Here is a 72,089-nt window from a genome sequence, read left to right as displayed (position 1 = left end):
AGAGGTGCCTATTTCAAAATTTCCATAGCTATATAATGTTATACATTTTATAAACGTTGCTAGATTTCATTAAGTGCAATTATGGAAAACATGAGCTGTTAGCCTCAATAGGAGATTTCTAAATAGACTTACAATGATTTATACACTGTTATTGTGGAAAGCATGAGCTGGTAGAACTTGTAGGAAATTGTCGATGCAAGTTGTTTTAAAAACTGTTTTGGATATATCTATAGATGAGCTATATGCGTAAAGTGTTTTAGAAACCGAGAAACAAGCCTTCTATACTGTTTTGTATTCAAAATCCGTGCCTTGTATTTTTGTGTGATATGCATAGTTTAAATGCAATTGTTAAATGATTTAAAATGAAAGTTTTTACTACTGGTTTTAGTCTGATCTTTGTATAAGAGAATACACCATGCCTTTTTATGTGAAAAGTAATTTGAAAGGTTATTGAACCTTGTTTTCAAATGGCTTTATGCAAAAGACTTGGAAACCTCAATTTGATTTTTGAAAATGGTTTTGACAAACCAAGTGCATCAAGATTAGGTCGGCTGTCACTTCGGTTAATTGTGACCCACGTGCACGAGTGAGCTCTAGCTAGAGAACCTTTAGGTCACCGACGGGCAGTTAGGCATGGCGGGGGCCATGACTTGTGACATGTATACATGGCTAGCCCACAAGTGATCTAGTAAAGTCAAACTCTCGGATGTGCACTGTAGCGACCACTTGATTCTCCGATGTCAACCAACATCATGGAAACTACCATGGCTATGGGAATCTGATGGAGTAAGACTCCCAGATTATTATTACGTGGAAGTGGGTCCACGTGTTGATATTATACTTTCTTACTTGAGAGCCTTGTGAGTTTTTTACGCATACTCCTTTGCATGGTGGAGGGTTCATATTTTCTCTATAGCTCCCCTTTTTTAAATAAAAGCTTTTCGTGCTTACTTGACAACCATGAGTTGGTTTATGTGGCTATACACTTTGATTTCTTTACATGCCACACATTTTGGGAGTGTGCATACCTTTATACCGTATTTCATATTTTAATGGCAAATGATATTTTCGGTAATTGAAACTCTTTCTATTACACTTATTTTCGGCAATGTTTTGCCAAAGAAAGCATTGTATTATGATTTTACGATTTATTTTTACAAGGCACAAATATCCTTCTTGTGGTTTGCTTTATAAGATTTGCATTTTATATTCTGGTTTTATCATTCAAATGATCTACTTATTGCTTGTTTCCCATCTACTATCTGCTCACAGAGCCGATGATCACTAAGTTTGTGAGACTCACCCCCTTATTTCATGTTCGCAGATAGTGATCGGCCTAATGTGCAATCATCGGCACTTATAGTCCATCGCAGAAAGGTAAAGGCATCTCGTAGCATTTCATTCCAAGTCACTTCGCTGCTAGAGGTCAAGTCATAGTACTTTGTTTATTTAATTGTAAATGGATAGTGGCCTTGGGATAAGTATTAAATTGGAGATTTTAGACTTCATTGTATAAACTTATGATTATATGTTTTAAAGATTGAATTGATTATTATAATTATGGTTCAAGCTATGATACAAAAGAATATGGTTTAAGCACTAATATGGATTGGTGAACGAGTATAGTGCATTATCAGGAATCTCTAAAAGGCTTGCTTGGGTCTGGTGGGCTATGCCTATTAGGCCCATATGCCCGTCACGGCCTAGGATTTGGGCTATGACAGTATCGATACATCATGAACATGTATCGATACATTTGAGATAGAATGCAATTTTTTGAGGTAGATTGCCTATAAAACTTGCCGAGCTCATTTACATTAAATACCATTTAAGTAAATGTCCTTTTTACTTTCCATTTACTTAAGATATTTAATGTAAATAAGCAAACAACCCTCTTTTTGGCTTCAATAAAAATATCAAAAAGAAATCAAAATTCAAAAGAATCAAAATCTAAATTTTGCTTTCAAGAACAAAATCGAAAAAAGTTTGATTGAAATTAAATTTGCGGTTCCCATTTACCTAGCAAACGTGCTTCAAAAATTAAGGAAAAATCATTTTTGATCATTTAAAAACCAAAGGAATCATTACCACCATTTTTTATTTCCAAAAGATTGCTTTATAAAAATCACATATTTTTACCTTTTCTAGACTTAGAAAGTATTTTGCTTCAAAAGTGATAGACAATAAAAAGTGTCAATAATTCTTTTGAAGGTTCAATTAAAGTTTGATGTTCAAAACATGAAATCTATATGCTTACCTAAGGATTTCCTAACTTATCATCTTACACAAGGTGGGATTTCACATATATGAGCATGGAAGGCTCAAAATAATATTGTGCACATGTTTGGCACATGAATGGTATAGTGCATTGTTTGGCACTTTGATAAATATGATGTTTAATATAAATTATGCTAAGATTTGATTTGTATATAATGTGACATAGAGCATAATGGGGATTTGGATCTATTTGATGAGTAAATGCTTTGATATTGAGCATTTTTGATGAATTGAGGTTAGAATGATGATTGTGGCACTTGGAACGTAAAACCTTGAGCCTTAGCCAAAATTTTCAAGAATGGGTGATAAATCTTGAATTTTGAAGTTTTGATTGAGATTTGATTGTGTGTTTGAGTGTATGAATGAGGACTGTGAGTAAAGATAGTCATTTTGAAGTACGACTTAAAGGGGAAATGATTTTAAGGTGTTAAGTTTAAATTTTTGGAATTTTTTGTTCAACAAAGGTGCAATCAGGACAAGATGTATCGATACATTAGCAAATGTATCGATACATTCTTGGAAAGATGAACGTGTGTCGATACATTGCCTCAATGTATCGATACATTTGAAGTAGGGAGCACCCAGACCATTCTGCTCGAAATGTATTGATACATTGCCTCAATGTATAGATACATTTATTCAAAATTAGGGCAGATGTATCGATACGTTGCCAAATGTATCGATACATTAAAGAGGAAAGCCAAGAATAAAAAAAAAAGATTGGGGGCCATTTTTGCCCCATTCTCTCTCAACTTTTTCTCTCCTTTTTTCTCTCTAGAAACCCAAACCCTAAGGCCCTAGATAGATTGTTGAACTGATTTGAGGCTATTTAGAGCTTGTGAAACCATTTTAAAGGTAAGATTTAACATTTTTATGGATTATTTTTCAATTTAATCAGTTAAATACTAAGGAATCCAATTTTTCTCTAGATTTGGTAATTTTCCTCTTTGGCTTGGATTGAGGAATTTGGGAGCTAAGATTCATGCAGTCCAACTTCTAAGGTATGAGTTAGCTCATTAATAAAGATTTGAACTTAAATAATTGGACTGTTAAGAATTAGTTAATTGTGGGAAAATTGGCTTTTCTTTTAAAGCCAAGAATTAACTAACAAATGGATGTTCGACGTGTTCTAAAGGGGAAATGAAGTGGTTGGATGCATTGGTGAGCTAGACGATGATTGGAGGCTAAGGATCAAAGTTTGGCTAGGAGTACTTCAAATTTGTCAAGGTGAGTGGGATTTAATTAAATGCATATGATGCATTTCGCATAATGTATGCATTGCTATGGTAATTAAATGTTTTGTGTATGCTTAGATGAGAATACCAAGGGTCATGAAATTGATGTGTGTATGTGTATGTGTGTGTGTGTGTGTGTGTGTGTGTGTGTGAATATGTACATTTTCCTAGAAGTATGTGCCTAGGCTAGAGAATAATTATGATTGTGTGCCTAGATGAGGATGCATAGGCTAATTAGTTATCAGGGATAGGAAAAATTGTGTTTTTCTGATTTATGGTAAGCCACATGGTGGCATTGTGCTGGAACCTATGGTATGTAGGACCTAGAGCAAAAGGCCTACCCATGTTGTGATACGAATTATGAATTAAGGAATGTGCCAAATTATGATGAATGGACTACCTAATTAGGTATATGGTACGATGGGTATTTGAGTTATTAGCACAGTGATTGAGGTGATGTTAAGTATGTGAGGTCAAAGGGCCATGATGATGTATAGACATGATTTGTGTATGAATGCCCACATATTTGTGCTTGATTTGAGGTTACGTATAAGGCTATTAAGCAATGATTGATTTGATTGAAGATGATGAATACCTATGTGAGGTTAAAGGCATAAGGGCCTATAGCTTTATTATGTTTCGTTTGACAATACCTTAGAGATTTGAAGGGATTTAGAATTATGTCGAGCTTATGGATGACTGAAGCTCGATAAATTTGAATATGATTTGATGTGGACATATGGAATGTTATATGCACAATGGCCTAATTTGTGGATTTGTGTTCTATCTAATGGATGAATTCTGGAAGTTAGTTTGACTTGAGGTGGAGTGGAGTCCCACACCTTGTGACTATGTGTGTACCTACAGAGATGGGGGTAAGTAGGGACGTTGGCACTAATCTCGCTTGTGATTCTTATTTGTAGTGCTTTCCATCGTTGAGATTACTCTGGGTAATGCCAACATTGGGAGATTACTCTAGTCAATGATATGATTCTCCACCAGCTGCTTCGGTGTTGTGCGTGATCTATTCTCCACCCGTTGCTTTGGCACATGTGTGATCTATTCTCTACCTAATGGCTTTGCCCTGCCCGTTGACCGAGCGTGATTTGACTATGTTCAGGGCAAGACCACTCATTTGATTTCATTTGACTATCATGACAGGCATCGGGTATGGCATGTTCTGCTTTGAAATATGGACATGTTGTGACCACTGTGAATGATATCTTATGAAAAGCTTTAAGATAAGCAATTTATATGTGAATGATATTTGAGGTTTTTTCTTGGCAACTAAGGTGTGCCTAAGAAGCTTAGTTTGATGATAATGGCTTTAAAGATAAGCCTTGCATTGATAAATGTAAATTATTGATATGATATGTCAAGTTTGAATATGATGAGTTGTGCATGTAGGATATTAGGATGATCTTCGCACCTTCGAATTGGAGATGTTTGAACATGAATGTATTATGGATAGACAAGCCTAAATATGTATTTTATATATGAAAGATTATGTTATCATAATATCCCCTCACTAAGTATTAGATGACTCACCCCTCTGTTGTACCATGTGTAGATAAAAGAAGCTATGGGTTTATGTGGCAAGTGTTGTTGATTTGATGGACACGTAATTGGCATCCGATAGGTCTCCTTCCAAACATGTCACTCCACTGAGTCTGTGTGGGCCTTCTGTCATCAAGTCTGGTTATATGTAAAATATGTCCAGCACGATGTGCCATTTGAATTCTATAAGGGTTGTTATGTACGAACCAAATTTAATGGCCAATGTATAGCCTTTGAACATTTGTATGGACTGAGAGCTAAGGATAATGTATTATTTTTGAATTTGTTATGAATATTTGATTATAAATCCCTTTGCATTTGTGTTATATGATTTTGGACTCTGAGGCTTGCTCGGGTCTAGAGGGCTTGCCTATTGGGCTCGTGTGCTAATAATGGACCCTCAGATTTGAGGCACAACACTAAAGCATGATGTTTTTATTTTGAAATAGGGTTATACTTGTTATGTATACTTATGGACCATTGATATGGCTTTATGTATATCAATGAACGTGAATTAGAGCTTAAGGTTCCTGTTGATGATGCACATTTGTGGAAAGATGTATCAAGCTCAAGTTAACCTTGATTTTATATGATGTTTGAACTATTTGGCATTGGAAATGCTTGCAAGTAAGTTAAAAGTCATTACTCTGATTGGACAAAATTTGAGGATGAATTTTCTAGAAGGAAGGGAGAATGTAACACCCCTGATTTTTTATATGGCCTAACTATGGTGTTGGCCTAATGATTTGATGATTAAACTTGAAAACTTAGTGTATATGCTTGTGGAGCATGGTTATGACCTATTGTGGTCTATAGAGAAAGACTTTGAATTTCAGTGTACATTGAGGATTCTAATAATATGATGAAATAGCAAAGCCAATTGATAAATTAAATAGAACTTTGGTAAATATGACTACACTTATAGATGTATGACAATAAACATTGGTATAAAGGAGAGTTTTCAATGGAATTGTGCTTATGTTTGGCACTTTGACACCTAAATACAACATTAAGGGAAATATTGCTAAAAATGATGAATTAATCCTATAGCTTGACAATTTGATTTAATTTGATGTATATTTGAGAATATATGTATGAGCATTTGAATTATATGAGTTATTTGAGGTATGTGGTTAACAGGGAATGGATTTAGGGTGTTAAGTTGGATTTTTTGTTAAAAGTTAGAAAAGACTTAAAATTGCCACAAGGGAAAATGTATCGATATATCCCCTCATGTATCAATACATACATGGCAAGAAGAACAATATAAGGTGTTCTGGGGAAATTCTATCAATATAATTAAGGATGTATCGATAGATTTGGAAATTCGATGAACATGTATCAATACATTGCCCCAATGTATCGGTACATTTCAAGCAGAGAACACCCTAGACCATTCTGCCTAAAATGTATAGATACATTGCCCTAATGTATCGATACATTTAGTGGAAATATGGGCAAATGTATCCATACATTGCCAAATGTATTGGTAAATCGATGAGGAGAGGCAAAAAGAAAAAGGGGTTTTGAGCATTCTACACATTTAAGAAAAAACCCACTCTCTCTCTTTTTCTCTCTACCTTATACGAAACCCTAAGCCCCTAAATGGCATTTAGAGCCTATTTAAGCTAGATCGAAGCTTGCGAAATCAATCCAAAGGTAAGATTACATGTTTTTACTGATTGATTTTTGATTTAATAGGTAATAACCTCGGATCTAAATATTTTAGATTTGGTCAAACTCTCTCTCCTTGAGTTTATTGGAGGTTTGGGCAACCCAACATCTAAGGTAAGTTTTTAGCTCACCATTCAAGGATTTGAGCTCATTTATGGAATTTGGTTATTTTTGGAAAGCTGGGATATTTTCAAAAGCTAGGAAATAAATATTTTTGTGATGCTTTGATGTGTTTAAGGGGGAGTTGAAGCTACCAAGTGCATTGGTGAGCTATAAGACAATTGGAGGCCGAGGATTAAAGCTCAACTATAGGAGCGCCTTCGATTGTCAAGGTGAGTGGGATTTAATTAAATGCATGTGATACATCTCGCATAATGTATGCGCTACCATGGTGCTTAAATGTTGTGTATGCCTAAATGAGAATGCCTAGGCTAATGAAATTGATGTGTGTATATATATATATATGTATGTGTGTATATGTACATTTGCCTAGAGGTGTGTGCCTAGGCTAGAGAACAAACATGATTGTGTTCCTAGATAAGGATGCCTAGGCTAATTAGTTATCTAAGATAAGAAATTTGTGTTTGTGTGATTTGTGGTGAGCTACTAGGTGGCATTGTTTTGGAACCCATGGTATGTAGGACCTAGAGCAAGAGGCCTAAACATGGTGCGATATGAATTATGTATTGAAAACTGTGACAAATTATGATGAATGGACTACCTAATTAGGTATATGGGCATGATTTGTACTTGGGATAATGGCACAACGATCGAGGTGATATTAAGAATGTAAGGTTGAAAGGCCTTGATTGCTTATAGATATGATCTATGCATGCATGCCCACCCACATATTTGTCGTTGATTTGAGGATATGCATAAGGCTGTTAGGCCATGATTGATATGACTAAATATTATGAATACCGATGTGGGGTTAAAGGCATGAGGGTGTATAGCTTTATTATGTTTCCTTTGATGACGCCATAGAGATTTAAAGGTAGTAAGAATTATACCGAGCTTAAAGATGACTGAAGCTCATTGGATTTGAAATATGCTTTGGTATGCACATATGGAATGTCACAGGCATGATGGCTTGATTTGTGGATATGTGTTCCATCTGAAGGATGAATTTCAGACATCAATAGGGATGTTGGTAAGTAGGGACGATGGCATTAATCTCGCTTGTAGTGCTTTGATGCCATTTATTAAGATTACTCTGAGTGATGTCAATAATCAAGAGATTACTCTAGTCGATGATATGATTCTACGGCAGTTGCTTTGGCGCTATGTGTGACTTGTTCCTCGCTAGTTGCTATGACACATAAGTGATCTATTTCTCCGTCAGCAGATTTGCACTGAGTGTGATTTGATTCTCCACTAGTTGGCCACTGAGTGTGATTTGACTACGTCCAGGGCAAGACCTCTCATTTGATTTTATTGACTATGATGACATGCATTGGGTATGGCATGATCTGAATTGAAATATGAATGTATGGTGACCACAATGAATGATATTTGATGAAATGCTTCGGAATAAGCATTTATCTATAAATGAGACTTGAGCTTGTGCTTGGCAACTAAGGTGTGCCATTGAAGCCCAGTTTAATGATAGCGACTTTAAAGGTAAGCCTTGAATCGATATGATTTGATGTGAGGGTATAGAATTTGGAAATTGTCGAAATGATATGCCATTGAGATATGATCCGGCAAGACTTGATATGATGAGTTATGCATGTAGGATATTAAAATGATCCTCACACCCTTGAATTGGAGATGTTTGAATATGAAAGTCTTATTGCTAGATAGGCTTAAATATATTTTATATGTAAAATATTATGTTGTGATAACATCCCTTCATTGAGTATTAGAGGACTCACCCACTGTTGAACCATGTGCAGATAAAAGAAGCTATGGGGTTACGTGGCAAGTGTCATCGATTGGACGGACATATAATTGGCATCTGGTAGGTTTCCATCCTATTGTGTCTCCCTGCTGAGTCTGTATGGGCCTTTCGCCTTCCTCGTTTGGTTAGTTTGTAAAATGTGTCAAGCATGATGTGCCATTTGAATTGTATAAGGGTTGTTATGTACGAACTCGATTTAATGGCCAATGTATGGCCTTATGAATATTTGTATGGATTATGAGCCAAGGATGATGCAATATATTTGAATTTTATTAAAAATATTTGAACATTAAATCCTTTGGCCATTTGTTATGTGATTTGAACTCTAAGGCTTGCTGGAGTCTTGCAAGCTTCGCTTACCGGACTTTCGCGCTGATCACGAACCCCAGGGGTTTAGGTTGTAATGACCTTTTCCCTGATCGTTATTGGCGTCTGGGACTTGCGAGTGAACCCGCCAAATCTCGAACAAGCCTTAGTTGAGATTCTGGATAATTAAATCAAACATTCTAGTGCATAAGTAAATTGACTTGCAATATTAATACCGTCGTTTACTTAAACCAAAGAAACAACTGTAATTAAGGTGTAGCAACTAGATACAATATCCACGTTTAACTAACTTCAAGATAGTTTCAACATCACACTTAGAATCCATTACACAACCTCAAGGTTTTTAGCAAATATTATATCCGAAAGACTAATAATAATTTTACAAATCTAACAGTTTTACATAACACGACCCGTTTGAGCGGAGCGACTCAGAGTGGAAGTTTAAGAGATGCCATTACCTATGTCGCAGCGAGTCAAAATGTTGGGGCAATACACTTAAGCTGATCACTTATCTAAAAAAAGGGGAAGATAAAGGGGTGAGTCTCACAGACTCAGTGATCATTGGCTTTGTGAGCAGGGCATAGATGGGAAACAAGCTAAGGATAGATAATTTGAACATTAAAAACATACGAATATATAAAAACAATTTAAAATCAAATGAAGCACAAATGCAAATTAAATTGAAGAAAGATTCATTAAGTTTGTGCTCTAATCCTAGTTACGTATAGCTTATAGGTGTATGTCTACACTATATGCAAATCAAACCACCTAATCAACTAAGTGTATTCGATCATACGCTATTCTATTCAAGATCTACCTAAATCTCCTTCGTCAAGGTTTAACCTAGGTTTCCAATTCAATCTAATTAGTGATCAGGCAATTAGAAGCATTAAGAACAGAATAAAATAAACAACTTAAATCTATCAAACATAAGTAAAAAAGAGATAAATAATTCAGACTACATAATGAGTTCAATCATAATCTTAGATTAAAAATTTAGTTCCCCATCAAGTCACACATCATCATTGAATAAAATCCAAACATTAAAAGCACAAACAAGAAAATAAGAGAATAAAAGAAAATATAGAAAAACTCAATAATTGTATTCTTGATCTCCAAATCTCCTTGAATCCTTCAAATTCTTCTTAGCTTCAACGACTCTGTGACTTGACTTTCAGCTCTCAATCTGGTGTTTTCTTCCTCTTTCCCTCTCTTAAGTCCTCTGAAAGGTTGCTTTTATAGGCTTTGAAGTTAGACCAAGTTGGGTGAAGAAAAAAGTCAATTTCAGCTGAGATTTCCTTATCAGACTATGTAAGTCACAACCTTGCCCAATTAATTAACAGAAATCATAATTGCTCTAGGACTACTGTAGTGCATCAAATTTGACAAGATTTTTCACAATTCTACAAGCCGAACTAGATGAAATAATAAACATAAAAGTTTTATATCTTTCTCTTATCTTTCCAATGGTTTAAGAATCGCTTCATTTAGAGCTCTTTAAAGAAAGTTATCGTCAAAATACCAAACTATATACAGTAGAAGTCTACACCTTGAAATTACTTTCCTTATTCCACTAAAATTCTTCTTTCAAACACCTACAAAAGCACAAATAAATCAATAACAACCTATCTTATCTACATTAACACCAAATTAAGCATAAAATTAACCAAAATTAGATTAACTCACCTAAAATAACTAATTTAAAATAATTAAATAAAAGCTACTAATTTCTATGCATTACTACAAAAACTAAGTTAAATTATTATCAAAATTAAGCTCAAATAACTCTCTATTATAGAGTTATCACATCCCTAAACTTAAGATCTTGCTAGTTCTTGAGCAAAAAATAGAAAAGAACCTAACTTACAAAAATCAAATTCAGTTAATGAAAACTAAAATAAATATAGTTACTACTATTTCTACTACTATAAAGATAAAGTGCACCAACTCAATGATTCCCCTTAATTTCCTCAAAAGTATGTCTATCAATCATTAACCTAAGGAAAAATGTAGGCATCATTTAAATTCATGTTTCAATTCTAATGCAAGCACATTCTCGAATGGATTTTCGGGTGTGTGTGTAATCTTTTACCAAGAATATCATGATATCCAGGTGAATTTATGCCAACACAAATTTCAAATTAGTATTAGATTTTCATAGGCTTACTTTTCATCTCTCTCTCCACTAATGTAGACCAATACAAAGCTAGGGATCAATAGGACTTTATAAAGCTTGTAATGTATGGCTGGGGTCAAGGTATGATAAAGGATATTAATGTGCCTCAAATCACCCTAAGCACATAATTATTCTAAGACCTATATATAGAGCTCTATTGTCCTTTTCCTAGAATACCTTTTCCATATTCAAACTTTTCTTTTTTCAACACCTTGTTTTTCACAATTACACATCCTTAAACTTATTTTCTTTGCATTGTAAGTAGTGGGGTTATTTTTCATATTTTGAACTTTTTTTTCTTTCACTTCAACATCACCTTTCCACCTTTTTCAACATTTAACTCAATTTATATTTCCTAAAATAATATACATGCTTAGGAGTGAGGGTTGCAAATTTGGAGAATTTAGTTCTAAAGCTAGGCTCAATATTATGTAGTTAAACAAAGAAAAGGGAAATTAAGCTCAAAAGGTGTATACTAGGGATAATAATTTAATAAGGTTGGCTTTTTGGGCTCAAACGGTCCAAAGATGGCCTAAATCATCTCCCTATCTAAGTATAGCCTAAGATTTCGCTTCGAGAGAAAATCAAGCAAATTTAGAATTCATGATATAATCTAAAATTCACATCAATATAAACCTTCTCTAGATATTCAGAATAATTCAAAGTAAAAGATATAGTGCTCAAAATTGTGGAAATCACATCCTAACAATGATACTTAACAAAAGGCTTTAGCATGAATCCAAACAAAAACCTTATTCACCAAAAGTTAAGAATTCAAGACAACTAGTTATCATCATTGGATAGAGAAATCAAAAATTGGCACAACTTTACAGTAGATTCCTAAAATTCAACAAGAAATAAATTCATTTACCAACAAATCCTAAATTATTTATAAATATGCAAGAAAATTAAATTTAAACTTCTAGAGAATATTCATCACTAGAAAAATAAATTCACCCCCCGAAACTTAAACTAAACATTGTCCTCAATGTTAGAAAAAAAAAATAAAAGAACGGTAAAGAATACTCCCCTAATGATTGGATGAATTTTGTAAAAGCTCTAATCCTCTTCCTTCTTATTGTCATCTTTCTCATTCTCACTTTTAGAAGGATTTTTTTTTTACTACAAAAAGACAATAAATAAAGGTTAATGTAGAAATAAAAAAAATAACTGAAAAAAAAAGTTTTATTGGGTAATGGGCTAGCAAAAATTTAGGAGGGGGTGATGGAGTAGTGGGCTCTCTCTCTCTTCTTCTCTTCTTTTTTTACATGTACCTGTAAAAATAAAGAGAGTGTTAATAATTTAATAATAAAATAAAAATAAAAAAATAAGAAAAAAATAAGTTAGAGTGCTTGGGTTGCCTCTCAAGAAGCGCTTCTTTATAGTCACTAGCTTGACTTTAGTTGAGGTTTGAGTTTGCATGGAAAAAGCTTGAGGTATGAAAGTAGCCTCCTCCTAAGATGAGGTTGCAGTGCCTTCAACTCAAGATTTGATGATTGCTTAACCCAAGGTGCTGGAATAGGCTAACTTTTATCTAACTTCTCAAATTGAGTTCTTTTTAAATAATGAGCTTTTGCTATAACCTCCTTAAGTGAATTATCAATTGTATCTAGAAAAAGTATAGGAGGCACATATAGCTTGACTTGTGGTGATGTAGATATTTCCTCTTCTTGCTTAATTTCTTCATCTTGAACTTGATTGCTGGAAGTACTTCCTTGATCTACTTTATCTCCATCATCTTGAAGTCTATTATTGGTGGCATTAGCTAGTTAACCCATTTGTATCTCAAGATTTCATATTGATTTTGCCTCACTTTGAATGATGGCATCAGTCCTTGTCATGAAGGCATCTGTCTTTGTCATGAAGGCATTAGTCTCTGTCATGAATTATATGAACATATCCTCCATTGAATGTTTTTTCTCTAGCATAAAAGCTCTAACTTGTGATTAAAAACCATTATGGAAAAAAAGGTTGTGATGAATATGTAGGACCATGATCATTACTCCATGAAAACTTTTAGTGATTCCATCTCGAATTATAATTATTGGAGTATGATTTATTTTGTTGCCCATCAAAGCTTTCATAAAATTGCATTGATTCATAATAGGCTAGACAACAATCACTTGAATGCCTATCTCCACAAAACTTGCATGTAACAAAAGTACTTTGAAAAGCATTATCACCCCAAGCGTTAATTTTCTAAGACAAAGCATCTACTTGGTTGGCTAAAACACTGATTGCATCCAATGCATAATCACTAACAACCCTCCTAGACACAAATTGTTTAGATGGCCACAGATAGTTCATCACCTAAATCAAAAGTATCTGAAAATAGAAAGAAAAGTTTGAAATAAGATTAGGAATGCTTGGTATTAATATTAACAAGAAAGAATTAAAAATCAATTCCCCGGCAACGGCGCCAAAAACTTATTGTTGATTTCTCACCCAAATACACGTATCATTAATAAGTAACATAGTAATGAAGTAGAGTATCGTTCCCATAGAGAATTGTTTAATTCCTACTATTAACTACTAAACTTATAACACCCTAATTTTATCAAACAATTAAAAGAAAAAAGAAAAATTAAAAGTAATAAACCAAAACTAAAATTAAATAGTAAATAAAACTCACTTTAACTACCAGACTTAAGATTATAATATCCCTCAATACTTCAACTGATTATTGTCTATCTCTCTTAACTCAGTTTAATGGATTAAGTTGTTAACCTAGAGTCCTAAATTATTTACAGGTTTTTGTCGAGTTTCCCATAAAAATACCAATCCCAAATAATTTACTATATGTCTATGCAAATTAAATTGAATAATGATTCATTAAGTTTGTGCTCTAATCCTGGCTATGTATGGCTTATAGGTGTATGTCTGTCCTATATGCAAATCAAACCACCTAATCAACTAAGTGTATTTGATCATACGCTATTTTATTCAAGGTCTACCTAAATCTCCTTCGTCAAGGTTTAACCTAGGTTTCTAATTCAATCAAATTGGTGATCAAGCAATTAGAAGCATTAAGAACAGAATAAAATAAACAACTTAAATATATAAAAAATAAGTAAAAAAGAGATAAATAATTCAGATTACATAATGAGTTCAATCATAATGTTAGATTAAAAATCTAGCTCCCCATCAAGTCACACATTATCATTGAATAAAATCTAAACATTAAAAGCACAACCAAGAAAATAAGAGAATAAAACAAAATTAGAAAAACTCAAGAATTGTATTCTTGATTTCCAAATGTCCTTGAATCCTTCCAATTCTTAGCTTCAACGACTCGTGGCTTGACTCTCAGCTTTCAATCTGGTTTTTTTTCCTCTTTCCCCTCTCTCAAGTCCTCCGAAAGGTTGTTTTTATAGGCTTTGAAGTTAGACCAAGTTGGGTGAAGAAAGAAGTCAATTTCAGCTAGGATTTTCTTATCAGACTATGTAAGTCATAGCCTTGCCCAATTAATTAACAGAAATCGTAATTGCTCTAGAACTGCTGCAATGCATCAACTTTGACAAGATATTCGACCATCCTACAAGCCAAACTAGATGAGGTGGTAAACATGAAAGCTGTAGATTTTTCTCTTATCCTTCCAATGGTTTAAGAATCACTTCATTTGAAGCTCTGTAGAGAAAGTTATGTTCAAAATACTGAAATATATGTAGTAGAAGTCTACACCTTGAAATTGCTCTCCTTCTTCCACTAAAATTCTTTTTTCAAACACCTACAAAAGCACAAATAAATAAATAACAACCTATCTTATCCACATTAACACCAAATTAAGAATAAAATTAACCAAACTTACATTGACTCACCTAAAATAACTAATTTAAAATAATTGAATAAAATTTACTAATTTTTATGCATTACTACAAAAACTAAGCCAAATTATTATCAAAATTAAGCTCAAATAACTCTCTATTATAGTGTTATCATTCCCACAGTCCAAATTCACTTGAAAAAGAAAAAAAAAGTACAACCAATCACCTTTTCAAATCAAGAGAGATTACAATCTGGCTTAAACACTTTCAAAAATAAGAGTGAAGAACAAGTATATTTGATGAAGGTTCTTTGGCTTTTTGATCCAAATCGTCTTTTGTGCTTCAATCTTGCTTCTTTGACCATTGGAGCGTCCTTTTATACTTGGAGAGATAGATTTTGCTGTTCAAGACAAATTTTAGTCGTTAGGAACAACTTTAATGCCATTCTAGCTATTATTTTATCCTCTAGTGTTTAAATTAAAATTGTCAAAACCCAGTACTCCTCTCGAGCCCGTGACAACCGTCGTGGTGTCCCGATAGACACTCATTACCAGGAATGCCAACCGGAAACTTGCAAGGCTTTAATATTAGTTTCTCATTTCCCCTAAGAGTAATCGTTGCCAAATATAATGTTCTAAAAGATTTTAAGCTATTTCCAAATCAAAACACTAGAAAAATAATTTTTTTCTCACAAGGGCATTTTGGTCATTTTTCCTCAAAAATCTCAAAACCAGCTAAAAATGTAGTATGCGAGTGGAAAACACATATTTCATAATCAAAAATAAGTTTAGATGTCTTGAACATTCATTTAAATTGAAACTATAACTATTTAAATATAATAAAAATATTCAATAAAATATTCTATTTTCTTATAAAACAATATTTATAGAGTTATCGGTAAATAATTTTTGTAGCATAAAAGCTAAATAAATTCATACATACTGTAATATAGATAACAAAAGTATAAAATTTAATTTACAGTGACACGTGGGCCCCCAAATGACAAAAGTGAACGAAGGCTATGAACCTACAATTTTTGAGGAAGTAAAGCCAACTGTAGCCTTCAACGATATCAACTATCTACAGCCTATTCTGAGCTTGAAATGGGTGGAAAGGAGGGTGGTGAGATTTTATAATCCCAGTGAGTAAACAGACACCATCCAAAATATCTAAAGTCGAGTAAATAGAGACGATTAAAATATTCCATCTCAATATGTATTTCATAACATAAATATTCATTTCATTTAAATAATCAACATGGCTTATGAGTATCTTAAAAGCTTGGCTCCTGCCAAAATCAGTCTCGAGAATACCTTGGCCGAGGCATTTAACCAAGTCTACCAAGGCTGTTAAATAATTTTGTATACCCATAAACATATTTTTAGTTTGAAAAACACAGTCGTTCCTTGGCGTTGGCGGAGTTCATCATCACGAGGTGGTTCGGCGTGACGTGAACTCTAACCATACCTCAGGAGATACCCTACGCTCTTCTTTGACTGAGGTACATATATAACCAGATTCTGTGCCCCTCTAATAGGCTAGTCCACAGAACCCGCCCACTGCAGCAAGCTAAACCCACCATACAATAAAAATTCAATAGCATGACATGGCAATTTTATCATTATCCAGCCTATCAAGGCAAACAACAATTTATACATTTTCAACACAAATACCAATTCAGCCATTCATACCAATATTACCATAAGCCAATCAATTAGAACCATAAATTCACAATACATCAAATGGTCTCCAATTACTCTATTTTCAAAGCCATCATTCAATTTCAAGACAATTTATAAAATCATTTCATTTAAACACATTTTGTTTATAAAACCTAAAAATTAACCATTTAAACTCATTTTCCATAACATTCACAAAATCGAATAAAAAGACCACTTTAGATAATTTAACTGATGATAAGGTTACTCACTATTTCGGGAGTGAAATTTTTAGAGTACTCCGACTATCGATCCTCAAGTACAATTTCTTTGCCTTTATCGGAGGATTCACCACCTAGACATAATGCACAATCAAGCAATTTACCACATTGGTGCTAAACCATTATAAAACTATATGGATGCATGAAATGGAATGTAAATTGTTCAGATTGTCGTCTAAACACGGTGTTCTACACAAATTCAATTGTGCACCTAAATAAAGTGATATTGGCCTAATTCGATCTATCACACGATTAATTGGCCAATATGTCCAATTTAACTCCAAATAATTCCATTTTTCTTCCAATTCTCCAAACCATCAAACACAAGTCAAATAGCATAAAATTTAGCAAAATCATCTTCACATTTTCTCTTGGGAATTTCGGCCATGGTGGGTGCATCAACACTATGATTTTTCCTACTTGATTTTCTCACTGTAATCCATCATTTCCTAACCAATTCACTTGAAATAAAATCAAATCCACCATCCACAGTCTACATGAAAAATTCAGCCAATGATGGGTAATGGGAAAAAATGAATTTTTCTTGCTTGATTTTCATGCTACACATCACTAACTAACTAAAAACACTAAAATATCTTAAAATCTAACCAAATCAAGCATCAAAACTCCTCCCCCCATGTCCAGCCAGCAAGGGATTCATCATGCAAACTTGATTCTCAACCATGAAAAATGCAAAATAATGCATAGGAAAGGTAGATCACAAGCTAGAATTGAAAAATCTTACCTTTTTTTACTTGTTTCCTTTAATTTTCACACTTTTCCCTTGAATTTTTTCACCTAGGGTTTTTGTTCTTCTTTTCTTCCTTTGTTCTTCCTTTGTTCTTGTTTTGGCCGGCCATATGAAGAGAAATAGGCTGATTTTATGCTAATTTATAAGAAAAGTATTAAATGGATGAGAATTTGACACATGTCACCATTCCATTGGTCCATGTGTCATTCTTACTCATTAAGCAATCTCTCTCCACCATATAAATTTTCTTAATTATCCATGATAATATTAGGTAAAATTCATGTGCTGGACAAGCGTTGGGTGGTGTAAAATTATAATTTTTACCCCTGGGGTGGCAAAATGACTATTTTACCCCTACGTTCGAAAAAATATCGAAATTAAAAATTTTCACTTCTCAAACTCAAATTATGTTCTAAATAGTAAATCTTAGTCAAAAATTTCATCTAACACTGACATCTTAACCTCGGGTGGTAAAATGACCATTTTGCCCCTAGATCATGAAAATTCCAATTTAACTCCAAATCGGTCTTTGAACTCCAAATCACCATTTTAAGTCATTCTGGGGTTCCAAAATTCTCAATTTCATCTTAAAATCTCTATTTGGACTAGTTCAAGGCTTAATTCAACTTAGTTGCACTACTAGGTACACTATCGACTTTTGATGATTTTTCGGGGCTTTCCAAGTATGCAAGCATTCTGTCAATCACATGAATGACATGGCTAATATTTTATAAAGTTGGGCTTGAAAAAAATGGGTAGACAAAGTTCAGCTAACTAGTTACTAGCTAGCTTTAATCGATTATAGTTTCTTTGCCTTACGCTATCTTGTAGTTGTGTACTTTGTGTTAACTGATTAAAGAAGGCTCTAATCGAATAAAAGATCTCTGTCTTCAAATTTCTCTACTCAGTAGACTTCCATTAATTGGTTAACTCTCTCGTTAACTGATTGGAGCTTCACTTCTTTCAGCCTTAATCGATTAACACAAGCTCTAATCAATTAGAAAATCTTTGAATTTGAATTTCTTTCGTTTAGCTCCCTTCAATGTTCAACCTTCTTTCAAATTTGATTTTGATTCTTGAAAGTATTTAGTCCTTATGCTCTAACCGATTAACCAAACTCCTTAACTGATTAGCATGACTCTATTCTCAACCTCCAACAACTCCTTAATTAGTTAAGCCTGATCCTAACTGATTAAGGCTCTTTTGTCTTGCTTTAACCCAACTCCCAGTTATGCTTTAACTAGTTAAGGCTTCTTGTTAATCAGTTACTAAAGTTTTTTCTTCTCTAATCACTTTGTTCTTTCTTTTTTTAACTGATTACCTTTTCTTTAAATTTGGCAAGCACCTTGACTTGCCTTTAATTAACAAATTTGTTAATGGATTTAAATAATATCCTGCACACTTAATTAGTAAAGTTTGACATTAATGAATAAGGAATGTTTTATTATCATCAAAAACATATGGAGTCAACAGTGATTTAGGTAAGGCTATGATTTGGGATGTTAGGAATTGGATTTTTAGAAGTTTGGAGGGTTAAAAAGGTGCCTACAAGGGAAAATGCATTGATACATTCAAAATGTATTGATTCATTCTTGGTAGGAAAAACAATATGAGGCATTCTAAGGGTTTTCATCGATACATTCAAAAATGTATTGATAGATTTAAATTAGGATAAGTATCTATCAATACATTGTCCAAATGTATCGATAAATTTGAAGTAGGGGACTTTTGTAGAAAAAATATCTACAGATTTCCCTATATATCGATACATTTGGGGTAATTAGCATTCTACATGATTTCCATCAACACATTTTCTTATATATCGATAGATTTGAACAAAACTCTTGCAAATGTATCGATACAGTCTTAAATGTATCGATACATCCCTGGGTATTTTAAAAATAGAAAAGGCTTCAGGCTGTCTGCGAGTTTAAAATTAAAGGAAAACCATCCCTTTCTCTCTCTAACCCTTCGAAACACTAACCCTCAAGAGGACTTTGGAGCTCATTTAGAGTATATTAGAGCTTAGGCAACCCCTCTAAAGGTAAGATTATGCCTTTTTACCAATTGATTTTTAATTTAATTGGTTAATAACCTAAAAATCTAATTTTTTCAACTTTGGTAAATCTCCCATTGAGTTGCTAGAATTTAGAGTTTAGATTTGCTCAATCTAGCTTCTAAGGTAAAGACTAAGCTCATTGTTGAAGAATGTGAGGAATTTGAGCTTGTATATTGATTTGTTAAGAATTTGGGTTACTTTTGAAAAGTTGGAAAATTTTTGAAAGTTAGGAAATAATTATTATTTTGATGCTTTGATGTAATAAGGGGAAGATTGGAGCTATTGACTCATTCGTGAGCTAAAGGAGTCCGATTGAAGGCAAGAAATTGGAAGTTGTTGTCGAGTGCCTTTGACTGTCATTGTGAGTAGGTTTTATTTAAAAATACATGTGATGCATGACACATTATTAAATGCACTACCATGGTACTAGAATAATGTATGTATGACTAGATGAACATGCCTAGGCTAGAGAATTAGATATATGTGTGTTTTGGTGTTGTGTGTATATGTGCCTTACTACAAGCCTTGTAGTGGCCTACATTTGATGTGCCTAGACTAGGAGGTCTAGTGATTATGATAAATGTCTAGGAGTAGTTTACTTAAGAAAATTAACCTCTCGGAGGATTTTGAATGCCTTGGAAAATTTAGGGCACTTATGATGATATTGAGCTGGAAAAGGTGTGAGGCTTAGTAAGAATCATATTTTAATGTAAAATGGTATATGTATGCGATGTGAAAAGGCATGATGGCCTTATTTATCGATTTGTATTCCATCTGATGATGAGAATTTCATATGTTAATTTGACTTGAGGTTGAGTGAAGTTTTATCCCCTATGACTATGTTCTATGCCTATAAGGATGGTGGTAAGCATGGATGATGGTATAATTCCCGCTTGTGATTCCCACTTGCAATGCTTTGATGCCATCCATTAAGTATCTCTAGATGATGACTTTAATCCTTCGCCAGCTACCTCAGAGTTGGGCATGATTTGTTCTTAGTCGAATGTTTCGATTCCAAGCATGTTTTAACTCTTCGCTCATTTCTTCAACACGTACTTGATTTGATTCTCCATCAGCGGCTTAACCTTGAGTGTGATTTGACTCTGTTGGTTGGCCACCGTTCATGATTTGATTATGTCTAGGGAAGACCACTCTATGATTATGATTTGAACAATGAATGATATAACACAGTGTCGAATGGGAAAGAACGATTTGAATTTAATAGGATACTCTGGCAAACTATGGTGTGCCTAAGAGATTAACTTCAAAATGGCTTCGAAGGTAAGCCCAATTCAACATGTATCATTTGTGGAGCCACATAGTGGCATGAGTATGATTTGTGAAGTATGTGGAAACTCCTTAAGGATTAATGATATGCCCTTAATGTTGGAGATGTCTATTAAGATACTTTGTTTGTATTGTTATTGTAACATATATATGTATGTATGTATGTATGTATGTATGTATGTATGTAATGGTCAATTTTATTATATTTGTTCTGCCTACACCCCTCACTGAGTATTAGATCATTCACCCATTTGTTGTACCATGTGTAGATGAATAGGTCTCTAGGTAGTGCGTGGCTAAGGTCATCCTTTGACAGACCAATTTGGCATCCAATAGGTATTTGTTCCAATTTGTCCACTCCATTAAGTCTAACTTGAGTTCTTCCATTTTTGTTTTTAGCTTTGACGCGTTGGCACTGTATTGCCATATATTGTGATGGTATGAAGGGTATGTGATGGACCTACCTTGTAGCCAATGTATAGCTTATATATATTTAATGCTAGATATTGTGTATGAACTACGTGCCAAGGAGTAACTTATATGTATTTGAATTCAAATATATTATGAATATATTTTATGTGGAATCCTTTAACTAATGATGTATGAACTAATTTGGATTCGAATATCTAAAGCTTGCTTGGATTTGGCAAGCTTTGCCTACTCAATTCATGCACCAGTCATGGCTCCCTAGTTTAGGTCGTGACAATATATCTCAAGTAATCATCAACAATAGCAAAGCCATATGACTTGCCGCCTAAACTAGTGACATTAATTGGTCCAAACAAGTTAACATGCAATAGTTCAAGTGGTCTAGAAGTTGAGATCACTTTCTTAGATTTAAAGGAGCTTTTAATTTGTTTTCCAAATTGACATGCATCACAAACTTTGTCATTCTAAAAAGACATCTTTGGAAGTCCAATGACTAAGTCCTTTCTTAAGAGTTTTCAAATAGTGTGCAAGCTAGCATGTCCTAATCTTCTATGCCACAACCATCATGTACATTATTCACCATAAGACATGATTCATTATAAAGCTCAATTTCATCAAGAAAGATAACATACATGTTCTTAATTCTTTTGCCAATGAATGCAACTTTGTTAGTGTTAGAATTAATTACTAGACATCCATGGGAATCAAAGCAAACTTTAAAGCCTTTATCACAAAGCTGACTAATGCTTAACAAGTTATGCCTTAGACCTTTAATAAAACATGCTTAATTTAGGTTTTAGAAATGTTACCAATGGTTACAATTCCTTGGATAATACCTTTGGAGTCATCACCAAAAGAAACATTATCAACCTTCTTTTAATCGAGCTTTGCAAATAATTTCTCATTCCTGGTCGGGTACGTTGAGTAGACACTATTTAAGTACCAAGGCTGTCTTTCCTTTGGTTGAGCTTGAAGACATTATTCTTTTTTCTCTTGCTCAACCTCAAATTCTTCTTCTTTTACCATCAAGCAGAAATTTGCTCTTTCTTTCATTTTTTTTCTTTTTCTTCCTTTGAGCTTGAAGAGTCATGTCAAACCATGTTACTGCCACCATTGCTATCATGGGTTTCTTCATCTTCTTTAAAGGTTCTTCCTTAAGCAATGAGGATTTAGATCTAAAATGTCCAAGTTTTTTACATTCAAAGCAAACCATTGCATCTTTTTTGTTGAGATTACTCTTGTGCTTGTTTTTCTATGAAGAACCTTGATCCTTCTTGTAATTTTTTTCTTCCAAGCCTTCTACTTTTTTGCCCCATGAGCTTTCTAAATCTTCTAGCTAGCATAGCTAACTCTTCATCTTCATCACTTGAAAGTTCTTCCTCAAGTGTGTAAATCTTCGAGGCAAGGTTTTTGTTTTTCTCTCTAGCTTCTCTCTTATCTTCCTTTTCATCTTCTTTCATCTCAAGTTCATGTGTGAGAAATGAGCCACAGATTTCATCAAGAGCAATTGCATTGAGATCCTTAGCCTCTCGGATAATAGTGACTTTAGGTTTCTAGCTTTTTGGAAGGCATCTAAGCAATCTATTAACTAACTCATGTTCAGGGATGATTTTGCCAAATTGATTGAGCTTGTTTGTAATGTTGGTAAACCTAGCAAACATGGTAGAGATATCTTTACTCGGTTCCATTTTGAACATTCCATAGTTATGGTTAGTAAAGCAATCTTAGACTCTTTAACTTGAAAAGTCCCTTCATGGATGGCTTTTAGTTTTTTTCAAATTTTCTTGGTTGTGGTACAGTCAAGGACTTTATTGAATTTAATATGAGTAAATGCACAATGGAAAATGTTAATAACTTTGAAATTGATTTGAACCTTTTTCATTTCAGCTCTAATCCACTTTACCTTTGGTTTGGAAATTTTCTCTCTCGTGATAATACTAGGAGAGGTGGGAATGTAAGGTCCTTCTTTAATCACATCCCACATTTCATAATCAATAGCTCTAATGTAAATAGACTTTCTAGTGCTCCAATAAGCATAATTTGATCCATCTAGTAGAGAATGCCTATATATGGATTGTCCCTCAGTAACAATAGACTTTTGCGAAGCCATTTGGATCTTTCCTAAGGATGTTAAGTATTAATTTTGAGGGTTGGACTCTGATACCACTTGTTGGTCCCAATGAAGAGTTAGAGGGGAGTGAATAGCACTTACAAATATTTTTGAAGACAGCTATTGAGCTAGAAAAACTTTTTGTACAATATGAAATAGAAGCTTTGAAACTTGTTAAGGTTAAAAGGCACCAAGTAAGGAGAAAATAGAGAGAAGTGGACAAAACACAAATATTTATAGTGGTTCGGTTCCTTGACCTACATCCATTACTTTGATCTCCCAATCAAGAATTTTCAACTTAACTTCACTAAACCAGCTGAATTAGCAACTTCCACTGAGCTTTTATGAGGTGAGCTACTAGCGCAAGCTCTAATCCTTTACAATAAATATTAGAGTGCTCCGCACACTCTAATCAACCAAGAATTAAGAAGAAAAAAAAAAGAACAATTGATCACCCTTGTTGATCAAAGATGTACACAATCAAGTTAGTACTAACCGATTAAACCTTTTCTATCTCACTTTTATATAATGCCCAGATTTACCTTAATTAATTGAGGCTTCTCATTAATTAGTTAATAATATTCTATTTTCCCTAAGTCCTTTCTTCTTTGCCTCTTTAACTAATTAACTCATCTTCTAAGTGAGCAAGCTTCTTGACTTGCCTTTAATCATCAAATTCATTAAGAGAATTAAACTTTATCTTGCACACTTAAGTAGCGAAGTTACACATCAATGACTATGGAATGTTTTGTTATCATGAAAAATGCATAGAGTCAACAAAGGTCGATTCTTCAAGCTTTTAATGGCTCTTTGTCAATTTTTTCTTCCTTTTAGAATCGAGCTTAGCTTGCCCAATGTCTATTCTCTAGGCTTCCTTCACATTTCCTTCATTTTGTCTTAGGATCGAGCTTCAAGGGTAAGATGTCAAAGCAAACTTTAAGTATAACACAGTGAGGATTTCATAAGTATAACACATTATAATTTCTAAGCACGAAATATTCATTCCAAGGGCTTTATCTTATAAGTAATAAATATGTGAAAAGAAATCTTTTATTATTGTAATGTATAAAATCAAAGTCAATTTATTTTCTATAAAACATGTCCATTGGCCTACAAGGCACACATTGATTGTATTAGATACCCTTTAATAAAAGTTAAGATGATATATCTTTTATTAATCATTCTTTTGCTTTCACGTGTTTCATACTACACTACATGTCAATTCCTTATGAGTGTCCTTGGTTAGGTCACTAAAGATTATATCAAATTATAGTACTCCACACATAAGGCCACCTGATAATCTTAAGTTTGAGAACCACTTACATAACTATCACATGAGAATTTATTTCAATAGTCACTTAAGTGACATATCAAATAAAATTCTCATGGTAGGTCATGTTTAATGACCTTGTTCATATAATAAGCATCCACAAGTATCCCCATATGTCAACCAATGAGATCAATTGCTCACTACATGAATGAAGAAGATAACTGTATGTCTGTTTTTCAATTTTATCAATACTCAATCTTTGAAAAAGTATTGACCAAGAGAATCTAGAAATTAAATTTTGACGTAATAAAGATCTTATAATTATAACACTTTATAATTTCTTTGTACAAAACATATCTAATTTCATGGACTTTATCTTATAGTTAATAATGACAATTATAAACATAAAAATAAATAAAGTTTTATTTAAATCATATGCTTAGAATAATAATAATGCAATTTTATACCCAACTAATTGATTTATAAGGTATATATTAACTCTATCACTCAATAAATTTTTGGATTTTCTTGTGCTAAACCACTCTTTGATCCCAACTTAAACGTGCTTGAGCAATTTCATTTTTGGTCAAAGATTCATGTAATTCAACTTGTAAAGAAGGAACTTGTACTTCCAATCTCTCCACCCAAAACCAATCAATATAGTGTATAGCTCTCATACACTGCCAAGGCATCAAAAAATGCCACCTCACTGAAAAAAAAAATTCAACTCTAAAAAATAAAAATAATTTTTTCTCTCTCTAACTCCATCTCACCTAATATCTTTTTCTTCTCTTGTTCTTTTTCTCTTGCTATAATTTCAAAACTTTAAATTCTTAATTTTGATTCTCAAAGATAGTATTCATTTCAGTCTTCTTCTTAATCTACCATTTTTTATATATTGTGATTGTTTATTTATCACTTTTATTTGATTAACAAAAAAGGCTTTTCCAAATACCTTTGAAACTCACACTATAAAGACATCGTTTTGAAGTTTCAACGTAATAATCTTGTGGGTCTCACGCTGTAAAGAAAAAAATGGATTTTTTTTACAAATTTTTGTTTGAAGTTGTTTTTTGGGTTTATATGTTCATAGAGAGATAAAAAAATTGTTTCTCTTTTTCATTTTTTTTAAACAATTAATAATATTTATTTTTTAATCTCTTAAAATTTTAAATTTATTTTTCAATGAGGTGACATAATCTTATGCCCTGACAGTGTATAGAAATTATACATTTATAGTGCATCAAATATAAACTCATGTTATAAAGGGTTCTACTCAAAGCTTTATTTGAAAAAGTAAAGTGGCTATTAAATATTTTGTGTATGATATATAATTGTAAAATTTTATTTTAATTATAAAAAATTAAAAAAAAAAAACTTGCCTTTTTACTCCTCTTCTAATCACAACAAAGACCTTGAAACAATCAATATTATATAAAAATCACAAAATAGAAGAGTAAAGAAAGGAATTTTATTTTATTTTTCTTAAAATCTTATTAAATTATTCAAGGCTAATAATTTATATTATAATTATTATTTTTTATTAAATAATATTTTATTATCTCTTACAATACTAATAAAGTAAATACACTATAGCATATTTATTAATTTTAGTCCACTTAGTATTCAAAAGAAAACAAATAAATGTTACTAAATTAAAGTTCGAACTATTTCAAATTAAATTTTTCAGATCATTTGAATTCGGATTAAATTAGGATTCGATTATTTTGAATTTAGGTTGATTCAAATTTGAATCGATTCAAATTGGATAGAGCAAGACTGGATTGTTTCTTCTGATCAAATCAATTTTGATTAAGTTCACGTCCAAGCAAATCAGACAAGTTATCCCATGTTAGTCAAATTTTTCAGCCCTAATAGATGCCTTTAGTTAAAGAATATAGTGTGAGAGATATCTCCTTAGGGGTGGCAACATTTTTTTTTATGTTTGCATCCTTAATGATAAATTTCCATTACGTATTCATTTTGGATAAATAATTAGAAATTTTTACCAATTTCAAATTTAAAATTATAGCTATTAAATTGTAAAAATTGAGAAATTCAATCTGTTTGCACAAAAATGATAGAAAATATTTATAATTTAATTTCGAAATTTGAGTTGTTAATAATTATTTGCACGCATGGCATCATTTGAGACTATCCATGCATCAAGCAAAGGACTTCACTACATATCCACAAAAAAGGAAAATGCTCTACCCACTATAAGACATTTCAACTAACCACTAGAAGAAAATAAATAAATAAAAAACACACCAAATAGTTTTCCATGGGTGACACTCGACCATGAGAAAGCAAATGCTGTTAGAAGTCCAAAGCAACGCCTTCCATAGCCAAGCACAAGTCTATTTGTTTATATTGTTGCATTCAAAGAGGAGCTGGCTACTGACGAAGATAATTTTATGGAAGTCAAAACAAAATAAAACTACTACAAAACATTGTCGTCAGGTGGTATTAGGAAAGGCTTAAAGGTCATGAGCAGTCCAATCACTTCAATCATGTTTAAGGCGAAGAAAACCATTTGATCACCTGCATATCAACAAAACCTTGTATCACAGCTGTTTCAAGTAGCAACTTTGTCAATCTAGTTAAAAGATTTAAGAGAGAGAGAGAGAGAGATGGAACAGGGAAAATCAGATATAAACACTATGGTAAATAGCACACTACTTTGCTCAAAACTCCCTCCCCTTTGACTAATCAAATGCTTTCACCTAAGACTGATCACATAGTACAACAAATTTTAATTCTATGCTGTATTGCATTTAAATTAACCTAAAGTTTCCACATAAGGCAGAAAGTTAACTCATATTAAGCTCTCTCAATTGGACCTGAATTTCTAACAGGTATGGACCGATCAATCATAGATTTTAGCAAACTCTAACATGTACCTACTTATGTATCGAATGTAAAATGCATTGCGTTCCCAACAGTAGAAGACAGATTCTCTGCTTTCTTTTCTATCACTTAACATGTCTAGGGATTTACTTCTACAAGCTACTACATCAGCTTTCATCTCACACAGTACATCTACTTTCTTCTCACATGATGATAGCTATGATACTTTGAGGCATGCAGGATGAGACATTTTATATCAATTTACTGCAGCAATGAGGTGCAAGTAATCATGTTAGCTTAAACATGACGCTTATATTTGACTGCCCCATTGCTAAGTGACCAATATGAGGCTAATATTGTTCGAATGTGGAGACTTTCCACATCTCCTGAAAGCCTTTTATAATGGTATGTGTTTCATGAAAAGTTGTAATGAAGCAACAGTTTCAAGATTCTCAAGTTAGGCATTTTAGCAAGTTTAAGCCAAGATTTGTATCAAGAAAGTATATGGCATGCCCTTAGTAGGAGTTGCACACATATCATAGATGTGTCCTACTCTAAGTGCAAGTTCAACCATTATCGAGGGAGTGGCTGAATGGATCCTTGCTTCATCCTTGTGCAAGCCTACTAGATCTAATATCTACATTTGTAGATATGGAGAGTTCTATCTGTAAAGATAAGTAGGTGAGGAAGCAACACACTGTATTATGGATGCGTAAAGAGAGAATAGGTAGAGAAAAAGAATGGTCAGTCGTAAAGAGAATAGGTACTGGTGGTAGGTGATGGAAAAGTGGGTAGGGCAAGGCTAGGTAGTGGTGAGGAAAAGGATGCTCCTTGATAGGGAATGCATTATTGGGAAGCATGCAAAATAAGGCTGGAGAGAAAAGCTTTGAATAGAGTAGATGTTCACTTCTCTAAAAAAGTCCCTTGCTAATATAGGGAAAGACTGTAACACCTCGTACCTTCGTATAGAATCTAATAAAACCTTATCGATAAGACGAAAGGTCAATTGACATAAATTTAAGCGTCAAAAAGCGATAACGGGTAAAAAAAATATTTTAAAATAAAATAATATTTTATTAATAAAATAATATTAAATATTAATATTTTATCTATTGTTGAAATTAATCATGAAAGAGGACTATATGACTAGTCTAAGTAGAGTAGAAGAAATAAGGAAGAATTTTGAAAAAAAATGGAGTGAGTGGGGCCCGTGTGCCTTTATTAAATAAAGAAAAAACGGGTAAGTATATATTTTAATATTATGATGACACCTTGGTGAAGTGTAAATTTTATATCTTATTTGTACAAGTGTAAAGAAAGAAAAATAGAAGAAAATTGAAATTAAATAAATGTTGGAATGACCAAATTATAAATGATGAAACGTTTGGAGGGGTACATGGTAAATAAGGAAAAGTTTGAAGACTTATGTGCAATTTTAATATTTAAAGTTAAATGAAAATTAAATAACCAAGGAAAGTTAAATTATGTGGCATAATGAGATGTGCATATGAATTTACTATTACATGCAAATTATAGAATGGAAAAAGAAGTTAGTGGGAAACATATGAAACCCCCATCATGTGAAGTAAAAAAAAAGAATAAGACCAAGTTTATTTGCATGTAATAAGATTGGTGCATTAGGTGGCCAAATGAGGAAAGAAAGATGTAAAAAGCATGTGACTTGAATAGATTAATGAATGATTAAATAAAATATAAAGTGAAGCTTGAGCATGGAATGTGATTGGAGGAAAAAAGTGGTGCATGAAAGGAAATGCATGTGAAATGAAATGCAAATGAAATAAACAAAAAAGAAAACCATGTGAATCAATGCATGGGCAAGGTAATTTAACCAAAGGATAAAGGAATGGACAAGGAAACCTTACATGCACAAGCCATCAATGGAAAGTGACGTTAATAACAAAGTGAGGAATTGAATGGCATGACATGTAAAGAAAAATGTCAAAAGTTACCAAGCTCTAAGCAATCCACCCATGAAAGAAAAGGAAAAGAAAAGAAGACTATCACAAGGCCATTTCAAGTTCATTCCTTGTTATATCCGCTCACACCAAAGAAATAGCAAACAAGTGACTCTGCCTTAAGAGGTTCACACCTTTGAGAGAAAAGAAAGAGAATCGACCTTGAAAATAAAAAGAGGAAAGGAAGGAGAAAAAAGAAAAGAGAAAGGAGAAAGGCTTGGTTTTGGGGAAGATTGGAGAAAAACTGAAAGGGTTTCTCTTGCATGCCATTATTAGAGCTTTAAGAAGGCATGGGAGATTCGACCTACTAATTTAAAGCTAAAGAAGGTAAGAGTTATCATTTTGTTTGAATGCATGCCTTGTGAACCGATTATAATGTGGGATTTTGTTTGTAGTAGTAAGAATCTTCAAAGATTCAAGAATCGGATGCATGCATATAGGTGGATCTTGAAATGCATGATGATTTTGAGCTAGAAAAATAATGTGTAAGTATTTTAATCTCGAAATCACAAGTAGAAAGGAAAAATGAGATGTGTATTAATAGCTTATGCTTGTGGCAGCAATGGTGACCGAAGATGTGAGGAAATTGTGAACTATATGTGGAATTCAAGCTAAAACCGAAAGGTGAGCATGCAATGTGAGTACATTATGTTGTGTGCGCTATGATCGATTGAAAGTATGTGGATTGCATGTTAAATGATTGTGAATAATGTTGATGAAAAATATGAAATTGGGTTAATGATTCATTGATTGAAGTGCTACCGTACATGTGAATAATTAAGTATATTGAGTTTGAATGGTTGCTAAGAAGTGTGTGAGGAAGGTTTGCCGTGGCGGTGACCGACAAGTAGAATTAGCTAGATACGCACCTGAATCGATAGCGACGTAGTGTCTTGCTATTGTAAGGTGAGTAAAGGGTGTCTGTTTCAAAATTTCCATAACTACATATCGATATAAGATTAATAAACGTGCCGGTTTACTTTAAATGCAATTTGTAGACAACATGAGTTGGTAGAATGTTAGGCTTGTGAATGCCATGCTTTGAGAAAGGTTTTGTATATATGTATATATTAACTACCTATGTATAGGGCTTTAGAAATCGAAAAACAAGCTCTTTAACACGGTTTATGTCAAAATGTACCTTATTGTTTGTGTGACATGCATTCATGAATAAATTACATATTCACCATGCTGATTTGATATTTAAACCGCATGCAAAGATTTTACATTATAAAGTCTTACAAACGAGTTTATCATGTTACCATGATTAATATTATGGAAATAGTTTTAAATGAGCTTTTGAGAACCCAATTTGCTTTTAAATCGTTTTGTCAAACCGGGAGATTCGAGAGTAAGTCGAATGTCACATCGTGATAGTGTGACCCTTGTGCACAAGTGAGCTTTAGCTAGAGAACCTTTGGGTCGTCAACGGACTGTTAGACGTAGCTGGAACCACGGTCTGTGATGTATATACGTGGTTAGGCCACAAGTTGTTATACGTGGTTGTGACCACCTGATTTTTTTTATGTCGGCCAACATCGTCGAAATTGTCATGGTTGTGGGAATCTGGTAGAAGAGGACCTCTAAGATGTTCTTACGTGGAAACAGGTCCATGAGTTGATTGCTATGATTACCTACTCAAGAGTGGTATCTTTTTGGGTTTTCAAACATGTATTCTTTCGTATGGTGAGAATTATAAGTTTTTCGCAACTCCCTTATTTATACTATGACTTTGTATTTAACTCTTCGAAGATGAGGTGATTTGCGAATTTGTGTATAAGCTTTGATAATGCTTGACTTCACGGGAGCATGCGTATTTATGTTGGATTGATTTGAGCATAGTTGTCAAATAATTTCAAGGGTGGAAATCTTTCAGTTACACTGATTTTGACACATTTATTGTTAAAGGATTATGTTGCATTAAAATTCTTGGTTTTCATGTAAGGCACAAAACTTCCTTTTGAGTTAAATTGTTTATATATGCTTTTATGTTTTAATATTCAAATTTTTTGTCTCTAGCTTATTTCTCATCTACGCCCTGCTCACAGATCTAATGATCACTAAGTCTGTGAGACTCGCCCCCTTATCTTCATTTTGCAAATAAGTGATCAGCTCAAATGTATAGCCCCAGCATTTTGATTTGCTGCGACGTAGGTAATGGCATCTTTTAGACTTCCACTTCGAGCCGCTCCGCTACATAAGGGTCAGGTTGTGTAAAATAGTTAAGACTTATAAAAATTATTAGCTATCGAAAATGTAATTGCTAAAACTTTGAGGTTGTGTGTGATGTTGAAACCATCTTGAAGTTGGTTAAACGTGGATATTGTATCTGGTTGCTACACCATAATTATAATTGTTTATTTGGTTTAAATAAACGATGGTATTAATATTGTAAGTCGATTTATTTATGCATTAGAACATTCGATTTAATTATCTAAAATCTCAATTAAGGCTTGTTCTGGATTTGGTTGGTTCACTCGCAAGTCTCAGACGTCGATAACGATTAGGGAGAAGGTCGCTACAGACTTGGCATCAAAGCTAGGTTTAGTCAAGTCCTAAGAATTCTTGTGTCAGTCAACAGAGTTGTTAAAGTTAGTGTAGAGTCTTATTTATGGTTTGTGACCACAACACAAGTCATAAACAAGAGGCTATATAAACTCATGTTCCTAGTAACCTATCTTTTTACTAATATCATATAAAAGTCATAAATAGTGTCATTGTTTGGGTTTGAGATGCCACTCGAGACACGAGCCGTTGTTGAAAAGATCTTAAAGCGAAATGCTCTTAATGAATGGTTAATGTAATTACATATCCCTCTAACCAAGGACGGAAGAAGGTGGAACAAGACTAATAGGTCCATAATAGTTTATTCATTTGATGAAGCTATAACTTGAGCCCATGATTGTCAATGGGAAGAAATTGGATGACATTGGAGCTGGTTCTGATTTCAATTAAGTGGCTATGAATTCCCAAGATTCGATTTGACCCATTTTGGTTTATACTTATAAGTACATGAGTTAGCCCAAGGGTGAACATCAATGATTGTTATAATTGATGTGTGGTCACAAAGTAAAAAGCTAGTAAACAAATTTTCTCTAAGGATGAGCTTAAATTTTGCTATGCTTAGCATGAAGCCAATGAATTAAAGGATTAGTTGTGGACTTGGTAGCTTAAAGCCAAATGACTTAGAAATATTAATTCTGGTCTAAACCCCATATGGAGCTCTATATTTGAGCTTGGTATACAAACTACTTTAAAGATCAATTTAAAATTCTATCTGGTTCGGTATGCAATCCATATACATGCAACCAACCATAGCCCACGCAACATAATGTACTCACATTGCATGCTCACATTTCAGTTTTAGTTTGAATTCCCCATATAATTCACAATTTTCTCAAAATTTCGATCACCATTGTTGCCACAAGCATAAGCTATTAATACACATCTCATTTTTTTTTTTTTACTTGTGATTTTGAGATTAAAACACTTACCTTTTACTTATCTAGCTCAAAAGCACCATGCATTCCAAGATCCACATACATGCATGCATCCGGTTTTTGAATCCTTGAATATTCTTGTTACCACAAACAAAATCCCACATTATAATCGATTCACAAGGCATGCATTCAAACAAAATGTTAAATCTTAACTTCTTTAGCTTAAAATCACTAGGTCGAACCTCATATGTGTGAGACCCTGTCAAGCTCGATTAAAAGACAGTATTGTATCGAGTGGTACAACTAAGTTAAATCGAGCCTTGAACTAGTTCAAATAGAAATTCTAAGAGGAATTTGAAAATTTTAAAACCAACAGAATGGCTTAGAATAGTGATTTGGAGTTCAAGGTCCAGTTTGGAGTCCATCAGAAAATTGACCAATTAGGGACAAAACGGTCATTTTACCATTTGATGATTAAATGGAGATTTTTAGCCAAGATTTGATCACATTTGACCAAGAATAATTATATGAAATATAATTATGATTATTGGAGTATAAAATGATGTTTCGTAGTGAAAAATTGTGATTCCCGGTATTTATGGAGCAGAAGGGCAAAATGGTAATTTTGCCACTAGTGGACTAAACGAAAATTTTTTTTTAAACAATTTTTGCCCCATTTGGTTAATATTGATCAATATTAGTGTTATTTTAGGTTGAAAGTAGAAATAATGAGATTCCGGTACATTTCGGAGTAAAAGGGCAAAATAGTAATTTTTCACCCCAGGGGCAAATCGATAAATTTTTCACCCCAGCACTTGTCAAGACCAAGGGATTTTAATTGTGGTAGGATTGGATAAATACCAGAATATTTGTGGTGGAAAATTAAGAAGAAAAAGTCAAAAAGTTAAAAATTTGGCCAATAAGCATGTGACACATGGCATGCTTGATTATTTTATTATTTTCTATAGAAATCAGTCCATTAAATCCCCAATTCCCTCACCATATTCGGCCTAGACATCCAGCAACCAGAAAAAAGGAAGAACAAAAGGAAAAACAAGAAAACCTGGGTGGAAATTCAAAGAAAAAGTGAAGAAATCAAGGAAACAAGCTAGGTAAGTTAAAATTTCTTTAATTCTCCTTGATACCTAGCTTACCCATGCTTTTGTTCTTGATTTCCATGGTTGAATATTGAGTTATCATGATGAATTCAATTCTGAAAAATGGGTATGGAAGAGGAATTGTTGTTGGAATAATTTGATTTTAGACTATGTTAGTGTTTAGAGATAGTTAAGCATGGTTATGAACAAAAACACAAAAGAAATATTCAATTTCTCTAGGGTTCCTTGTTGGCTGAACCATGAGGGCTGAATATCAATGGGGGATTGTTTTTATTTCAAGGAAAATGGCATGGAAAATGATGAAGTAAGGTGAAACGGTTATGTAGAAAAAGATTCGATGCTAGTACACCAAATGACCAAATTTTTTCTATAAGAAATTGTGAGGGTTCTAATGCTGAATTTGGCTTTATTTAAATGTATGTGGTAAATTAAGGTATTAGAGGAGAAATGAATTAATTTGGAGGTGATTTGGACACAATCACCGATTAATCGGGTGATCGATCGAATTTAATCGATACCGTGATTAAGCGATAATCGGACATATTTTTGCATTACATATCAAGCATTAGTAGTTTAAATTAATTTATATCAATTTAGGGACAATATAGTAAATTCCTCGACTTTGTTATTTGTCAAGGTGGTGAGACGTCCGGAAAAGGCAAAGGAATTACGCCTGAGGACTATTAGTCAGAGTTCACCCAGAATCCGAATTTTCGACACCTGTGAGTGGACTGCCTATCAAAATTATTTTGGGAATATGACTGTTTTGAACAAAGTGTTTGAATGATTTTATGAAATTTTTCATGAAAATGAATGCCTTGGGAACAAGCTTTTGAGAAAAGGTTTATGTTATGAAATGTGGTTATTATGGATTTCTATGTGGCTGTATTATGTTGATATACATATATGCTTGAATATAATGTTGTGTAATTATGTTGACTCGGCTATGTGCGAGTAGGGAGTGTGCATAAGCCGAGGATGACCCGGTTATGTGCGAGTAGGGAGTGCGCATAATCCGGTGATGACCCAGCCATGTGCGAGTAGGGAGTGCGCATGAGCTGGTGATGATGATGATGATGATGAGCTGGTGATGATGATGATGGGTTGATGAGATGATGATGATGGGTATATACGTATATATATACATATGTAAATGTGTGTGATATAGCAAATTGATGGACAATGATTTATGGTTGTAATGTACGTAAAATTTGACACATTATACTTTGAGAATTTTCATGAATGTTAGGTTGATTTTATTAGTTTAGCAGGATGGCTTTTGTTGAGTGAGGAAAAATGTTTCTCTTGTTGCTTTGTTTTCACTGCATCGAAATTCATGCTCGCTGTAGCGAAAAAAAAAAACTCTAGGGTTTGGAAGGGTTTTAAATAGGAATGAACTAAATTGCATTGTTTGAAACAAGTGCATCATGATTTTAAATTTTTCCTAATTGTTGCTTGTTCTCTTCCTTGTTCACTCACTGGGTTTATACTCACCATTTTCAAATTCATGTTTTCAGATCACGAGGTAGCCGATAATTAGGACGAGGTGTCCTTGTAGATCTGTGTACATCTTCTGGTAGGTGTCTCGGCATTCGGTAGTTGTATATCCATCCAAGTCACTCCGCTGGAGGTCGAGTATTATTTTGTTATGTATAGATGAACTTAAATGTAAATTTTAAAAGAGTAATGCCAGTACGAGTTGGCAATGTATATCACTATTTTGACTCAAAGTCATGAAATAAGACTTAGTGATAATAAATAGAATCATAAGTAAGATAAATAATAGGCTTGCTTGGGTTTAGTGGATTACGTCCATTGGACCCATGCGTCGGTCATGACCCGAAATTTGGGTCGTGACAATATGCCTTCTTAAAGCTCCAACAATGGCATGCAAAAGAAAGCTTTTCGATTTTTCTCCAATCTTCCCCAAAATCGAGCCTCGTCCAAGCTTTTTTCTTCTTCCTCTTTTCTCTTTTCTTGTTTCTCCTTCCTTCCCTCTTTTTGCTTTCAAGGCCAATTCTTTTTCTTTTCTCTCAAAGGTGCGGACCTCTCAAGGCAAAGTCACTTGTTTGCTATTTCTTTGATGTGGGTGGATATAACTAAGAATGAACTTGAAATGACCTTGTAAAAGTCTTCTTTTCCTTTCTTTTTCTTTCATTAACGGATTACCCAAGGCTTGGTAACGTTTGTCATTTATCTTTACATGTTATGCCATTCAATTCCTCACTTTATTATTAATGTCATTTTCCATTGGTAGCTTGTGTATGCAAGGTTTCCTTATCCATTCCTTTGTCCTTTGATTAAATTACCTTGCCCATGCATTGATTCACATGGTAATCTTTTTGATTTATTTCATTTGCATTTCATTTCACATATATTTCCTTTCATGCACCACCTTATTCCTACAATCATATTTCATGCACAAGCTTCACTTTATATTTTATTTGATCATTCATTAATATATTCAAGTCACATGCTTCCCACATCTTTCTTTCCTCATTTGACCACTTAATGCACCAATCTCATTACATGCAAATAAACTTAGTCTTATTCTTCTTTTTACTTCACATGGTGAAAGTCCCACATGTTTCCTACTAACTTCTCCTTTTTGCATGCTATAATTTGCATATAATAGTAAATTCACATGCACATCTCATTATGCCACATAATCTAACTTTCCTTAGTTAATTTTCATTTAACTCCAAATATTGAAATTGCACATAAGTCCTCAAACTTTCATTATTTATCATGTGCCCTTCCAAACTTTTCATTCTTTACAATTTGATCCTTCCAACATTTATTTAATTCCAATTTCTTTCTATTTTTCTTCCTTTACACTTGTACAAATAAGATATAAAATTTACACTTCACCAAAGTGTCACCATAATATTTAAATATATACTTACCCGCTTCTCTTTTATTTAATAAAGGCACGTGAGCCTCATTCCATTTTTCTTCAAAATTTTTCCTGACTTCTTCTCCCCCACTTAAACTAGTCATATAGTCCTCCTTCATGACTAATTTCAATAATAGATAAAATATTAATATTTTAATATTATTTTATTAATAAAATATTATTTTATTCTAAAATATTTTTTTCACCCACTATCACTCTTTGGCACTTAAATTTATGTCAATTGACCCTTCGTCTTATCGATAAGGTTTTATTAACTTCCATACGAGGATATCGGATGTTACAAAGACTATTTATGATGGTCGACAACTTTCGTGATTTAATGACATGATAGTTTACAATAAGAAAATAGGAGGAAATCCAAAGGTCAAGATATCCTACACCAAGGATATCACATGGGAAGTACCTAGCTCTTTAAGAGGTAAAAAAAAAAAGTATTTCTTAAAGAGCCTCCAATCTAGGCCCACCAAGCTAAAACTCTCATAAACAACCGAAGTTATGGGAGTTAACTTTAGAATCCTGTCATATATCCTAGAGTTAAACCCATATATGTTGCATGGTGAATAAATATTAGACCAAAGATATAAGAATTAATTCACAAAAAATGCAAAATACCAATAATACTATATGATGACAAAAGCATGCATCTATATTTTGGCCCCTACAAGGAAATCTCTTTCAAAGGGGTTCACATGCATAAAAAAGAATCATAGTGGAACATATTAAAAATTTTATATGAAGCATTCAAGTATAATTATATGCATCTATGCACTTGCAAATAAATAAATGGATGACATAATGAGAAGTATGAAAATAAATAATTGGATGACATCAAGTTACCATCTTTCATCACTGTACTTGTAATCTTATAATGCATGAGTTTTGTTTGTGAAGTCAGTAATGAGACCTTCATGCATCTTGTTTGGAACGAAAAGTAAATTTTCAGCAGGCATTTTTTTTTTAAGAAAAAATGCTGTGACAAGTAAGATTAAAAGAATTAGGGATACACAAACTAATTTTTTTAAAAAAAAATAGTTTTAAAGATATTTTTATTTTGGTTTCAATGATTTTAAGAAATATGCTATGATGCCACCTTGTAAATTAACTGCGGATGTATGGTGCCTTATTGCGAAAATACTACTGCATCTCTTAAAGGGGAAAAGGGAGGGGATGGGGGTGTGTAATGCTTACCCTTGGAAGGTGTGATGCTACTTTCAAAAGGGAAAAGATTCCATCTTTTAAATAAAAGGATTTGCGGTTCCTATTCCACGTGGGAGTAGGAGTAATATAACACGTATCACTACTTACAGTGGAAGGGGTAGCGTTTCACCCCTTCAGAATGGTGTGAAGCTACCTTTTAGAATTAGGAAGGTGGTAGCATCCTCCATAAATAATGTGGCACCTTTAGAAGTTAGAGATTTTTTTTTTACTTTTATTTTTACTACAAGTAGTATTCATGTATTTATTTATTTTATATAGCTTAAAAAAGTGTTAGAAGAAAGTTCAAGGCCAACCTTATACATTTGGAAATATGAAAATTACACCTTTTACAATTGTGAGTGGGAGTGGCACGGCACCCTCATGAAGATGGTTTAGTGTCTTGCACCCTCTTGAAAAAGGGTCGCATTGGGACCCCTTGAAGGGGGCAGCATTGTACCCCTTTTAAAAGGGTGTATGCTGCCCTTGAATAAGAAAGAAGGGGTACCGTTACACCCCTTAAAGTAGGGTGCCATGTCATCCTCAAACCAATGTCAATACATTTTTTTTTTAATTATTAAACACACTTTCCATTAACACTAATGTCATATGTATATATATGTATTAAACATATTATAGGAATGAGAAATCCAAAATTCAAATAAACATCCTAAGTTATTGGGTTTAACTTTAGAATCCTGCCATATATCCTAGAGTAACGCCTATACCCTTTGCATGTGAATAAACATTAGACCAAAGATGTAAGAATTAATCCATAGAAATTGCAAAGTAATGATAAGATTATATGATGACAAAATCATGCATCTACTGTACCCTTTGTGACTTAAAACTAAGTCATGAAGAGGGAGATTTGATATTACTACTTTAGCATGTGCCCAAAAGGTAGTGGTAGATGAGTGCTAGCAGCTACTCTATTGAAGAGAAAGATCAAGAAGGAATCAAGAATAGATCAGGAAGCAAATCCATGGAAGTTCATGAAGCCAGCATTGATCAGACGGTATTCAGAATTTGAATTGCCCTTGGATTAGGCGAAACCCTCAACCTATTTATTTGCTTCAGTTTAAGGGGAGAAAAATGATATAGCAAGTAGCAAAAACAAAAATACCAAATGGAGCCTAAAGAATTGGCAAAAAACAAATGTTACTCGTTCTTTAAAACATCAGCAATTAATTCCTATTATATTCAAATTAGACGAAGCAATTTCAAAACAGCTTCCCTGAAAATTATCCAAAATTTTCAACCTTAAGAGCCTATTCCCAAGTGGTATCTACAACTTTAAGAGCATACTAATAATGGACCAACATGCAAATTGTTGATAGGAAAAACTACCCTATTGATCTAGGGTAGTGTGTACTCCTACAGCATGCTATTATGATACTAGGCTTTAACCAGCAATGCAGAATTCTTTTACCTGGAAGAAAGAAAGCATTCTGTCGATTCTGTGCCCAAGAAAAGCTGCAAAATAAGTAATACTAATTACTAAATTTGAACATTGCTAGACTAGTTCTAACAAGGCAGTATATCAGATCAATTTAATTATGAACAATGTATAAATATTTGAAATTAATTATTGTACGAATAACACTGTCAAGACAAAAAACTATTATCACAATTAGTTCAGCTGCTAAAGAATCAATGGGGTATGGGAAAGCAACAAAAAACTTAATTGTGATGTCAATTAATATCAGCATAGCAGAAAGATGACCAAATGATGATGGATAGCACAAAGATGACTAGATGATGATGGTTATATAAGGCTACAAAAAGGATTAGATTGCACTCTAATCAACAAATACTTCACAATGGGTGTCGGTACACATGAAAAGGATTGTGGTTATGGATTGGTTGTCCAACAAGGACAAGAAGAATAAGAGTTCACTGCAAATAGTAATTATGTCTTATAATCCATTATCTATTCCCCGTTTAGTAGATCCTTGATGCACATGCTGCAATAAGAAAATGGAATGACATGTGAACCCCAAGAAAATAAAGCAACTTCAAATCTTTAGGATTGGAATCAAGATAAATATGTGCTAAGAGTTTCTCCATAAATGAACTCTAAGTGTGCATATTATAGAAGCATCTCCTTAAAAATTAATTCTCCTCCAGATTTTAAGTGGTGCTATATCCCCAATTTTCTTCAGGGCTTGTTATGCTCTTATATAAGCGGTTTCTCATCCAACTTTCAAGTGGTGCTATATCCCCAATTTTCCTCAAGGCTTGTTGTGGCCTTATATTCAAATCAAGCATCTTTACACTGGATGCTTCAAAACGATATTAAAGCCTAGGTTCTTTTTGTTGCCTTATTTTGTACTCCATGTGATGAGCCCATTTAATGTTGTTGTAGTGGGTCAACATATGAGGGGGAATGTTAGGCGGTGTCATACCGCAGATGGACTTTTAGGGTTTGTTGTGGCTTTATATCCATATTGATCCTCTCTAACAATTTCCCTTTCCCTCTCCTTTCTTCTTCCTCTCCTCCCGATTCTCTCCAATTTTCTCTCTCCTCTCACCCCCTTGCTCTCTCTACTACGACATTTTCCAATCCCAACTATTCTCTATAACCAGCCCTCCCTCCCCGTTGTTGCTCTGCAGCTCCCAACCCGTTCCCCTCCCTCTCTCTCTCCAAGAATCCAAAAAGGACAACAAAAGAAAAAAGAAAAAGCCTAAAATAACCCTAGAAAATGACAAATAAGATATTTTTTGAGTTCTCTGGACTCAACTTTTATATATTGTTAGATTAGATTTGAATTGGGTTGAGCTCAAGTTCGGCTTCAAGTCAGCTTTGCCAGCTCTAAATAGGAGGTCGGTTATTCTCATTTTTATGTTTCTAATTTACCCCTAAAACATTTTTCTTTAAAAATTGTATTTACTATACAATGGTGTCAGAAATAATCATCCCATCTAACTCTTAAATCTTGCATAAATATAACATGGGAAAGGATAAAAATCCTATCCTATTTTTTGCTTTGCAAACAGAAAACATAGGATAGGATGATATCATCTAAGCCCATCTACTTCCTTATCTCATCTTATCCTTCCATCATCTCGTCTACCAAACTCATCCATAATGTACATGTTGCTGCATCTCAAATTAGCTGAGTTATAGTGCAGCACCAAATTAAATATGGAAACTTACAGTGAACCACCAGCAGCTGGACCAACAGCTTTGAATATGGACATAGCAGACATAGAAATTCCATTTGCAGCTCCTCTTTGCTTTTGAGTCTGATATCAGGGTTAAGAAAAACATTTAGAGTTTAGGGTTTAGGGTTACTTAGAAAATGACTAGAAACTACAGAACATGGAAATCATCAGCATACACATGTATGAAGAAGGAAACAAAATTACCACAGCTCTGTTTTGCAGAAGGAACAAGCCTGTAGTGATTGATACCTGATTACATTATAGAAAATGATACATCAAATGTAGAAGGAGAAACACAGGCAGATACGCACTTTCCCCGTTTTCTTTTTAATCCCTTTTTGACAACTAAGCAGAAATGATTAATATTTTGCACAATGAAAAAAGATTGGTTTGTACAAATAGTACAGATAGACACAAGTTTCCTTTGCCCCTTCTCATGAATTTATGAACTTACAAGTCTGTGTCTATATATGAATATCGCCAGCTCCTACTTGCACAAAATGTTTGTAGTATTGGAAAATGTCTAGGAAGAGAAGCTCAGACCAAATATATATAAAAGTCACCACCAAGAATTTCTTTCTCTCATCTAATTTTATACTGCTTTCTGATTCTTCAGTGAAACAATTGTAAATCATCCAATGAAGACTTTAGACATTAGAAACAAACAAGATGCAAGCAGATCACCAAACATGCTGACTGGAGATGGCACCTCTCTCTATGTGTGTGTGTGTGAAAAACTCTCACTTATTTGGTAATATAAAACTGTAAAACAGATAAACTCATCCGACCTAAAGTATTCACTCAACATTCATTATCGTAAAAAGATAAGACTTTTCAATAATCTAAATTCAATCTGTTGCTTAAATTTTCATGTAGAATAGAGATCATAGGGATAAAAACGTGGAAGCCCATGGGCTAAAGCTATATCCTATGACAGGTAAACAATTCAGCACGAGAGGCATCAGAAGAGTGGCTTAATTATTTGAGAAGAAATATTGTCTCTAACTAATGTCAATCATCTCTTAAGCTAGTCCAGAGTCCAGATTCTGTTCTGTCAACTAGAAATAGTAAACATTGCTGAATTTCTTTTTCAATAAATAAAAAGCATTTAAAATTAATAAGATGGGAACAGGTATCAGCCACAAAGATCTAAATTATTCTTAAAGATTCAAGTTGCTGTCGCGGGAGTTTCATCTCCAAATATTTAGAAAACTCTATCCTATGGCTTGGCTCACAAAGATTTAATACAAAAAAAACTTGAGAGCAGATCAGGCACAAGCAGGCTAGAGTGGACTAATATAAATTAATCCATTTCCATCTTCACATTCTGAAGCACTCTATGATTGCTTGGTTATGAATTCTTGATAGACTGTCTACTCTGCCCAGATTGCAGCACTGGTGTTACAAAATAACGCTTCTCTTCTCTGCAACCTTCAGAATGAAACCAAAGAGGCAAAGACCATTTGTTTTTCTGTTATTCTTTCTCCAACGAATTATGGTATGAAGTTCTTCCAAGGTTTCAAATCCAAAGAGCAGTCGGTGACTCAGATTTGATTTCAGTTGGGTTCGATCATATTTGAAGTGAAAGACCTTTGCAATTTATGTGCTTAAATTAACTTGATCTGCCTATTCATACATGATTTGAAGAGCAAGGATGGCAGTAAAACTCCTAATTCTGTCAGTAATCTAGTCTCTCAACTTACTTATGTGGACATATTAAGATGCAGCACCAACTTCTAGTTAGCAGCCACTTCAGCTAATATTGCTTTATGTCAGCAGCAAGGGACTTAAGTTTCATTTTCTTTCTGATGGTCCAGTATTATTAAAGTTTGTTAATTTGTGGGTTTTTTATCTCTGTAGGTGAATATTTGCTTTGTATGAACTGCAGCAGTATTTCCCTGCTTCTTTAATAATTAAAATTTTACTTAATCGAAAAAAATGAATTTAAAATTCTGAACTTGAGCTTGCACTTACAGAGAGCACATTCTTTAGCACAGATGCAGAGGAAATCAAGAACATGAGGCTCAAGCCTTTTAGCATAGCTATAAATGGGTAAGTGAACAGCAATGGTATGGTCAAGACCTACAAAGGAACAAGTAAATTATTTCATGAAATAATTCATAAAGAAAAAAAAAAACAAAAAGGTGCATTAAGGAAATACCGCTCCTAAGCGAGATATCATTACTGGGCCTAAAGTCCTCTCTATGAGTGGGTATAAAAACAGCTGGAAGAGCAGCAGTCCACAGCCTGACAGTTATAGGACCAAAATGAAGATAGAAAAGAAAAAGAAAACAGTTATTGATGCAGAGCTTAGAAATATATTTATACTTTTTTGTGGATTACCACATATGCACAGATATGCATTTTACTTGAAGAAAATTTCATGTCATAAAACAGACGCCTCTTTTACCTTCTTTGCAGTAAAGTAATCTACATTTTATGTTTATGCAGAAGTCCTCAGAATTTAGTTAAGTTTTTTATCTGCCAAAGCCCAAATACTGGCTATTTCCTGAATACAAATTTTCTATATGGCTAAACCATCTGTAATTCCCTTAATTCATGACATGATAATATCGAAATGCAAGAAAAGCTCAAAAAGAACCCTAAACAGAGGATAGTAAAAATTGCTTCAAATAAAAAGGGACAGTAACAATTTAATGGCCTTCTAGGAGAGCATTGGAAGAAATAAAATTTATTTACAAAGAATTCTGCACAAAGAGTGATTGTGATTTATTTTGATAAATTTTATGAGCAAATTCATTTTTAAAGTGCCAAGGTGAATGCCAGTGAATTTTCTGATGCAAATTCAATTTACTTTTCTCTGGCTAAACACATCCTTCAGCTGTGTGTTCAGAGAACTTTTATCTGCTGAAACTCAAAAAACCCTCCAATAAGTAAACATCATGTCAAATGAGACCCAAAACATTCAACAATGGAGAAAGGTTAGGGTCTTGAAAGCTAATATTTAAATAAGGTATATCTGATAGACAATATCGACATTCTCAATTGCTACACAAAGATAAAAGGCTGAAGATTAATTTCAGTGATGTTTATATCTATTGTAGTTCACATGCAAATGGCACAATGTTACACACCTGAAATTGCAAGAACTTCACCAACATCTGCAGTGGAATAGCTCAATCCTCCATTCTTCCTAGGACTGACTGCCCAAAGTGAGAAAATCTGCAGAATGATACTTGAGTGAAAAGTTGAAACCAAGACATGTAAACAAAGAAATAATTAGCTACCAGGACACAAGACTCAGATGTAACAGAAAATAATTTCATACTTAAAACTATGGCAATTTATGTCCAAGTTAAAATATGTTCCACAGGTACAAGACCAATTTAAGATGGGTTGATTTGCATTGATAAATCTTTCAGAACTTTTTTCAGAAAAACCTCAAATATTAAGTTCAAATAAGGAAAGCAAGTCAATAATAAGCACAATATAATCTATAGAGTCAAAAAAGAGAGAACACAGCCACTTTATAGTGGTTTGGTTCGATACAAGGAACCTTCATCCACTACCAAAACCATCCAAGTTAATGATTTTAATTTAATCCAGTAAAGCCTTTCAAGAATCAAGCTTAACCTATACACCAGTTAGATTAACAAGCTCTAGCAAAGCTTTCCTAAAGTGTTTCATTCAAACAAGCCCAATGTTTTCCCAACCTTACCAGTTCACCATTTACAAGAATCACTCTCCTTTTATAAAGGTCACAAAGAGAAGATTTATAGCTCAAATAGACCTTTAAGGTAACCACGGTCAAAACACCTGTGAGGTCCTGTACTTATGTGTTCAATTTAGTCCCTCTACTCAAATTTGAAGCAATTTAGTCCCTCAATTTTAGGAATTGCTCCAATTCAGTCCCTCCTCCTAATAGCATCCAATTTAGCCATTAAACAGGATGATGTGGCGCTAACGTGGCATCTTTTTTGCTGACATGGCAATGCCACGTCATCCTTTAAGTTTGAGTTGCTAAAATGGCAATGCCACGTCAACATTAAGGCTCAAGATACTGACGTGACACTGCCACATCACTCTCTTATTCTTTAAAATATGATATGCTCTTGCTAAGGTTCGAACCCAAGACTTCTAGCGAGAACACTAAGCTCCTTACTATCATGCCTAAACCCTTACTTTTAGTAATTTTTACTTTTGTTTTTTTCATTTTTATATATTTTTTCCTAAAACAGCGTCATTTTGGAACCTTCTTACACTCTCCAAATCCCAAGCTATAAAAGCATATTTTTCTCATTTTTTCCTTCCCTTCTCTCTTTCTACCTCTTCTTTTTTTCACTCTCCTATAATTAGAGTTTTATAGTTAGGGTTTTTGAAAGTGTAAAAAGGCTCCAAAACGGCGTAGTTTTAGGAAAAAAATAAGAAAGAAAAAGAGAGAAGAAAAACAAAAAGAAAAAATTAGTAAAAGTAAGGACTTAGGCATGATGGTAAAGAGCTTAATGTTCTTGCTAAAGGTCCAGACTTCGAACCTTAACAAGAGTACATCATCTTCTGTACAAGAAGAGAGAGACATGTTAGTCTCTTGGCATGCCGTGTGGCAGCCTCGTAACATGCCATGTCAGCAACCGAACTTAAAAAGATGGCATGTGAGAGTGACATGGTAGTGCCACGTCAGCATGCCGCTACTCCACACTGCTATGTCAGCAAAAATGTGCCACGTCAGCACCACGCCAGTACTGACGCCATCATATTTAACAATTAAATTGGATGCCATTAGGAGGAGGAACTAAATTAGAGTAATTTTCAAAATCAATGGACTACATTGCTTCAAATTGGAGTAAAGGGACTAAATTTAACAAAACACAAGGGTAAAGGGACCTCCTGGGTATTTTGACCATAAAACCACTGAGGGGAATTCACTTAAGAAGGAAAATACACAATAACATTCACATCTTAAAATTATTTAATTGCAAGCTGTGTGAGTCAACTCTGATGCAGGGTGACTTGACTTTTATTTCAAACATTTGTAAATAGACTCTTGTTTTCAGCTCATGAGTCCACTTTCTCATGCTGCGAGTCTACTTTGCCCATCTTTGATGCTCTCTACAAAAGTGAGTTGACTTTCACAAGTCTGTGAGTCGACTTTCCCAACTTGTGGGGCTACTCTGACCTATATCGGAGCTGTGGAAAAATCAGTCAACTTCTATATGTTGTGAGTGGACTCTTAAAGCCCAATCTCCATTTCTGCTTGAATTTCATCGTGAGTCGACTCGGCACACTGCACTTTGATTTTCTTCATTTTTCAAGCTTCAAATCTTCTTAAAACATCTCCAAATTCTAACTTATTTTTAAAAAGATATAACCTTGTAATACTCATTAAACAATTTAGTAAACATGTATGGAGTTTTGTAATCATCAAAATCACTTGGAAAATCTTAAAGAAAATCACAATCTCCAGGAGCCTGACTTAGATCTTCCTAGAAGGGTACCTAGATAATGGGTAGTCTTTCGCATTCATGGTATGGTTAAAGATAATTGGAACTGTAATGACCAATGTTGCAAAAGTTTAAAAATGAAAATACTTTCATGGTGAACTACTCTTCAGCCTATCACATTTTTCTGCACTAAAAATGTATATATGCAGTGTATAAATGTAAACAGCAAGGGTAAAGTGTAAGCATAAAAGAAAAGAAAAGATTAGGAATGTGCACATGAGGGAAAAGGTGACAGGAAAAACAAGAGAAGCACATTTAAAGTGGTTTGCACACATAAAGAGGATACCTTTAAATGCCCTCATGAGAAAATATAATTTGATGAAAAATACCCATGACATAAGAATGAAAGGGAGACCAAAGAAGGCATGGATGGAAAATATAAAAAAGAGATTAAGTCAATGAGGCACAGTAGCACTAATGATCCATATAACAACCTCATGCAGTGGTAAAAGGCTTAGTGCATGTTTGGTTCACTAAAACGGTTATTCAAGTTTTAGCATTTAAATTACTTTTGGTATTTTATATTAAGATAGGGTTATAAGCAGCAATGTTATTATAGTTTCTAGAAGTTTTCAATGTTGGATTATCAGGATTCTAATATTTTATAATTGAGATTTCCTGCTCTTGGTTGTCACCCTGCCTTTACAAATTTCCTCTATTTTTGACTAGATTTCTTCATATTCTTCCCCTTTCACTTTGCTTTCTCACTTTTCTCTACTTTCTTCCCCTTTCCCTTCTTTGTTATGTATTGTGTATTGTGTAATAAATGGAAAAATCATGTTGAGATAGTAAGAAAATTTGTTATGCATTGTATAATAAAGAAGTTATAATGGATCTAAAAAATATATATAAGACGCATTAAAATATATATCATTTTAAACATAAAACTCTAATACATACATGATGAAAAGGAAAAGAAAAGCCCTTAAAAATTGAAAGTTACCTCAGCATAGGCCATATCGTGGAGTTGGAAAACACAATATACTATAATAGATGACATTAAGGGCCAGTTCTTCCAAAGGTTCTGCTGAGAGGTCGGATGTCTTCCTACAATTCGTACTTTTTCATTTGCATTAGGCTCACCTGTGGAGGTCACTAATGCATCGTTTAATTTATCACATTCTTTATCATTTCTGTCATGGATGTGCAATGTCTCCTGCAACAAAGTCAAACTCCTTAATTTGTCTGCAACTCTTATATGCAGAATCTATACACCAAACGATTATAAAGGAAGCAGCATAAGAAGAAATTTCAAAATCCATATTATACAGGAAGATAACAAAGGAATCATCAATTCTTTTCCATTCTTCTATTCTGTGGCAGTTATTACTAGTACCAAGAGGTCTTCTGTACATTCCACCCTCTGCTGAATGCAAGGTATTATGTTGTTGCTTATTAGTATATAAGACATCATCAAAATGGTTTTATCTTACTTTGTTTAAGTTTAGGGTTAATTGTAGCCTAATATTTATGTTGGTATTCCATTCATTGCCAATTGATTTAGATGCTCGAAATGATATCAAAACCAAAATTGTTCATTGCATCATGTTTGTGGGCTGTATGATGGGTGCATTTGTTTTGGTTGTTTAGTGTTCATGCAGAGGAAAGTTTAAGTGATCTAATCGCCACATTGCATAAGCTCAGGCTTTCTTGTGGGATAAATATTCAATTTGGGCCTCTTCACCTATTGTCAAATGGTTTTAGTGCTTGATAACAAGCAAGTAAGATACTGCAGAGAGAAGTGAGAAAGTGGCAATGGTCATGAGCAATGAAGGGGCAAAGAAAGGGAGAAAGAGGTGTTAGTTGACGGGAGAAAAAGGTTGTCTTAATCAGTGATTAAGAGGGAGGTATTAATTCTTATAAGGATTTTGTTTTGTTATTTCAATTACAATTATTGATGCTTATACAGAAGTTCAATCTTTTGCATCAATATTTTTGAACATATTATTTCATCTGTTCCCTCACTTAAGAAAGAGCAGCTCAATAGGGTGCTAGTCCATTAGTATACTTGTGGGACTAACATTGCTAATTTGACGAATGCAGGTGTTGTCAAGGAGTAAAAGTTCCTAGATGGACTGAGAAATTACTGTGAAAAAGTGTGGTTTGAGAAGTTTGAGTGTTCGGCATTGCCTAAAAAACAACTAAGGCAAGTTAAAATGTCCAAAAAGGGCATGATGTTGAATTATAAAGGATGAACCATTTTCTTGTACTTGTAGTAAATCATTGTTAAGATGTTCCAAAAATAAATTAATCTGAAGTTTAATTTAAAATTTACAAAAAAAAAAATGAATTTTAGATTTTCTAAAAAATTAAAATTGCTTCAAACTAGATATTAAATTACTATATGTCACTATAATTTTAATAAGTTCAAAGTATCTCAATAATTAAGAAGTAATTTTGTCATTCAACAAAATCTAAATGGACATTTAGGTCATTTCATCTTCAAAAGTGCTTTCGGAGACCAAGAGAGAGAGGGAGGAGAAAAGAACAAGGAAAGACTATAGGCATTTTGTCAGTAAGAAAAGGAAGGAGACCAAGGGAAGAAGCTGTTGAGAGCATTAAGGAAGAAGGAAAAGAAAGGAAAGAAGAAAGAAGCTCTGGTCACACACAAAGTGGAGAAGGAGAGAAGGGGATAATGTGGCCACAGTCACTAGCAATGAAGGGGAAAGAAAGGGAGACAGAGGTGTCAGTGGAAGCGAGAAAAAGGTTGTCTTAATCAGTGATAAAGGCAGAGAGACGCAGATCTGTAAAAGTGGAAAGAAAGATTAAAGAAAGGAAAAATTACGGTTGCTCCAGGAAAGGTTGAAGGCGGTGGGTCGCAAGGGTGGTGGCAATGGGTCTATTGTGAAGGTTTCTGAAGAAGAAAGTGGCCATTGGCTGCGTTGTGGGAGAAAAGGGACAATGTCTTTAATAAAGGAAGACAATTTCCAGAATAAGGGGCCTTTTTTGTGTTGGCTGGAAGTTTTCTGTTGTGCATACCAAGTTTTAGCATCCAGACATCAGAAAATGCGGAAAATGACTACAAAGTTTACTTATTAGGGGTTTGTGCAATTTAAAGTGCTCTCATAGATATTTACTAATAAGTACAATTTAATTGTACATATGCAGATAGTTCTCAAGTTTTTTTTTTTTCGTTTTCAAAAAAAGGAAGAGTAAATTCTATTCGCATGCTTACAAAACCAGAAAACCAGCCCTTAGGCTGAGTTTTGATCCATATTGCTCACTCTTGAATCTCTGGTTCTCTTGTACTTGAAATTCTAGCAAGGATTTATTACCTACATCACTCTAAACAAAAATTACAGCCCTTGTTACCCCCTTTTAATGCTTCAAAACCATTAATTCTTGTCAACATCAATTATAAATAGCAGTAACTACACATGTTTCCCTTTTACCCTTTCCCATAAGGACAGCAGAATGTAATATCTATGCTTTTTAACATTTGAGATAAAGCGACTTTTCAAAATTAGGGACTTTAGTACACAGTAGAATTTGAGTCGAAAAATAGTTAATAGCTGCGGCCTAAAACAATGTGCAAAAAACAAAGTGGACTGTATTAGGGTATAAAGGGACTACAATTTAATGACTTTCAGAAGCAAGGTTCATATAGCATTAGAGGACATCAAATTAATTACATTAGTCCAGATTATGTGTATGGGTTTCTACATCTTTCCAATAACTCAATTAAAGACAAAAGAGTAGATATTGGTTATTAAACAAAAACCCGAAATATAAAATAACCTACCAGCTTCGTAAATAGCACTCAAAACTACATTCAAAGGAATATATATAAGTGAAATATGGTCGTAAGTTAAAAGTTTGATATGGTAACATACTGGAAGTGAACAGGAAATCAGAAAGACACCAAATGCGAAAAGTGATATCAAAATGCATGGTAAGAAGTATGGGAACCTGCAATACAATCAAAATTCGGAGTTTCAGCATTCACTATGAATGAGAAAATGTTGCGATACTGGAAATCAAAAATATTATATCAAGATTATAACTCACAAAGGTGTTGCTTACCTCCCAAAAAGGGATTCATTGGCAAATATATATGGGAACTTCTCCGCAGGCTTCCATATTAATTTATCAAAGTATAAATGACTAATAAGTTGGGATCAAGAAAAGTAAGACAAATATTAAGAATTCATAATCATTAAACACCACAACCCAAGAATTGAACAAGGAGACTACAATCACATTCCCATCCAAAAATTCCCTAAGATCATTAAAAAGAATCCCAGTCTCAATATCTTTTTCGTTGAGTGGTGTAATTCCACATCAATTTAGGCTTGGGTTCCCTATGGCTTTATATTCAAGTTGAGCCCCTCCACCTATTGCCAATTGGTATTAGGTCGGATGCTTAAAGACTTTCCATATGACATATTTGTGCTCAAAGTTATATGTTCTCCATAAAACAAAATCATTCTCATAAATTGCTCCAACATGAATATAGTCACAGATAATTAGACAATGATCGGCTAATGATTCCCCACCCAGTCAGAGGCAGTCACTAGCAACCGTCCATACCATGCTTCACCAGCTTTATAAAAGTTGTCAAACAGGCATTCTCAATGGGAAGCATTAGAACCACATTCTCTTACTTCTATGTAGAATTAGAAAAACACCCAGAAAAAAATTTAAAAAAAAAAACATTTTCGAAGGAAGATTTTTTTTATTCATGTGGTCTGAAACAGATAGAAGAATATTACACCAGTTAGCAACATGACGTTCAGAGGTTGGTCAAGAGAAATGCCCAGGGCTTTTACTTACCACTGCTTGGTCTTTGAATAAACTTCATTATTTGAAGCGGGAAACATCTCCAATGTATATATATATATAAAGCACCAAATGTGCAAATTACATTACTAAAATTTTCACTTTTCTCATCAGCTTAACAGATATATATTGTGGTTTTAATTCTATTGTTGCACATAAGGTGTCTATTCATTACTCCCCTACTCCAAAACCAGTAAAAATGTGCCATCCTTTACTGCTGAGAGGACTCATCCATTGGAAAAGAAACATACCTGCGCAAGAAAACCTCCAAGAGCTGGACCAATGACTAAGCCAATGCCCCATGATGTGCTAATCTAAAATGCATATTCTTAACATCATTTGTATATTTTGAGAACTCAGGCAATCAAGGCAAGGAGAAATCTCTTACAATGGACATTCCCAACGCTTGATACTCCTTACGGCAAACTTCGGAAGCATATGCCTGGACACAACAATGAATTTCATGTTAACACAAATAATCTCAAATTACAGAAGCGCAAGAGAACAATACTTCATGAAGTATACAGGACTTTTTCTTTTGGTACATATTCATTGTATGCATTGCCAACTAACCACATAGCATAACAAAGAAAAAAGGACTTATCGAAAATCTATATACAAAATTTCTCCCCATTGAATGGTCTTGCAGATAAAGTTTCAACCAAGCAAACATAACTGTCTCAGGTATTCCACAAAACTTTTTATTCTATTTTAGCTTTATGAGCAATAAGTGGCCTCTTTTAGGGGTTTGCAAAGCCAACATGTCAAAAAATTGCATTCAGCTATAACAAAGACATGCTGCAAGACCCATTGGTCATATTTAATAAGTTGTCAAGGCCTCATAGACAAGACAAGACAACTTCACATTCAACACAACTCTGGACGATTATGTTATTTTTAAATCATATACTCCATTTTGATAATACTATTTTTTCCTACAAATAGGGGCATTCTGCATTTGAATGATACCTTTTTGACACACTGATTTTCTAGAATACCAACACCTGAGGCTTTTCATCTCAAAAAAAGACATCAAGGACTTCAAGCACAGATGTTGCCCCTCTCCACTTTCAACCATCCAAGATCAAGTTTTTTCATGGAACAACTCTTTTAAGAACAGTACAAGAAGAAGATATCTGGCATAAATTTAGCCCAATGACTCCAAAAGCAGCATCAATAAGCACTTAGGAATGATGGGGCTATAGATGTTATCAAAGGCAACCAAAGCAACTATCTTGTGGTGACATTTGGTTATTTTGTTTTACTTCTATTTAGACCACTGATAAACTAGAATTGTCATTTTCTTTTGTTATACATTTTATTGACACTACCCTGGCAAGTATATCAAGCAGTAAATAGGTGGGAAGGGGGCTCTTCAAGATTATGGAAGGTTATAACCCAAACAACTCCAGTTGGAGAAATTTAAGAACATATAAAGGGTCCTTTGGAAGTAGGATGAGTTAGAGTTACAAACAAGAGACCTGGAAGAAGTAGAACTGTAGAAATGATAAAGAAGAAAACTAGACCAGAATCTGTAGTGTGGATTACCATAACAAGTGGAAGAGATAGGAAGTGAAATTCAAGTGGGAAAGTGGGTGACAGGAAATAGGACTTGGAAGTAGATGCTTGGGAATGGGAATTTGGAAGAAAGGAGTTGGGCGAAACACGTAGAGCTTTGTATGGAAATTCACTAACTTGCCCAACTTGCTAAAAGTGACTTTCTAAAAACATTAACAGACTGGAAGGTAGAGTCATGCTGCTGAGAGGCTGATACTATCAGATTCCTCATTAAGAATTCATGATTAATTATAGAGCTATGATTGTAATTCTTTGACAAGTGAGGTAATGACATATGTGGTTAAAGGGTATGCTGGTGCTCATGCACTCGAGAGAAAGGTCAAGGAGGAGCCCTTAACAACCTCCACATACAAGCCACCAAGCAACCAACATAATTTGCATAAATTAGCAATTTGAGGTTACGTTCCAAGTTTTGGTGTATTTGAATGAGTTAGCAATTTGCAGCAGGAATCACATCTGGAACCATTTCCCCTTTTTAATAGTTAAAGCTTAAACACATGATTACACTCAATTGGCACTAAACCTAGTGACAACATGGAAAGCCTATAGTCCTTAAATCGATTAAGTTCTCTTGTTCTCTCATTCCTCTTTCTCGTGTTCTCTCTTTTTTGACTGCAACAACTAGATCACTTGGCTTGAGCTTGTATGCTAAATGAGCCAAGCTTGACACATAATCAAGCTGTGATTAGCTATTTGAGTCAAACACGCACCAACAAATGCAATCTATGCTACTTTGATGCCTCATTTTTCTTAAAGTACCCTTTCAAGAGACATATTGGACATTTAAAGTAGCAATAGTTAGGAGGATATGACCCTTTAAATAAAAAAGGTTATCTTGCAAAAAACAAAAGAGCATATCCATGCCCAACACTCAAACCTAATTCAAGGCATCAAATGCAACAAAAACAAATGTATCAAATGTCTTCTTGTCTGTGTGTAAGCCGATCTTTTAAACAATAAAAATCAAAATCAAACTTAGGACTTCTTACCCTTTGTTGTGGCCTCACTCGCTCTGAAAGCTATAAGCAAATACAAACATATAGATTTTCTCTATACTCTTTCCAGACCTTTATAGCATTTACAAGGAGGGGCATCAGTTAGTTTTTTCTTGCCTTTTTGTGCAACTCTTTCTTTCTCTAAATTGTATCCTTACTAGACATAGACCAAATTCTTTTAATCATGTTCACATTTCTTAAATTGACATTCTCACCAGAACAACAAAAGCAATCATTCCCCTCTAAATATGTCTTAAGGACCAATAAATATTTCTTCCTCTTCCATAATCAGAAGAACTGAATCTCCATAATCCAAAAATTTGAAAAGCAAATGAACTTGCCAATTAACTATTTTAAAATCTTAATGAAAGACATACCCTCATGGGGCCAAGAATGCCACACAAACTTCCAAGAAGAAAGCGTGTAGAAACTGCAACCCAAAAATTTGTACTAAGGCCGAAGAGAGTGTTGAAAATAACCCTGAGACAAACATCAAGATGTATGAGAGATAAAATAAAATTAAAATAGATATGCAAAATTTTATTTTGAAGTAGCATGAAGTCATGAATGGAAAAAAAGAAAACACGAGTACATAAAAAACAGAAATTAGAAAAAAAAAATCTGGCACTGGCACTGACACTGAAAACGTGCCAAACATAATTACAGGCTTTCGACCATATCGATCAGCAATCATTCCCCAAAAAACAGAAGTCAAAGCTCTTCCAAACATAAAGGCAGATCCTTCAAGGAATGAATTACGCACAAGAGTTAATGACTTAAATATGTTTTTAAACTAGAGGACTAATATTTGTAGATGATAAACTAAGAGAATTGCTTACCTACATAACCAGCATAGTAGCCAATATCTTCCTCCTTTTTTGCAATATTGAAGTCCCTTATCTGTATAAGTCAATAATGCAAAAGCCCCCATAAATAAATGGGGCAAACAAGTTTAAAAAGCAACTGCTTCTGCCTCCAATTTTGTGCTGAACACTCATTCATATATTGAAAGGACACATGGAGATAGGGATCACAGTCAAATTCAAACAGGAGAGTGAACCTTGGAGCAAAAGTTTATGCCCAACTTTAGCATTGCTCTAAGCATTAATATCGCAGGTCCAAACTATTACACTGACAAAGGATGGCATAGAATAAGCAATACATCGATGGGAAGGAACCTTTTTTCTTGGATGTACCATTTTATGTTGAATAACTTGCGCTCGGTAGAGTGTGTTATCAGGTTACACGATCTGTGATGAGATTGAATGACCCGTTTCCTTTTTATTATTTTTGAGAATTAAAGGATTCCACATTGTACTACCTTCATAGTTGTTAAACGAAATCTTACACGTTACGGAGGAAAGCTCTTCAGGCATAGCAATTGTAATGTTATTTACTTACATGAGTTTAACATTTCTGTTTCGACAGCGTACCATGAAATAAAGGAAAGGAAAAAGAGAGGAGATTGGCAAAGCTGCAAAAAGATGAACCCATTTGAGGATAAAAACAAGCAAGGGCTCGATATCATTGCAGAAAAGACATAGAAGAAGCTTACCGGCAGCAAGAACAACGACCCAGACATAGAGTAAATGCTTGAAAGGAATACCGGGGTTGGTCTCCTTAAGCAGCTCCACTTTACATCCTGGGCAATTCTCAAAATACTTGTTTTCCGCCCCTAGTAAAGCCTCTCTATTGTCACCCATCTTTCAGTCACTTGATTTCATCCCATTCTCTCAACTTCCAAGTCCATTTGGTTTTTCAACCCTGCCGCTGCATTTGTTATTTGCCTCCACAGAAGCTAGATTCCAGCTCCGGCAGCCGTGCTCATGACTTTTTTTACTTTTTGTTTTTAACTATTTTGTCTTTAATTTTTATTCCCTACTCTGGATGCCCTTCAAATCAAAATGCCTCTCTTTTCAAACTTCCATTCTTTTTCTGATTCTTCACGAGTCTTTTCAAATTATCGTTATCCACACTTAGCGACGCAGGTTTCAGCAGGGCATTAAATGGGACTTCCAAACTTTGTTAGGTGGACTTAAAGAGGGTAGCTGTGTATGATGTGCTTGGTCGGTGAGCCACAATAAAGGGTACAAGTTGGATGGGTCATTGTACGACTTTTCCATTAGTATGTTAAAAAGTGACTATAAATACTATACATAAAGCCGTCATGTGAGACTTAAGAAGGGCTTCCAATATAACTTCCAAATTTTGGTTTAGGGTATTTTTTTTTTATTTGGTTTCAGATACTCTGCTAGTTTTGATTTGGATTTAGGTTTTTCCTGTATCTTCTGGTTTATTATGTTTTAATTTGTTGTGTATTATGTTGAGATTTTGTTTTAGAGTTTGTCTGTATCACGATCCGGTACTCTCTTCGAGTCCGTGACAATCACCGCGATGTCCCATAGACATTCATTACCCGAAATACCAACCGAAATCTCGTAAGGCTTAATATCAGTTTTCGCACCTCTCTTGTGAGCAATAATTACTAAACATCATATTTTAAAAGATTATAAGTTATTTCCAAATCGAAACAATAAAAAAATAAAAAAAAATATTTTCTGTCTCACATGGGCATTTTGATCATTTTTTTCAAAAATTTTGAAACCTACTGAAAATATAACACATGGCGAAAAATACACATTTCATAACTAAAAACAAGTTTTTATGTCTAAAACATTCATTTAGAGTGAAATCGTAGCTAATAGAATAAAATAAAAATATTAAATAAAATATTTCATTTTCTTATAAAACAATATTTATAAAACGCTACGTGAATAATTTTTACAACGTAAAAGCAAAATAAATTCATATATACGGTAACACAAATAACTAAAGTATGTAATTTAATTTACAATGACGTGCGGGTCCTCGAATGATCAAAGGTAACAAAGGCTGTAGACTTACAATTTCTGAGGAGGCGAGTCCAATAATAACTTTTGACGTAATCAGCTATTTACTGACTGTCCTGAGTTTGGAATGAGTGAAAAGGAGGGTGGTGAGTTTATATAAACTCAGTGAGTAAACAAATATCATCTAAAATATTTAAAGTCAAGTAAATGGAGATAACTTAAAATAGTTCATCGTACTATGATTCATAACATTTCAAACTCATTTCAACTAAATAAAATAAATTCATTTCACTCAAATAATCAACATGGCTTATGAATTTCTTAAAAATTTGGCTCGTGCCAAAACTCATTCTTGGAGATACCTTGATCAGAGGTATCCAACAGAGTCCGCCAAGGCTATTAAAGAAAAGATATATATCCATAAATCATATTTGTACGTTTTAAAACATAGCTGTTCCTTGACGTTGGCTGAGTTCACCCTCACGTGGTGGTTTAACGTGTAGTGAACTCTAAAGCTTTACCTAATGAGATACCTTATGCGCCTCTCGTACCAAGGTAAAATATAACTGGGTTTACCGTGCCCCTTTCCAATAGGCTAGTCCACGGAAACCCACCACTGTAGTGACTGATCAATATCCCACCAAATCAATAAAAGTTTCGACAGCATGACATGGCAATTATATTACTACCCAGCCTGTTAAGGCAAAACAAACAGTTCATACAATTTCAACACAATTTTCAATTCAGCCATTCATGCCAATATCACTATAAGCCATTCAATTCAAACCATAAATTTACAACACAATCAAATAGTCTCCAATTACTCAATTTCTAAAATCATCATTCAATTTCAAAATGATTTATAAAACTCATTTCATTTAATCACATTTTACTTATAAAACATAAGGATTCACCATTTAAATTCATTTTTCTATAAAATCACAAAACTAATAAAAACTACTTTAGATAATTAAGACGATAATAAGGTTACTCACAATATCGAGAATCGAGGTACTCCTAATCGCGGACTTCGGGTACAATCTCTTTACCCTTATCGAAAGTTTCACCACCTAGATATAATGCACAACAAGCAATTTACTATATTTGTGCTAAACCGTTATAAAACTAATTTTGGCTTTATATGAATGCATGAAATGGGATGTGAAATGTTCGGATTATTATCTAAATACGGTGTTCTACGTAGGTTTAATTGTGTATGGGGCTAAAATGGTATTGACCTAATTCACACCATACGCCGGTTAATTGGCCAAAATATCCAATTGAACTCCAAATAAATTCATTTCACTTCCAATACTCCAAATCATCAAATATGAGCTAGATAACATGAATTATAGTAAAATCATCCTCAACATTTTCTCTTGGAAAAATTCGGCCATGGAGGGTTCATGAATAATATGTGGTTTTTCATGCTTGATTTTTACACTTTACATCATAAAACAACTAAAATACCTAAATAGGATGAAATTTATCAAAGTCCATTTTCTAATTTCTCTCTTGAAAAATTCAGCCAATAGGTGTGGATGAAGGGCATGAAATTTCTTGCTTGTTTTCCATGCTAAACATCACCAAACAACTAAAAACACTAGAATAATATGAAATCTATCTAAATCCAAGATCAAAACCCCTCCCCCCATGTCCGGCCAGTAAAGGTATCTTCATGCAAACTTGATTCTCAACCATGGAAAATGAAAAAGAATGCATATGAAAGGTATATCACAAGCTAAAATCAAGAAATTTTACCTTTACTTGCTTAATTCCTTGAAATCCACCAATTTTTCCTTGAATTTTTTCTCACTAGGGTTTGTTCTCTTTTTTTTCTCTTTGTTCTTGTCTTAGCCGACCATGAAGAATGAAATAAGAGAGGTGTGTGCTGGTTTTTTTTTTTTTTTAAGGAAATATTAAAATAACTAAAGCTTGTCATGTGTCACCTTTTAATTGGTCCATTTTTAAGCTGAATAATTAAGCATTCTCCCACCACCACATAAAATATCTCAATTATCCAAAGTATAATAGGTAAAATTCAAGGGCTTGACAAGTGTCATGGTGGTGCAAAATTTAAAAAATTTCAATTTTGCCCCCATAGACACGTAAAATAATCGTTTTGCCCTTATGCTCGGAAGAATGTCGGAATTAAAATTTTTCACTTCTCAAGCTCAAATTATGTTCCAATAGTCAAACTTGATCAAAATTTAATCCACCATTCCAATTTTGCCATCAGGTGGCAAAATGATCATTTTACCCCTACGTTATGAAAATTCTAATTTAACTCTAAATCAATCCCCGAACTCCAAATCACCATATTAGGTCATTCTAAGGTTCAATAACTCTCAAATGCATCTTAAAATCTCTATTTGGACTAGTTCAAGGCTTAAATCAACTTAATTGTACCATTAGGTATAATATCATTTTTTAACGATTTCTGAGGCATTCAAGTATGCAAACATTCTATCAAGTACCTATACAATATGGCAAATATATTATAGAGCTGGGCTTGACAATTTGACTGTGCTTTTAGAATCAAAATCTTACAAAATTAGTTTGATTGTACTTTTATATTCACTATTTTATTTTGTATTTTATTTTCAGATTATGGATTTGGATTCCATTTTTTCCCTTACAGTAAAATAAATTTCTTGTTGATTTATGGTTTTGTTTTTCTTTGTTTTGCTCTAGATTTTTATTTGGTTTTTGGGTTTTTTCCTACTCTTTGTAATGCAGGTAAATTGTTAGATATTGTATCTCTGTTTTCATTTCATTTTGCGTTTGATTTAAGGATTCAAAATAGGTTACTAGCTAATTTGTATAATTTTATTTCAAATTGGTTGATTGGTTTGCTATAATGTGTTATTCTTCTTATATTTGTTTTTGTTCTGTATATCGTGAGAAAGAACAAGTATTCAAAAATAAAGATAGAGAGTTGTGTACTTAAATTTGATACATAATTGAATTTGTTGAAATGTTTTTTCAATTTAGCAAATTTGTTTTTATTTTGTTTTTTTTTTTTCACTTTATGTTATCTCTTAACTTGAAGTAATGTTGGAAGAAATTTTTAGGAAGACACCTACAAAACGCACATATATCTATAATTGATTTTATTATTTTTTATCCATATATTTTCATTTGGTTCAGGTCATTAAATTTCTGCTTGCCCTGTTCTTATTTTACCCTTAATGTGTAGTTATTGTTTTTTTTTTATAATTTCCAACTATTCATAATAATTCCAATAATTAATTTTAATATTCTTATTTTCTAATTTTATTAGTACAAATGTTACTGGATCATATTGCTTTTGGTTAATTGTTCCATGGGATGTTCTTTATAGATCATTTTTGCAGAACATTCTGTTAACTTTAAATCAACAACAAACCAAACTATAATTGCTAACTGTAAAGGGCTTTTGGCTTAACACTTAGCAACATAAGAGAGATTTATGTGAAAGGTAAAGCAATATTAATTATAAAAACTTTATATATGCTATGCATATCAATCATATCTAAAAAATAAAAATAAAAAAAATCCAAATTGGGAGTATATATATGAACAAAAAAAATAATTATCTTTAATAATATTACAAGCTATACTCTTATGTTTTTTCAAATGCAATTCAAATAGTAAATGTAAAATAAATCGTAGGAATTTTTTAAAAAATATTATTATTATTAAGTAACATGTGAGAGAACGAAATTGAAAATTATGGTAAAGTAAGAAAATTGTGGGTACATGGGATGCAAGTTGCTATAGCTATTGCAATGAGTAGGATTTTGAAAAGAGAAACACTTCAAAATTTTACATGTTCTCTTATGAAATTTCCACTATCCTCTCCCAACATAAAACTCCTTATAAGAATTTTGAAAATATGTAATAGAAAGGTTATGTAATACACTGATGTTTCAGAATGGATGACGTTATTCAAAGTTTTTTCATACTTTTTATAGTATTCTTGTGAGACTTTAACCTTTATAGACTCGTAGATAGAAGTAGATGCGATATCCCTAATCAGGGGTAACTTCATCATTTCTCTAGTAAGCCCCTAAAAGTAAGATTTTAAACAATATTAAGGCCTAAGTAGGCCTAAGGCATAAATGGATGATTAAATAAGGGTAAAATGATGAAGGAAATAAAAATGGTGATGATTTTTATGGTAGGGGCAAAATGGTCATTTTTCATCTCAAGGTCAAATTTTTAAGTTTTCATGAACCCCAGCATTTCTAGACCATTATGGACCTTGTCCCAGTGTCAAAAGAGTAAAAAAATTGCATAAAGGATTGGAGGAGAACAAGTTAACTTGTGAGGGCATTTTGGTAATTGAAGTGCAGTGGATAAGCTTGGGCTATAAATATCTCCATCTTCCAGTAGCTTCTTCTCCCATTTTCCAGCAGCTTCTTCTTCTTCTTCCTTTTTCTCTTTCACGTTGCTTCCAACCTCCATGGAAGCTTGATATGAATCTCCATAACCTTCTTCAAAATAGCTTCACTTTTCATGCTTTTGGTGCTCCTTTTCATAAATCCTTGTGCTCTTCCACTCTCTCTCTTTAAAACTCTTGAAGAAAATCTTATTTCCATACTCTCTCTCTAGTTAGGTGTTTTAGAGAGAGAAAGAGGAAGCTTCAATTATAACTTGAAAGTTTTTGGAAAGAATTTCAAGCATAAAGCTATCAAGGTGAGTAGTAAATTGGAATTGACTTTAAAGTGTTGAGAATATCTAGTAATTAGATTTGTGAGAGTTTATTTGTTGGGATTATTGTTCATTTAAGTGTTATTAGAGTATTGCAAACAATAGCCATTTAATGGTAGTTGGAAACTAGTTAAGAATGACTAGTAGAACCCAATTTAGAAAATAGTTTTGGAATAGTATTAATGCCAAGTTGGGGTAATGGTGATGTTGTTGTGCATGATAAGTCCCAACGAAGTCCTACAGCCTCAATTGGACCATTAGGAGAGTTAGAGTCAGCTAAGGGCTCAACAAAATACCGATGAGTGAACTTGCATTTTAAAACTATTTTGGGAATATGAATGTATTTGTACAATGCCTTTGAATGAGTTTATTCAACCTTTCTTAAAAATAGGTACCTTGGGAACAAGCTTTTGATTGTTGTCTTTATATATGACATGTGGCTGTTATGGATTCTTGTTCTATGTCATTGTGTTTATATACATATATATTGTGCATTGGTGGCTGACATGGTGTGATAATGATAACCGTGCGTGTGCACGATGTGGGGGGATGCACATGCCGATGATGACGGTGGTGAGGGTGTTGGATGATGAAAATGCCCGTGTGCACGATGTGGGGGGATGCACACGATGACTTCGGTTATGTGCATGATGTGGGGGGATGCACATGAGCTGGATGAAATGATAGTTGTATTGGTATTTAGCGAGAAACTCTCAGGTTTGGAGGGGTAACACTGGTTAGAATCTCGCTGCAGCGAGAACGTTACTGTAGCATTTCGCTGCAGCGAGAATGAGCAAAAAACTTTCTGTTTTGCTCCTTATTTTGTTTGATTGCTATCCTATTTTCCACTTCTTTGGTACCATAGTTGAGCATGGACTTCTAACATTAAGAAATTAATTAGTTAAGTTTGAAATGAGGAGGTTTGGTGAGAAACCCTCGTTTGGCTAATAACTTGAATCCTAACTTCGCTGCAGCAAAAATTCATTCTCGTTGTAGCTACGTTGCAGCGAGAATGCCTTTCCGCTGCAACGAGGATCCGTCGTTTATTTGACTTGATTCGCATAAATGCTATTAAAGTTTTCACTCTCCAAATCCTTTGTTGAGCATGGACCCTTTTCATAAAGTGATTTACTCATGTGGGGTTTACATGAGGGTTTTAATAAGAACTAAAACAAATTGCATTGTTTTAAAAAAAAATTAATGCATCATGATTTCGTAAACATTCCTTATTGTTTGCTTATTCCCTTCTTGTTCACTCACTAGGTTTATACTCACTGTTTTCAACTTCATGTTTTCAGATCAAGAGGCAACCGGTAGATAGGTCGAGGTGTCCTTGTAGATTCGTATCTTTGGTAGGTATCAATGGCATTCAGTAGCTACACCTTCACTGTGGTCACTCCGTTGGAAGCCCAAGTCATTTTGTTGTAAATATGTATAAGTGATGTAAATTATTAAATTGCACGTTTTGACAATATATGTACATTTTGATTGGTATGCCACTATGAGTTGGCAATGCTTAGTATTATTTTGATTCAAAGTTATGGAATGTAACTTAGTAACTTTTGATGGAATGGTGAACAGGTTATATAAATAGGCTTGCTTAGGCTTAGTGGATTACTTCCATTGGGTCCATGAGCCGGTCATGGCCTAAAATTTGGGTCGTGACAATTCTACCTTTATATGATGCATATCAATCTCGACTCGTGTAATAACAAGCCTACTTAGTGCAGTGTTAGCCATTCCTAGACCTTTCATTGCCTTCCAAAACTTTGCAGTACTTTCAGCACATCTTAATATGGTTTTAAGGGCATAATCTAAACTTTTATGTGCTTCATCTCTTATTGCCTTTTCTAAGGGTTTTTGTACATCTTTTGGTAGCATATACTAACAACAACAAGGTGTGCCCCACCCTGTTAACTTTATTTTCATGACCCATAAGTGAGTGTCATGAGAAGGCTGTCTTGATGTATCATGGGGGGTAGGGGCTTTATGTTCTAGAATTATTGACACAATTAAGGTTTGATTGAGTTTGTAATGGGGAGACTTTTTAATGTGTCATGGATATATATATATATGTTAAGTAGACCTACTATTGTGAGACCTTGACCTTTATAGGCTCGTAACTAGGTATAGACACAATAACAAGGGCTAAGGGTAGTTTCGTCATTTTCTCTAATGAGCTCCTAGAAGAAAGTTTTATGATATTTTAAGGTCTAAATAGGCATAAGACCGCATAAATGATGTGTAATGATGAAAACATGAAGAAAACTAGAAATGACGATAATTTTCACGATATGGGCAAAATGGTCATTTTTCACCTCGGGTTAGAATTTTAAGTTTTCATGAACCCGAGCATGTCTAGAGCATTATGGACCTTGTCCCAGTGTCGAAAGAACAAAAAGAGTGCATAAAAGATTGAAGGAGAATAAGCTAATTTGTGGAGGGGTAATTTGGTAATTTCAAGGGAATGGATAAGCTTGGGCTATAAATATTTTCTCCTTCCAGCAGCTTCTTGAATTTCCAGCAACTTGTCTTCTTCTTCTTCTTCCATCTCACGTTGCTTCCAACCTCCATGGAAGCTTGATATGGAGCTTGCATAATTTTCTCTCTCTAGCTCTAGTTTTTATACCTTTGTGCCCTTTTGACTAATACCCTTGTATTCTTCCACTCTCTCTCCTTAAAACCCTTAAAAAATCTTATTTCCATACTTTCTCTCATTAATTGGGCATTCTAGAGAGAGAAAAAGAGAATTACCCCATTTATTTGGAAGTTATTGGAAGAGAATTCGACTACAAAGGAACCCTAGGGTAAGTGATGAACTAAGCTTGGTTTTTAGCTATGGATAATGGCTAGTAATTGGGACTATGAGTTGTTTTATTGTTGAGGATGTTCATCCACTTTATAGTGCTTAAGATAGTGAACATAGATAGCCATTTAAAGTGGCTAGCTAAGGGATAGCTTTTAGGGTTTATAGTATGTGAATTGACCTATTGCTGCTGCTAATGTGATTCTAGGTTCTAACGAAACCCTATCATCCTAATTGGATCATTAAGGGAATTAGAGTCAGCTAAAGGCTCAACAATATACCGGTGAGTAAACTACTTATCAAAATCATTTTGGGAATATGACCGTTTTGTACAAAGTATTTGAATGATTCTATACAACCTTTGTTAAAACAAGTACCTTGGGAACAAGCCTTTGATAAATTAATTTTATGTTATGACATGTGGTTATCATGAATCTCTATGCTGCAGCATTATGTTGATATACATATATGTTTGAATATAGTGTTGTGTAATTACATTGACTCGGCTATGTGCGAGTAGGGAGTGCGCATAAGCCGAGGATGACCCAATTATGTGCGAGTAGGGAGTGCGCATAACTCGGTGATGACCCAGCCATGTGCGAGTAAGGAGTGCGCATGAGCTGATGATGATGATGATGTGATGGTGTGTATGATGATGATGGGATGGTGTGCAGGATGATGATGGGTATACGTATACATATATACATATGTAAATATGTGTGTTATAGGAAATTAATGAGTAATGGTATATGGTTGTAATGCATGTGAAACTTGACATGTTAAACTTTGGAAAATTGTTATGCGTTTCATGTTGGTTTGGACATTTCAGCAGGGTGGTTTTTCTTTGGGAAAAAGGGTAAATTTTTCATTGGTGCCCTGTTTCTCGCTACAATGAGAATCATTTTCGCTGCAACGAGAAACTCTCAGGTTTTGAGGTAGACTGGCTGGAAACTCGCTGCAACGGGAATGAATTTTTGCTACAGCAAGATTGACACTGTAGCCTCTCGCTGCAGCAAAATTCATTATCTCTGCAGCGAGAAACTTTCTGTTTCTGGGTCATAATTTCGCTGCAGCAAAAAACTTTATGTTTTGTCTCTTATCTTGTCCAATTACTGCCCTATTTTTCACTTCTTTGCTACCATATTTGGGCAGGGACTTCCAACATTAAGGACTAAATGAGTTAAGTTTAAAATGAGGAGGTTTAGTGAGAAACCCTCGGCCAGTTGAGAAACCCTCGTTCGGCTAATAACTTAATCCCAACGTCATTGTAGCAAAAATTCATTCTCGCTGCAGCGAAGATTCGTTGTCGTATTTGACTTGCTTGCGTATCATTGAAGTTTTCATTCTTCAAATGGTTTGTTATGTATGGGATCATGATTTTCAAATGATTAATCATATAAGGGCTTGATGAGGGGTTTTTAATATGAATGGAACTAAATTGCATTATTTTGAAACAAGTGCATCATGATTTTAAATTCACCCTTGTTGTTGCTTGTTCTCTTTCTTGTTCACTCACTAGGTTTATACTCACCGTTTTCAACTTCATGTTTTCAGATCACGAGGCAACCGGTAACTAGGATGAGGTGTCCTCGTAGACTTGTATTCATCTTTTGGTAGGTGCCTCAGCATTCAGTACCTGTACATTCGTCCGAGTCCCTCTGTTGGAAATCTAGTCTTCTTTTTGAGATGTATAGACAAACTTGATGTAAATTATTAAGATACATGTTGTAAGCAATGTACACTTGATTGGTATGCCAGTATGAGTTAGCGTTGTTTAATATTACTTTGATCCTAAGTTATGAAATATGACTTAGTAGTTTATGATGGAATGATGAACATGTCAGATTAATAGGCTTGCTTGGGCTTAGTGGACTACGTCCATTGGGCTCATGCGTCGGTCATGGCCCGAAATTTGGATCGTGACAACTATCAACAAAAAATTTCAATCTTTAGGGCATTAAGCCTAACCTACATAGCCTTTCATATACTATCGGGGTTAAAAGAGGAAGTATAATAGGAATTAAAAAAAGAATTAGTCAAGTGCAAGGCATTAAGAGTGTTTTCTCCAAATAATCTCTTTTTAAAAAGTGGAGCAAGCTATCTAGCAGCAATAATAATTTTTTTGTCCTATGAAAACTGCTTTACAACAAATGAAATAAATAATAATAATAATAATAATTAAACAAAAAAAAAACAAAAGCAAACAATATAAAAAAAACAAACACAATATTGTTGTAAAGAAAAATTACTTGTTCAAAGAAATTTTAGAGAAGAGCCTTTGAGAATTGATCATGGATTTCTACAAAACATTTTACTTTTCCACATATATCTCTACTTATTTGATAAATAAGTATACGAAACATTTAATTAGCTAATCTCAAATACACTCGTAAAACAAAAAGAAAGAAACATTCCAATTGAATAGTTGTCAAGTTGGCAAATTAAGACATTTGGCTTAAAGGCAACCTTTTGTCAAAAAACCACCTTACTAGTGCTTTTCAATTTAATATATGATATTGGATAAAACATGAATCATTGCATTTAGCAATAATATTTAATCATTCAACATAAAGATAGTATTTTTACTTTTAAATATTCTAATTATCTTTTCAAAAAATTTACATTCCTTTTGAAGGCAAAAAAAAAAAAAATCTATTTTGTGCCCAAATATTTTTTTTTCTTGCAAATTTCATTTTCTTTTCTATTTACAAGTTATATTGTATCACCTTAACTTTATACATGAAAAATTTCTACATCTTATAATAAGAAAATTTTCATGCAAGGGCAACAAACGAGAAAAAATATTTTTTAAAAAATAAATTAGGTACTAATTATTTTGGATCAAAGGAAAGCAATTTTAAATTTTTCTTATGATCATCTAAAAAGAAAGAAAGAAACCATTTCCTTACTCTAAATATTGCATAAGGTGTTATTGTGTAAGACGTTACTGTATAAGGTGTTATTACCTAAAGTGTTACAACATAAAATGTATTGCCTAATACATTACTGTTTAAGATATTACGGCGTAAAGTGTTACAACACATAGTGTTATACCATAAGGTGTTACCATGCATTGTGTTATAGTACAAAATATAACTTTTCCCTAAATCAATGCATAAGAACTTCTTAAATAAAAATTCTTATGCAGGGGGTAAAATGTAGACGCTCAATTTTCACTAACTATTATTTTTAAAGTACTGTATTATAGAAAAATTACATCAGGGGTGTTCCAAGCGTAGAAGTGCCCAAGGGTGTTCCAAGTGTGGAAGCGCCTAAAAGTGTTTCAATGTGGAAGTGCTTAGAGGTGTTCCAAGCGTGGAAGTGCCTAAAGGCGTTCCAACCATAGAAGCACTTAAAGGCGTTCCAAAGGTAGAAGCGTCCAAGGAGCATTTCAAGCGTAGAAATGTCCAAAGGTGTTCCAAGCTCAGAAGTGCCTAAGAACATTCCAAGTGCGAAAGTGCCCAAGGGTGTTATAAGAATGGAAGCGCCTAAGGGCATTCCAAGCATGAAAGCACCCAAGGGCATTCCAAGTGTGGAAACATCCAAGAACAAGCATGGGACAACTATTTGTATAGAGAAGTGAAAGTAACTTAGAACAAGTGGTAGGATTCATAAGTTACCTTCACATTCGAGATGTTCTAGAGAGCTTGGCTTAGTAGCTCAAATATGGAGATAGTTAAGAGAACTTCTTCTTAACCTTTCTTTAAAGTACATGTGGTGCACTATCAAGTGTCACTACTACATTACCCAAAACTTATGCTCACTATCCAACTACATGGTCATTCTTTTAATATCCCATAAACTGTTCTTTAACTACTATTCCATAACGGCATAGTCTCCCATGATTAAACGTGTTCTTTTAACTACTCCTAAAAAAGTGTTCCTATTCAATTTAAGTATAAGGGCCTTGGAAGTTGGGAGGCAATAAGAAATCATTAGAAACCTAGTAGAGATTATCTTGAAGAGCTCTCTCAATACTCCTTCAAATATTCTTTCTATTCAGCTCTTCCCATCTGCCGTAATCCATGATTTCATCCACCTTTCTTATCCCTTACCACCTGCCACCAAAGCACTTATGCTTCAATGACTGCTCTAGTATTCCTCTTTGCTGCCTTTAGCACATTCCAATTCACTCATAGCAACATGTCTTCTCTCCCTACCAAAAGAACTCTCTACAGTTAGCTATTTGACATGTTGAATGGTAAAGTTTAAAAGCTTTGGGTAAACTTGGCAATTCATGTTTTCGTGTCTTAAATATGTCAAACGTGATTAGAAACAAAGCACGACACGAATAATATTAATGTCTTAAACATGAAATATGTATATGTATACATTTAATAATTGTGTAACACTACATGACGCGATTAACACATTTATTAAACATGTCAATATGCGACACAACACGATTAATAGCACGATGAATACGTTTAACACGATTAAATAAAAATATTTACAATTAAATATAATTTTATTATTAAAGTTAAAATCAATAACTATAAAAACAATTTTAACAAAATAAAATAATAATGACATCAAATATAATAAAATTTAGCATAAATAAAAGACATAAAACTCATTATCATTTAATATGATAAAATCCATCATTAACATCTAATCTTAAAATACTAATAATATCTAAAATCATCCATAATTTTCATCCATAATTAAATACATATCATTAACTTCACATCAACCATAAACAATTCCAAACACCCAAGCCAAATTTATTTAAGGCTAAAATAGTCTTTGACTATTAATTCTTAACAGATTGATAAATGTGTCACATATACACGTTTAAACACGATAACACGTTTAAATATGATAACATGATTAACATGATTAATTAAATATATTTTAAACATGTTACTCATATATAATATATTTAAAATATAAAATTTATTTAACTCCGTATCTTCTCAGGTCCTAACCAAAATTGCCAAGCATAGCTTTGGGTTTGGTCTTTTGGTCTTTGGTTCTCATGTGTGGCTTAAGTCTTCCACTTCCTAATGCCATTTTTCTAGATTTTTCCTTTCCCTCTAGGTTCATTCGCCCTCTCTTTTATTACTTTCTCCATTGTTTAGTTTCTAGATTTTTCCATTCTCTCTAAGTTTCTTCACCCTCTCTTTTTTTTACCTTCTTTACTCTTTGCATCTTTATGTTTTCTTTTTTCACTGTTCTTTTCATTTTTTTTTTTTACTTTCTTCGTTTGTTTTCCTACTTTTTTTCTTCATTTTGTTGAGTCTTTGATTTATTCAACCACTGTTCTTCTAGGGTTCTTTACTTATTTGTATTTTGATTTGTGATTTGTATTTTTTTTTTTTTTTTGCATTTTGGTTTCATTGTTGTATGAATCTTTCTATCTTTGTCTTTTTCGTTTCTCACTTCTTTCTTGCCTTCAATTGTTCTTAACTTTTGTGATTCATTTTGTGACTTTCAGATCTTAACCACCAACTTGGAGGCTTCGCTATATACTTGCTAAAAGAAATAAGGTTGTCCATGGGGAAGCATCGGTGGGCTTGGTTCATCAATTAAGGGTAATTTTCAGTGAATTTATCATATCGAAAGCTTTTTTCCGCATTGTACTATATGAGTTTAGTTCTCTGTCTCTCTTGCTCTTTTAGACTTTCTTTTTTTTCTTTTATTGCTTTTATTTTTCCCAAATTTTGATGGGATTCTAGAACATTCCTTAGCCTATTTCTTAAGTATGCTTTTCTCTTTGATTGTTTTTCCATTGAGGTTGTCAATATGCCTTATGCCTTTTGTTTCAATAAGTTGTTGGAATTTATTTTTGTCATTTCTTGACATGGATGTGAGATACTGAGTCTCTACTTTCCATGGATTTTTCTTTGATTCGTTTATGGAATTCAAATTTCTGTAATCTGTTGTAAGGCTTTCATATGATGAAAACACATATGCCCTTGTGTGTGTTTTTTTGGCTCTTTAGACCTAATTTTTCTCTATTTTTGCTAGTAATATAAAATTCTAATTAGCATAATTCTTGAGTACTTGGAATTTTTTATTATATTGATATTATTATTTTTTCCTTGGACATTGTTAATTGGGATAATTAGGGATTTCATATGAAAATCATGCATATTCATGTTATTTGGGTTTTTCTTTTTTACTCATTAATGCTTTTAAATGTAAAAGTTTTGTTGGATCAGTTGAAATCTTTATTTTTATAAATTTGAAATCTAAAGTATCACACAATGTCTGTTGTTGGTAGAAATCTTTTTTGTTTGATTGGTCTAGAATTAAAATGATAAGCCCATTTTAGTTCTTAATGGAGGAGAATGAGGAATATTAGTAATTTCAATAAAATATATATTGTATAAGCATGTTATTTATCATATTAAAATTATTTGAAAATAGTTGAATAGTTTAATTGTTTAAAGGACTTTTTTTTAATAAATTGATTGCAAAGAAATGTACATATATGTATAAAAAATATTTTTTATAAAAAATATTAAAATATTCGATAATCAAATTGTTTGGGTCTTTGTAAAAAATAATTTTTCTTGATTCCATTAGTTATTAATCCCATACCATTAATTTGTGGTTACTGCTGATCGATTTTATGTTTTTTATCATGTTGAGAAGAAAGGAGACTGGCTATTTGTTTTTTCAAGTCTTAGGATAGATTGAATAATCTACCAATAGTTATTTTGTAGGTTTTAGGCTGTGAAAATTTAATGATATGAGATTTATGAAAGTAGATTTGGTTTTAAGGATTTGAATAATTAGCAAAGCAACTACTTTATGATGCAATTGGTGATGATTGTGTGTTTGAGTTGCTTAAGGACACTGAAATCTTATTGAAAGTAGTCATTCACTGGGTTGTAGATGCTGCAAATTGTGACCTATCACAAGGTAATGTTTCTTATCTTATTTTTCTTTACTTATCCATTAATTACTTTATTATTTATCAAATCAAATTGATACTTGATAGGGACATTGCTCCTGATGGTAAAATGCTACAAGTTAGATAATTTTTTGATTGGGTTTTAACTTTCATGGATTAGATTGAGAAACAAGAGCACAAAATCTCTTTATAATTTTATCCAAAATGCAAGCTACCATGATGAAACTAATGATCAATATGATGATCATATAAATTAGTAATACCTGTAATTTGTTATAGTATTATATAGATTTTAGGTCATCAAGAAAGATTGGGAGCAGGTATACATCAACACAGCCTCAAATATTCTAACATAAATTGTTTAAGCTCTCATTACATGTTGCTACATTAATGTTTGATAGTACAAGAATCAATTATATTTTCTTTCAATAGTATATAAACAACTGTCAAATCATATGCTCATCTAATTGTGTTTATTTATACTTTATCTAATTGTCTTCTCGAATAGTTTGCACTTACTTGCATATAAAATTAGTCTTGCCTATAGCATTGAAAGCTCTCATAATCAATTTAAATGCAAGTCTTGCCTTCATCTAATTGTCTTCTTTTGCTTTTTTGTTGATTAAATACAAATCCTCAATTCTAAAT

At 33.5% G+C, this 72,089-nt stretch overlaps 1 protein-coding gene and 1 long non-coding RNA gene across 6 annotated transcripts in view; one reads left to right on the top strand and one right to left on the bottom strand.

The window, feature by feature from the left end:
• Positions 1-26,833: 26,833 nt before the first annotated feature.
• Positions 26,834-56,286, bottom strand: LOC18598545 (protein ZINC INDUCED FACILITATOR-LIKE 1-like). 5 transcript variants are annotated; one of them, XM_088806487.1, is made up of 17 exons: positions 55,785-56,283; positions 55,663-55,703; positions 55,069-55,129; positions 54,868-54,970; positions 54,607-54,709; positions 52,045-52,098; positions 51,908-51,970; positions 50,901-50,950; positions 50,711-50,786; positions 47,821-48,030; positions 44,514-44,601; positions 43,580-43,665; positions 43,393-43,500; positions 41,623-41,667; positions 41,411-41,499; positions 39,683-39,726; positions 26,834-27,299 (listed from the first exon to the last, which is right to left on the bottom strand). In XM_088806487.1, exons 1-17 carry the CDS (start codon positions 55,930-55,932, stop codon positions 27,199-27,201), a joined length of 1,470 nt encoding a protein of 489 aa, XP_088662613.1. In that variant the 5' UTR covers positions 55,933-56,283; the 3' UTR covers positions 26,834-27,198. The 5 variants fall into 5 exon arrangements, with proteins under 5 accessions (XP_088662613.1, XP_017977070.2, XP_017977072.2 ...); XM_018121581.2 differs by having other exon boundaries at positions 47,821-48,033; positions 55,785-56,282; XM_088806488.1 differs by lacking the exon at positions 26,834-27,299 and adding an exon at positions 31,683-31,774 and having other exon boundaries at positions 47,821-48,033; positions 55,785-56,286.
• Positions 56,287-69,508: 13,222 nt separating this feature from the next.
• The window catches only part of LOC108661849 (uncharacterized), a 3,256-nt gene continuing 675 nt past the window's right edge, over positions 69,509-72,089 (top strand). Inside the window, exons 1-2 of the long non-coding RNA XR_016026203.1 lie at positions 69,509-69,619; positions 70,017-72,089. The exon at positions 70,017-72,089 is cut by the window's right edge and continues 675 nt beyond it. This is a non-coding gene — a long non-coding RNA (uncharacterized LOC108661849). The remainder of the gene's footprint in view (positions 69,620-70,016) is intronic.

This window comes from Theobroma cacao, chromosome 5, assembly GCF_053813885.1.
Source record: "Theobroma cacao isolate CCN51 chromosome 5, ASM5381388v1, whole genome shotgun sequence".
Classification (NCBI taxonomy): Eukaryota; Viridiplantae; Streptophyta; class Magnoliopsida; order Malvales; family Malvaceae; genus Theobroma; species Theobroma cacao.
The sequence above is the reverse complement of the archived record's forward strand: the minus strand, read 5'-3'. Positions and strand labels throughout refer to the sequence as shown.

Coding starts and splice junctions, on each gene's coding strand:
- LOC18598545 (XM_018121581.2), bottom strand. CDS start 55,932: ATGGGTGACAATAGAGAGGCTTTACTAGGGGCGGAAAACAAGTATTTT. Junction 43,501..43,579: donor TGATATCTCGCTTAGGAGCG/GTATTTCCTTAA, acceptor GTTCCTTTGTAG/GTCTTGACCATACCATTGCT. Junction 27,300..39,682: donor GAATGCTTTCTTTCTTCCAG/GTAAAAGAATTC, acceptor GTTGATATGCAG/GTGATCAAATGGTTTTCTTC.